At 43.8% G+C, this 60948-nt stretch overlaps 1 protein-coding gene and 1 long non-coding RNA gene across 6 annotated transcripts; one reads left to right on the top strand and one right to left on the bottom strand.

Moving 5' to 3' along the window:
* Positions 1 to 2267: 2267 nt before the first annotated feature.
* LOC110522009 (sine oculis-binding protein homolog) lies at positions 2268 to 27649 on the bottom strand. 5 transcript variants are annotated; one of them, XM_021600067.3, is made up of 7 exons: positions 27312 to 27649; positions 24472 to 24610; positions 23452 to 23646; positions 23011 to 23162; positions 14924 to 15025; positions 12198 to 14237; positions 2268 to 5284 (listed from the first exon to the last, which is right to left on the bottom strand). In XM_021600067.3, the coding sequence occupies exons 1-6, from the start codon at positions 27402 to 27404 to the stop codon at positions 12207 to 12209; spliced, it is 2712 nt and encodes a 903-aa protein (XP_021455742.3). In that variant the 5' UTR covers positions 27405 to 27649; the 3' UTR covers positions 2268 to 5284; positions 12198 to 12206. The 5 variants fall into 5 exon arrangements, with proteins under 5 accessions (XP_021455742.3, XP_021455743.3, XP_036831427.2 ...); XM_021600068.3 differs by having other exon boundaries at positions 12198 to 14216; XM_036975532.2 differs by lacking the exon at positions 27312 to 27649 and adding an exon at positions 26634 to 26764.
* A 2687-nt stretch (positions 27650 to 30336) lies between these two features.
* On the top strand, positions 30337 to 35252 carry LOC118964426 (uncharacterized). The gene is made up of 2 exons (XR_005051454.2): positions 30337 to 30458; positions 34121 to 35252. It is a non-coding gene; the product is annotated as an uncharacterized LOC118964426 (long non-coding RNA).
* The last annotated feature ends 25696 nt before the right edge of the window (positions 35253 to 60948 follow it).

The following is a 60948-nucleotide window of genomic DNA, read 5'->3' as shown; positions in this document are numbered from 1 at the left end:
GATACAGTGTCAATGTGCGGGGGCACCGGTTAGTTGAGGTAGTATGTACATGTAGGTAAAGTTATTAAACACACTATGCATAGATGACAACAGAGAGTAGCAGTGGTGTAGAGAGGGGGTGGGGGTGCAATTCAAATAGTCTGGGAAGCCGAACTAGATGTTCAGGAGTCTTATGGCTTGGGGGTAGAAGCTGTTTAGAAGCTTCTTGGACCTAGACTTCGGTAGCAGAGAGAACAGTCTATGACTAGGGAGTCTTTGACAATTTTTAGGGCCTTCCTCTGATACCACCTGATATAGAGGTCCTGGATGGCAGGAAGCTTTGCCCCATTGATGTACTGGGCCATACGCATTACCCTCTGTAGTGCCTTGCGGTCAGAGGCTGAGCAGTTGCCATACCAGGCAGTGATGCAACCGGTCAGGATGCTCTCGAAGGTGCAGCGAAGAAGAGGCGACTCTTCTTTGCCTTCTAGGCAGAGTTGCAAAGAAAAAGCCATGTCTCAGCCTGGCCAATAAAAATAACATTTTAAGATGGGCAAAAGAGCACAGACACTGGACAGAGGAACTCTGCCTAGAAGACCAAAATCCTGGAGTCGCCTCTTCACTGTTGACGTTGAGACTGGTCTTTTATGTGTACTATTTAATGAAGCTGCCAGTTGAGGACTTTTCTCAAACTAGACACTCTAATGTACTTATCCTTTTGATCAGTTGTGCACTGTGGCCTCCCACTCCTCTTTCTATTCTGGTTAGAGCCAATTTACGCTGTTCTGTGAAGGGAGTAATACACAGCGTTGTACGAGATCGTAATTTTCTTGCATGGAATATACGTAATTTCTCAGAACAAGAATAGACTGACGAGTTTCAGAAGAAAGTGCTTTGTTCCTGGCCATTTTGAGCCTGTAATCGAACCCACAAATGCTGATGCTCCAGACACTCAACTAGTCTAAAGATGGACAGTTGTATTGCTTCTTTAATCAGTACAACAGTTTTCAGCTGTGCTAACATAAATGCCAAAGGGTTTTTTAATGATCAATTAGCCTTTTAAAATGATAAACCTGGATTAGCTAACACAACGTGCCATTGGAACACAGGAGTGATGGTTGCTGATAATGGGCCTCTTTGCGCCTATGTGTATATTCCATAAAAAATCTGCCGTTTCCAGCTACAATAGTTAGTCCTTGACAACATTTACAATGTCTATTTACAAAACCACTGTATTGCTGATCAATTTGATGTTATTTTAATGGACATAAATACATGCTTTTCTTTCAAAAACAAGGACATTTCTAAGTGGCCCCAAACTTTTGAACGGTAGTGTAAGCGTAAAGTGTAGACATGTCCAGGGACCCTTTGCTATTTGCATATCAATCAAGTGTATCAACAGATCTCGATTGTCATTTAAATCACTTGGGGCTCCCTTGTGGCGCAGCGGTCTAAGGTACTGCATCAGTGCTAGGTGTCACTACAGACATCATGGTTTGAATCCAGGCTGTATCACAACCAGCTGTGATTGGGTGACACACAATTGGCCCAGCGTCGTCCGGGATTGGCCAGCGTCGTCCGGGATTGGCCGGTGTCGTCCGGGATTGGCCGGTGTAGGCCGTCATTGTAAATAATAATTTGTTCTTTACTGACTTGCCTTGTTAAATAAAAAAATAAAAAAACATTTAAATCATCATTATACCGGCCTATAAAGTCATTGATAGGTAGCCCCGTCAACTTATGACATCAATAGGTCTAACTGTTCAAGTAAATACATTCACATTATTTGGAAAGAATATCTGTCAAATAATTTGCATACAGGAGGGCACCAGGAAATCTGGTCACAATGCAGACACAGTGGACTGATACCAGACACATTTAAATATCACGTGTAGACGCAACAAACCTTGATCAGACAGTGATTGGATCATGTTAATCCAATCACGAAACAATCACCAAACCACATGTAAGCACGTGTAAATGAGTCTTCTCTTTATCGCTTCATCTCTGTCTATGTGTATTAATATAAAACACTGACACCAACATCATAAGTGGGGCATTGGGTCAAATGTGTTACATTTGAACAACGTCATTAACTGAGTGACTAGGATGCCATTTGGGACACAACCAAGGTATGGCAGAGAGAATGTTATCCAGCCTACATCCGGATTTTATGTGTCAGTCAATAGTTTTGACTTTGGTTGCTATACTTGAACCATTTTACATTGAAAAGTATATTTTTGTGGTATACAAAGTAAAATATGACATCAGACTTGAATAACACATGATGTTGGTACCGTCAGAATAGCCTTTATTCACTTTACAAATGGGTCTTCACCAAACAGCTCCCGGTTTATCGTATTCATTTACATAAAAACTATCTGAATGGTCAATTATACAGTACCCTATATGTTCAACAAGTGTCCTCAGAGTCCACAATATATAGGTTTCAGACAACTTAACATTTTTATCTTCCCAAACTGATACTGGCCAGAAATGGTAGGTACAGGTAGATGTGCAATATACTATGGCAGTTTTTTGTTGACTTTTTGGCCACTAAGGAATGGCTAGGGGAGTACTGCAGGATATGACAGGCATTAGTATAGAGTGACCTCACTGCTGAGTCATAATAGTTTGTGACACAGTCCCCTGGGCAGACTAAGTTGACAATGATTCTATAGGCATGACCTAAGGTAAGCCTGTTGACTGGAATGAGCTTGTTGTCACCGTGGCTACACATACGCTGATTGGGCATGTGCTCTTTGGAATGCAGTTCTGAGATGGCAGAGGTGTATGTGTGTGTGTGTGAGAGAGAGAGAGTGTGAGAGAGAGAGTGTGTGTGTATGTGTGTGTGTGTGTGTGTGTGTGGGGGGGGGGGGGGGGGTGGCAACAGGTGATCTGTGGCAGGATCGATGAATAGATCGAGCCATTGCTGAAATTGGCATGATGAAGACAGACTTGTATTGGCACTAAATGTATGGTTGTTTACTGAATGAAGGTGAATTAATACACGTTTATGTTAATGAAAACAGCCTATCTATTTACCGAAGGTATTGGAGACGGCTAGTTATGTATAGTAAAAAGAGGCAGCTGCTACAGGTAAGGTAACTCCCAAAATAAAAGAAACCACAACATAAAGTGTCTTAATAGGGCATTGGGACACCACAAACCAGAACAGCTTCAATGTGCCTTGGCATATATTCTACAAGTGTCTGGAACTCTATTGGAGGGATGTGACACCATTCTTAAACTAAATCATTATATCATTTTGTGTTTAGTGTTTTGTCTTAGGCGCCGCTCCAGAATCTCCCATCCGTGTTTAATTGGCTGAGATCTGGTGACTGAGACGGCCATGGCATATGGCCTACATCGTTTTCATGCCCATTAAACCATTCAATGACAATTTGTGACCTGTGGATGGGGGCATTGTCATCCTATGGGGGGAGGCATAGCCATGGCAGCCAAAATAATGGCTTGCCCATTATTTTTTATATATGACCCGAAGCATGATGGGATGGTAATTGCATAATTAACTCAGAAACCACACATGTGTGGAACCACCTGCATTCAATTGACTTTGTATCCCTCATTTACTCAAGTGTTTCCATTATTTTGGCAGGTATGTATGTTCCAAAAGCGACACTGCACTCTACTGGACAAATTCTAACAAAACATTTGGAAACTGGTTAGAACTTGCAAAATACAGCATAATAATCATCATCAAAATAAAAATCAATAAGGCACTTTTTGAAGATCTATCAAGGCATCATTCATAAGTTAATATAAAGTCAAAGTCTATGTATAGCAAAAACTAAAAGTGAATTCTCACAATGTGATGATGAGTGCTGGCAAGGCCTCAAGATGATGATGCTCCCACTGGATAATGTGGATAGTTTTGGCATGACAATGACTAGAAGAGTTGGCAAGACAGAACAAATAGATCTGGGACCAGGTGTATAGTCAGTATCTCATCAAACTGTAATACTGATAGCTGCATTTTGCAGCCTTTGACGGTTCAAAATAATACCATGGCTGGTAACATGACTACCTACATTGTTGTTTCAAACCCACCAAAAGGGGCCCACTGCACATTATCTGAGTAAGGTAAGGAGCATCAACAGAGGGAGTGGGTTTGGAAACTCAAAATATCTACTTCTATGGCAGTGTTTACACAGGCTGCCCGATTATTGGCAAAAGATCTGATCTGATTGGTCAAAAGACCAATTGGTGGTAAAAAGATCATAAATGGTATGCCTGTGACAATATAGCCCAAGTCCCATGACTGAGTCAGTGTTTTAAATCACTGCCTGTGTGATGGTCTGAAACCCAGGTCTCCTGCACATCACAAGACTGTGGTAGTAGCCCTTTGAGCCAAAGCCTTGGCATTCATTTTGGGGACAAGTCTTCAAGTCTCAGGCAAGTCAAGATTGATATTTGATTGATATTTGGGACTTGCTCCCTCTCTCCTTCGTTATCATATGACATTGTTTACAGTTCATATTTTTCATTGCTCCAGGAGATTCCATCCCTCCTTAAAATAGTTCAGGATAAATTCTTGAACTGAAATTGAACTGAAATCTTAAATTCTTGAACTGAAATTGAACTGAAATCCCTCGTGAGAGGATATTCGAGGGAAAGAGGAAGTTATCAAGCAATTGGTGTAAGAAGTTGCACTTCAGGACTGGTGTGTGTACTGTATACTGCAATTGGGCAGGGGGTACAGAGAGGAGAGGAGAGGAGAGGAAAGAAGGAGAGGCGGGTACACACATATTCCTGGCCCTCAATCAGACCAAAAAAAAGACACTCCTCCTGAAGCTTGAGCCCCCGTCGGCCAGGTAACCCAAAACCCGAGTAGGGGAGTTAGCGTGGGATATGGGGGAGAGGAACAATGTGGCTCTTTGTGTGGAGCTAGGCAGAGAAAACAAACCGTTTCCCCAGGAAAGAGATCAGGTTCAGGCTCCATCTGAGAAGACCACACAAGGCTGATGATTGGAGCCTAGTAGCCTACCGTCTAGTGTAGAGCCACTGAATAGGGTTGAGGAGTGGGCTCTGATAGGCTCATGGAGTATGGCAGAGATCAAAGAAGGAGGTATCTCTGAAGTCCAAAGATGCTGTGAATATACTAGGTGTCCATATCTTGGGCTGCTTCCCCCATTGGACTGCTTCCTTGATTGGCAACTCGTGGTCAGAAGAAGGGCGTGGCCAATCTCCCTGGTGGCTGACTGATTGGCTGAGGAATGGATTGGAGAGAGGGCGTTGGTTCTGGTGATGTCCATAAGAGGGCAGGGCACTGGATCTGGTACTGCTGTACAGTGTAAAACAGTAAAGCAGTTCATCACATACAGAGAGAGAGAACGAGAGACGGAGAAAGAGAGAAAGTGAGAGAAAGAAAGAAAAGGAGAGAGAGAGAGAAGAGAGAGACACGGAAAGGGAGAGAGTGAAAGAGAGACAGAAAGAAAAAGAGAGAGCGAGACAAAGGGGGATGAGAAAGAGAGAAAGGGATTTGAATTGCATTTCCATTTACATCTATACCATAGTCTTAGATCTGCCTTCCTATTCTGTCAATCCTCCCTTCCTTAATCCACCCACTCAACATAAACACTGTGAGAATGAGGCTTTTAGATATGTCAACACCCAGATAACTGTCACATAGGTTATTATCAAGCCAAGAACATCTGTGCTGAACACACACTCACACACATGCACAGGCGGATGCACACACACACACACACACACACACACACACACACACACACACACACACACACACACACACACACACACACACACACACACACACACACACACACACACACACACCAGGGGCCAAGAAGCCATGGCTCTGTACTCTCTAACTCTCTATTCCCCTTGTCCCTCTCCGTTTAAGTTTCAAACGCTCTGCAAATACCCATGTGGAGGGATCTAGTTACACGTGGCAATAAAATAGCCCAAATAAAGGCATTGAAAACTGAGACGAAACCAGGCTATTTCCTGAGGTGAAATCCTCCAGTTGGCCTGTTGATTTTGTCAGAGCTAAAAGGCTTAAAAGTATTTTTAAAGACACTTTTAGTAGCGAACACAATGAAAGTGGACAGCCATATTAACCTCTGCACTGAGAGTTACTAAGCTAAAGTCAGTCGACTGTGAACGCAGACCGGGTCCCATTACACATAAGCGCTCGCGACATATGCAAACACACACACGTACGTTACTATACACACCCTCAGCAGACACATATACTGTATACACACGCTCACACATACGCGCGGCACACACACACACGTTTGTTTTACTATCCTTTTGGGGACCAAAAAAACTATTCCCATTCAATATCCTGTTTTCCCTAACCCCTAACCCTAATCCTTAACAACCTAACGCTAACCTTAACCCCTAACTCCTAACCAGTGCTTAACTAGTAAATTTGGAGGTGCCGGAACAAAAAGTTAGCACGAGAGGGGGGTGACCTGGGGAGCTTTGAGGTACCGGAACACATGAGAAAGAAAAAATATTCTTTATAATAAAGTATGCCGTGCATATCATCACATTTCCACTGTGACATAGAGCAATATAGTAGAGGCACTTATAGAAGTTCCACACATGGGGAACATTTTTTCTAGCCTAGAGTCCGGGAAATGTTTGGCCTTGTATAAATGCATTTCATCCAATTCTACGTCATTTTACATTACTGGAGACTTTGGCATAATATTTTTTTATTGCCACGTTCAAAACATCTCGAAACTGAGAACTGGGAAATATCTGACTTCCGACTTCAGTGCGTTCAAGACAACTGTAAAATTCAGAAAAAAAATTGCTCCGACTGGGAAAATTAGTTTTGAACGGTCTTCCAACTCGGAATTCCAAGTGGGGAACTCTGGTCTAAGAGCTCCGACTTTCCGACCTGAAGATCACTGACGTCATGATTCGACCTCGTTTTTTTTTCAGAGTTCCCAGTTGTCTTGAAAGCACCATAATGCTGCACAAATGATTGAAATGACAGGCTACTTTGACACTGACTGACTGATAATCTGAGATCAATGAAAATGACTTATCTTGAATCCATCAATAGCCTAGGCCTAGGTGTGTGGAGACATATTGTATGCTACAATATGAGGAGGAAATTATAGTCCTAAAAAGGCTTTCCAGTATCACTCACCCAATGAAGCACAGCTCACTTGCTGGTGATGGCATATGCGCTAGTGCCAAAAGCCCCCCCCCCCTCTCTCTCCCTTGTTCAACAATATTTGGATGTTGCTAAAATATTTTGGTAGCCTACAGCTGGTTATGTTCTTCTTTTCGGCAGGAGCCATGTGCTTTACTAACCTTTGTTTTCCCGCGATTGTAGACTATTTAAAATATTGCGAGAGGCCAGTTTTGTCTGCATGCTGTTTGTTCACTGACAGATTTGCCACACGTTCCCAACTGTAGGCTATGCCTTGTTGTTGGGCTACACTCCACAGCTAGGCTATTTTTAAAAGAAGCTATTTATCCCCTGTGGCTAAATTTGAGGCTTTCTCATGGTGTGGCAGTGGCGTGTATTCATGGATGCCAAAGGAAGCGAGGCTTACCCCAAAAATGTACCAATTAAAAAAAAAAACTATATATATAAAATAATTGATCTCTTGTCTTTCTGTGTTTCATCATTTTCCTTCAATTCGCAAGAAGCTGAATATAAGCATCCGAGCGTGTGAAACAGCGGCCCTCTGTCTCTCTACGTATATGCCATCTATCTGATGCTGTCTGGTCCAAACAAGTATGACATTGTTGTCGCCCGTAGCATTGAAGGCAAGGGAAGCCAGCGAGCATCTGGCCTCCCTTGATAAAAAAATCAAATAAAAAAAATGTGCCAATCAGCGTCGAACTAAACTGAGCCAGCTTAACTGTAAATGGTCCAGGCGCAACAAAAAAAAGTGTTAAGGGAAGCCAGCTTTGATTTTGGAGCATATGGTATTGACAGAAAAACTTGAATTGTGCATCTCGTTGTGTTCTCGTCCTCCGGTGGCTAGCTAGCTAGCTAAAATTGGCCCTTTCCTAAATTAACCATGGATGGAGATAGGGATTTGGACTTGAGGTTTTACTTAATTCTCCGTACTGGCCAATGATTATAATGGCTATTCTGATCCAAACATTTGGATCAGAACCACCAGAACCACTGATCCAAACACCATCCAATTCATACATTGTTGTGCCACTGGCCTGAGAGGATGGAAGTTCAAAATGTAGCTAAATGTTGAAGGCTAACGTTAACTAAGGTTGGAAATGAATGGAAGTTAGGCTAGCGAACAAGCATTTTAGCCAGGTAACCTAGGACAACAACAAATACAAGCGTGTACTGTATGACAGAGTGACAGACCGTTTCGTTAACATGAAAGAGAGGAGGATGGCATTGTTGTTTCTCCACAAGTAGGGTGAGTCAAAATGTTGATCTACTTGCACGAACGCGCACGCACACACACACACACACACACACACACACACACACACACACACACACACACACACACACAAAGATATCAGAACCATGAAAACCACATCATATTTAGCTGATGTTGATTGGACTAAATCGTTTTTGGTATATTTTAGTTGTCACTGTATTAGACAAAAGAAGAGGTGATTTGATGATGTTGAAATGTTGAAGTTGAAATGGTGCTGGAATAGTGGAGGCAGCTCCTCTTTTCTTTGTGACTTGAGGTAACTCTCTGTGGCTCTAAATCAATACTTGTTTTGTGGTCTGAAAATGCCAGAAACATTAACTTGACTTGACCATGCTGTAGGCAATGTAACTGCTCTGTTACTGTACATGCAATATGCTTTGTGGACTTCACTGGACAGATGTTGCTATCCGGTGATAAAACAAAGGTGTGGTTGAATTTATTCTGCCACTGTGTCTTCTTATTGTCTGGGCCTTTAGGCCTCTATACCACGGTCGCAAGGCATATGAATTAACAGGTTATAGAGCAAATAACGCAATTATCACATCACATAGATTGTAATGTAGCTTTTTTGGGGGGGGGGGTCCAGTGATTTTACCCACGCACTGCCACTGTGGTGTAGTAGTTATTTCATTTATTTCTGAACAGACAGCAGTAACTCTATAACTTTGGCAAATTGATGTCAATTTATCAGGCTCCTCCAGAACCCTTTCCTCTATAAGGAAATTATAAATTGCAATGCTGGAGAGAAGAGAGCTGCAGGCACTATTAGAGCAGAGAGAGAGCAGAGGGAGGTAGAGAGATCATAGAAGTGAATCTCATTCTAGTTCTGTGAAAGCCAATCCTTTTTCATGCCACGAGATGTACCAGATCCGGCCAAATAGGTTCCGGTTCAAATTAAGCACTGCTCCTAACCTTAATTGTCAACCTAACCTAACCACTAAGCATAAAATAGTATATTTTCTTGTGGGGACTGGGGAAACTTCCACTTGTCCGAATTTTCCTTGTTTTACTATCCTTGTGAGGACTTGTGGTCCCCACAAAGATAGTAAAACCAAAAACACACACACAAACACACACACAGGCTCCCCTTACACAGAACACCAAGCAATAAATCCGCCTGTGCAACGCTGGCAACCCTCTGTGATTTTCATGTGTATTGGTTACTAAGGAGACCGGTGGACCACGTGAGACTACAACCAATGACAAAGGGTGAAGCGGGGACCTCTCTGAAAGAGGATGGTTTAATACTTCTGGCACATGGCTTTTGGGAATATATGATAAACAGTCATTGGGTTATGTGTCGCTCTCTGCCAATAGCCATCTTTTTCACTTTCAGACACAATTATTAAGATGACCCTTGACCTTTTGAGGTTTTCGAAATGGGAGGGGAGAAGGGAGGAAGTAGAGGTAACTGGAAATCAAAACCTTCTCTGTCATCATGTGTACATTAAGCCCAGGATGTAAAACGGAAAGATAAGCACATAATCACACAGCTCTGGGTGGCAAAAGAACCATTTGAATGAACAATTAGAAAAGGGTAAACTGGAGACGGATCTGATTTGTCGAAAGTAAGGAGGGCTCCAATCTGATTGGTCGTTAGGGTTGTTCCTTGACTGTACTTTATGTCTTCCATAGAACATCTGGTTGGCAGAAAGAAGCTGTGAAGTGAGAGAAGGGAATAAGAAAGGAGAGGAGAGGAAAGGAAAAGAGAGAGGAGAGAGTAGAGAAATGGAGAGAAGAGAAAGAGAGGAGAGGAAAGGGGAGAGGAGGTGGAGAAGAAGAGAGGACGGGAGTGGAGAAGGAGAGGATAAGAAAGAATAGGGGAGATGAGGAGAGAAGAGAACGCCAATAAATGCTACTAAATTAGACTAGAAGAGATGATTGCTCACCACTAAACTCCTACATGGGAGTGAGACCGAGCGACGGCGCCAGGGCCAGTATTGCATGTCAGTGTCGTTGTGACACACGTAACCGGATCGTTCCGGTTCTGCTGCTCAGTATTCTAATGAAGCCCCAGGGCTCTATCACTGAGGGCTGGCTCTCATTTTCACAGCACACACACACACACACACACACACACACACACACACACACACACACACACACACACACACAGACACAGGCTCTCATATTCACAGCGCCTTCGAGTCTGCTGATCGCCACCGTCTCCAAGGTAACGCCAGAAAGAGGGCTGGATTGGAAGAGTGGTGGTTCATGGGATAAAAGATTATCACACAGTGTGGAACTTTGGCAGTACCCAATCCTTTGGGTGAGCTGCTCGATCACCCTTGATCAATCGACCTCACCCACGGACACTGAATAATGGGGCCTGAGCTAGAGCGGTGTTTGTGAGACAAGGGTGGATCCCGAAGGGACTTGGGCCGGGTCTTTTTACAAAAATGTCCGTAGACTCTGAATGGTTTTAGCTACAAACAATTAAAATAAAGGTGAGATTCTCACAAACACGCACATGTAACATGTGTTGCTCTATGACACTCTATGACTCTACACAAGCTACACAAGAGTCGTTAGAAAGTAAGTGGTTCTTCTATATAGAAGTTCATAGGAAATCCCAGGACAGTGTTTATAATACTGTAATAAGCTCACATATTTTCTGTCACAAACTCCACACAGTTGTCACTGACTAGTAGGATGTTCATTTCCATGTCTGTACTTACAGCATTCATATAAATTCATTTTTCTCAGGTTTTTCCTTTGGCGGACCTTGTTTTTAAAAATTTAATTTGTCAATCAAACTGTTTTCTGTTCTACTTGTAGCCCCGATTGTCCTGAAAAGAAAAAGGTCAAACAATTCATTGTGAGGCTAAATATAAAGGCTGAACAATCAGATAAATGAAGGTCAGATCAATTAAAAGACGATTTTTGCTGGGGTCTCGGGACTGATAGGGTTAATGAGTGCTTGTTTCCTTTGAAATGTAGTTTGTTTGAACAGACTAAAATGAATAGCTTGAGTTCAAAAAACATTGCATGTTACCTTCACCCTGGTGGTGCAGTGGTCTAATACCGTGAGTAAAGTAAGAGAAGAGCATAGGTTTGAATCTCACTGATGCTGTGCTACAATAAAGGTTCTGACCAGAACCTCTCTGCAACCTAAACATGTACACAGAACAGGTGAAATCTTCTCAGAATGTTTTAAAAACCTTTTCAGTTTTACTGATCAGGAAGTGTATGGCTTTGGAACCAAATGTACTAGCTCGGTTCTCAAAATGTATTTGAATCAACCATGTTTGATTAGCGCTTGCCTGGTGCAATGGAGCCAATGGGATATTCCCAAAAGCACACACACGGTTACACAATATGCGCATGGCCACGAAACAGAATGGCACCAAAGAGAGAGAATCCCAGTAACTTGGCACTCCCCACAGCTCTAGGATTACAGCTAGGCCAGGGGAAGGAGCAGAGAAGAGAGACAATGAGAGTCACTTTGAAAAGAGATCACCTCAACATGCAGGGTCTGTTACAATGACAACGCTTTGTCTGGATGTTGGACTGTTTTATATGGGGATCTGTCAGGGCACGCGAGTGTGTGTGTGTTTGATTGTTGGTGATAGATTTAAGCAGTTCATTGTATACCTTCCTCTAAGGTTATTTCATCTATATGGAAGTTCCTTCATATAATCTTCACCTGTATTACGTCTTTCTCATTCAGATTCCTCTAGGTATCCTAACATCTCCATGACCCCCCCCCCCCCACCCCCCCACAAAAAAAACAACAACAACATATGTTATAGTGCCCCAAAAGCCTGTGTAACAAGCAACACCCACCTCCCTCTTCTACTTGTTCTGATCTCGGATGCGGAGGCAACGTCTCTTCTGAGCTGGCTCCATGTCCCCAGGTCCAGCCACACTTGGTGGGCTCCAGAGGGCGCCCTTGTCCCTGAGCTTGGGCAGAAGGAGTGTGGTGTGGGTGGTGGCTGGGAAACTGCCCGTCCTGGTAGGGGTAGGGGTGGGGGTGGGGGTGGGCAGGGCATAGGCGTGGTCCTCATCGAGGATGTGGGGGTCCTTAGGGTCGCCACTGGGCGAGGGCTCCTCTGATTGGCTAGTGGGGAGGGAAGGGAACTTGCCCTGGTCCCTCCCCTGGACCTGGCCATTGGAGCAGCTGTTCTCTTTGACCGCCTCCAGCTCGCTGAGGACAGAGTCAGGGCCAAGGAGCGGGGCCTCTCTCTGGGACTGGGAGGAGTCTGGGCTGGGAGCAGGGTCGGGGGATGATGACGTAGTCGTTCGGTTAGGGATGTCTGGGGACATCGGGGGGGAGGAGGTGGCGGCATCACAGGGAGGGCTGCGGCATCCCCCTCTGGTCATTGGTGGAGTGTGCGAGGGGATTTGTGTGTTTGGGCTCTGGGGGAAGGAAATGTCGTGAAGGGGAAGGGGGGACTGGGATGGTGGAGGGGTGGGTTTGATAATGTCATGGTGGTGGTTGTGGTGGTCCACTCTGGTATCCAATACCTTGGTGCTTTGCCCCGCTCTGGACTCCCGTTTACCCGACAGGTCCACCATTCCATGGGGGTTGACCTCCAGCTTGACTGGGGTCCTCTGGAGCACTCTATGAATGAGCTGTCTCTCTGGCTGCTGCTGCTGGCCCAACTTAAAGTCTAACAGTGCCTCAATCACTGAAGTGGAAGAAGGGGAAGCATCGTAGCATGCCCTGGGGGAGGATGCTGCACTGTGGGGGGTCGACATGGGCGACGGAGCCTGACTCTCCGATTTAACCCAATCTGTGATATCCCTTTTGGGGTGGTCGGGGGGCGACGGGAGACCCTGGTTGGGGGTTCTACTTAATCTGCTTAGCACAGAGCTCCCGGGAGAGGGCAGTTTGACACCACTGGAGCACCTCCTCTCCATCCCATCTGGCACTGGCTGGATAACCCCACTGGGGGAGATCCCTTGGGGGTCTGAGGGGGAAGCCTTAGGGGGCATGGGTATGGGGATAGGAATGGGGATGGGGACGGGGATGGGTACAATAATGGGGTAGGGAACCAGGACCATGGGCTGAGGGAAGAAGGGGCCTAGGGACGGCCATCTCCCGAAGTTCATCATAGAGGGCATGGGCACAGGGCCACGGGGCCCCATCATTGGGGGGGAGTGCAGGCCAGGGAAGTAGGCCCCCGGGTATGGGTGCATTCTAGGTGGGTTCATGGAGGAGGCCGAGGGGGGCTGGAGGTGGGGGTGGTGGGGGGAGTGAGGGGTGGACCGGTTGATGGGGCTGGAAGGGGGGCCAGGGTGGCACCTGTGGGGATTGGCGATGGGGCTCGTCAGGCCTTGGGCGTGGAGGGGGGGCCGGATGAAGGACAGCGGGATCTGAGGAATTGCTTGGTGGTGTTTGTGGTGCTCCATGGGGGGGCGAGGAGGAGGAGGGGGGACGGAGTGGTGGTTTGCCACCTCTGGGGGTGGCAACGGTGGCAGGACATGCCTCTCCAGGTGTCTCAGCCCAGAGACGGGGGCCTTGGAGGACGAGGACGACGCCTCAGATGGTGACACAGTCCTTGGCATGGGCCCTTTGGGTGACCTGGTCCTCCCCCGAACGACCCCCGCGCCATTGTTCCACGATTCGGGGGTCAGGAGTTTCTGGTTCTGACCCCCTCCGTTGGACTCAGTTCTCCCATCCTGGGTGGGTCTTCCTGGGCCTGGGCTGGAGCTGATGAGAGCTGCCCTGGCCTCTCTGTAGAACACGTCCATCTTGTACTGGTTCAAGCACTTACTACTGCAGAACTGGAGCCGTTCTGCGCCTGCGCCGAAGTCCAGGTACTCTTTGGTGTGGCGGATGTGTTTGCACCAGTCGCACACCTGAGGTACAGGCGAGAGTGACTGTGGAGAATTACTAAAGTGTCACGTGAAAAGGGAAAACCAATTCTTTGAATGTGGAATGTATTGTATAACATTTAACTAGAGTGATTTTGTTTTTCCATCTCAAAATGCCTAAAAGGCCCTTAATTGTTTCCGCACAAAAACATTTAATCAGTCTATATTGGACAAGGAGTGACTTCAACATTTGGGATGAATTCTCCATGTAAGGCAATCTTCCCTATATAGCATGTGTTCAATTTCATGCTCAAATCATATTAAATTCATTGTGTTCTTTTTTTAAATGATTTGGGCATTAAATGTAATATATTCTAAACACGAGAGATTAATGTGCATGGGGAATTGGTCCCAAAATGCTAATGTGGCTAATTGTTGGCTATGACTGCTTTAACAAAACCTAATGTGGATTGCAGCCTCTCCTTGTCCATAGCCTATTTTAAGGTAACAAATATCTATATATGGAAAACAGCTGAACTATCAATTTAAGGGGCAGTTTCCCAGTCACAGATTAAGCCTACTCCTAGTCTAAGGCTTAATCTGTGTCCTGGAAACTACCCCTAAGTGTTTTGAAGTAGGTGTATATCTCTTAAAGACAAACATGCTTGACTTCATTAGTACACTTTTAGCAAAAACATTTTAGTAATGTTTAGTAATGTATTTCCACGATGTCGATTATGTTCTGTTCTTACTCTGGCCCCACTGCTGTTCATCTTCATCACCAGTCGGGGTGAGTCGTCGGCATGGGTGTGTTGGGGGGATTGCTCACCTCCATTGAGATCCTCATCCCGGGCCTGACGGACAGGGGCAAAGCCACATCATTATACACTTATAACAAACTGTCAAGAGCTCGGTCATGTTCTTAGGCACCAAACAAACAAACAAACGGACTGATTTGTCAAATAAGAAACACTCATTGTTTTTTATCTCCATTTGCAAAATGTTTTAAAACGTTGTGAACACGTCCCAGGATTGAGTTAAAGTTGTTTTAGAGTACAGCCTGGATTCAGTTGAACCCTTATGGGATTTTAAGCACCAAGCTTTGATGAGGTAGCATTTGCTTTAAGTCATCATGGATGGCTCTCGTGGTCATTAAAGCAAACTTACATAACCAATTCCAAAATAACCACTGCAAGATTCGCCTCGTCATAGGGGTTCAATGTAACAGAGTACATTGACCTATGGGCTTTGAGGTCACTGAAACAAAGGGAACGTTTTGGAAAGTATTGATAAGTAGATGACATACATAAAACCCTTATATTATTGTCAATGGTCCGGCTGTAATAATATTGGGCATTCCTCCCGATTCATGTAAGCTGATCCTGTGTGGATCTGCGAGCAGTGAGCACCCCCCTTCACTGTGACCCACTGAGTCGTGTTGAGTTACGAAACATGAGGCAGCTGCAGGTAAGGTATGCGCTGAAACTGGACACCTTGCCCCTAGGCCCCCTGCCCTTCTTCCTCGGTGAGACAAGCAGGGACAAGCCAATGGCCAAGGTTCCATCCCCACCTCCACCAACCAAAAAAACGGAGGGTTTGTTGCAGCCTGTTAGGTAGGAAGTAGACAATTCCCTCTTTCCCCCTGTCAGTTGTTGTGTGACTATAACCTAGCGCTGCATAAACAACAGAAATGTTGAATGGGGATAGCCTTGCCTGACACCCCCATGCCTCTAAGAGGGGGTATCCATGTCTTGGATGGAGGGTGAAAAATGGTGGTAATGTGTATGGGAGAGAAGTGGTGTATGGACACTACTCCCCTGTCCTCCCGAACCAAGCCGCATTTTTGACTGGCCCTTTCTCCATTAAGGCGAAACTGATACTAAGGGCTTTATTGAATCCGTATCACAGAAGTTCAGAATTACAGCATGACTGAAATTTAACGGCAATGTTCACAAGTTAGCCGAGACTGTATTCCTGGTAAACGATGCATACGAAAAGTACCTTTAAATTTATATCACCCAATCTGTAATGCTTCAGCGATACAGATTGAATAGAGCCCTAACTGTCCTCTGCAAACTTTGACCCCTCACCACGCTCCAAACACTGGCCTGTCTATTAGAAACCAGCATGTGTGTGTGGGTGTCTGTGTGTATTTTGTTTGTATTTTTTTAGTGTCCCCATTAGCTGTTGCGAAAGCAGCAGCTACTCTTCCTGCGGTCCACACAAAAAATGAAACATGACATAATACAGAACATTAATGGACAGGAACAGCTCAAGATCAATTTAACAAAGGCACACGTAGTCTACATATGAATACATACACACAAACTAGCTTTGTCAAATATGGGAGAGGCGTTGTGCCGTTGTGCCTGGGATTGAACCAGGGTCTGTAGTGACACCTCCAGCACTGAGATGCAGTACCTTAGACGGCTGCGCCACTAGGATACAGTATATAATACTTTCAGTATATACAGTATATAATACTTTCTTGTTCTGGATTTGGGGACTGTGAAAAGACCCCTGGGGGCATGTCTGGTGGGGTAAGCGTGTGTGTCAGAGCTCTGTTTACTATCCAATCAATTTGGTATTTTCAACGCATTAATGTTTCTTTTAAAAAGAAGAAGTGATGCAGTTAGTCTCTCCTCAACTCTTAGCCAAGAGAGACAAGCATGCATAGTATTTATATTAGCCCTCTGATTACAATGAAGAACAAGACATGCCGCTCTGCTCTGGAACAGCTGCAGCTTAACTAGGTCTTTCCTTGCAGCACTCGACCACACGACTAGACAATATCTTAGGCAAGAGAGACTGACATGCATAGTATTTATATTAGCCCTCTGATTACAACGAAGAGTGCTGCTCTGTTCTGGGCCAGATGCAGCTTAACCTTGCAGCACTCGACCACACGACTGGACAATAATCAAGAAATAAAACAAAACTAGAGCTTGCAGGACTTGCTTTCTGGAGTGTGGTGTCAAAAAAGCAGAGACTCTCTTTGTTACGGACAGACCTCTCCCTATTTTTACAACCATTGAATCTATATGTTTTGACCATGGCAGTTTACAATCTAAGGTAACACCAAGTAATTTAGTCTCCTCAACTTGTTCAACAGCCACACCATTCATTGCCAGATTCAGCTGAGGTCTAGAACTTAGGGAATCACTTGTACCACATACAATGTTCTTAGTTTTAAAGATTTTCAGGACCAGTTTATTATTGGCCACCCATTCCAAAACAGACTGCAACTCTTTGTTAATGGTTTCAGTGACTTCATTAGGTGTGGTTGCTGATGCGTATATGAACGAATCATCAGAATACAGGACACACATGCTTTGTTTAACCTTTCTTGGGTAAGGGGCAGTAATTTCACCTCCGGATGAAAAGCGTGCCCAAAGTAAACTACCTGTTACTCAGGCCCAGAAGCTAGGATATAATTGGTATATTTGGATAGAAAACACTCTATTAGTATTAGAAACAGTTTATTCCTTCTTAAATTGTATCAATTATTTACGTTTTAGGGTATTTTGTGGCGCACCTGCCAAGTTGAAATATGATTTTCATGTGTTTGTATGCGGGGCGCTGTCCTCAATTAATCGCATGGTTTGCTTTCGCCATAAAGCCTTTTTGAAATCTGGCATAGTGGCTGGATTAACAAGAAGTTAAGCTTTATTTTGATGTATAACGCATATATTTTCAAGAATGTTAAATATTTCAATTTGGTACTTTTGAATTTCACAGGATGTTGGCCAGGTGGGACGCTACTGTCCCACCTGCCCATTAGAAGTTAATGCCAGTGGCAGGTCATTGGTAAAAATAGAAAAGAGTAGAGGGCTTAGGGTGCTGCTCTGCGGTACACCACACTTTACATGTTTGACATTAGAGAAGCTTCCATTAAAGAAAGCCCTCTAAATTCTATTAGGCAGCTCTGAATCCATGATATGGCAGAGGTTGAAAAGCCATAACACATACATTTTCTCAATAACAGGTTATGGTAAATAATATCAAATGCTGCACTGAAATTTAACAGTACGGCTCCCACAATCTTCTTATTACCAATTTCTTTCAACCAATCATCAGTCATTTGTGTCAGTGCAGTACATGTTAAGTGCCCTTCTATATAAGCATGCTGCATTTTTTCCAACAGTTTGTTACGAGCTGGCAGCAAGCTGATAGGTCTGCTGTTAGAACCAGTAAAGGCTTTACCACTCTTGGGTAGCTGAATAACTTTTGCTTCCCTCCAAGCTTGAGGACAACACATTTCCTCTAGGCTCAGATTACACATATGACAGATAGGAGTGGCTATAGAGTCAGCTACCATCCTCAGTAGCTCTCCACCTGTTTTCAATGCCAGAAGGTTTGTCATTATTGATCAATAACAATCATTTCTCCACCTCTCCCCCACTAACTTTACAAAATTAAAACTTGTATTCATTTTCTTTCATAATTTTTTTTTATGCATGAGTATGATGGTTCAGTGTTCGTTGTTGGCATTTCCTGCCTAAGTTTTCCCACTTTTCCAATGAAGTAGTCATTAAAATAATTGGCAACATCAAATGGTTTTGTGATGAATAAGCCTTCAGATTTGATGAACGATGGAGTTGAATTTGTCTTTCTGCCCATAATTTCATTTATATCATTGATCTTGGCTTCATAATGAAGTTTATTCTTCTTTTTGTTGAGTTTAGTCACATAATTTCTCAATTTGCAGTAAGTCAGATGTGTAGCCAGACTTATTTGCCACTCCTTTTGCCCCATCTCTTTCAACCATATATACAGTTTTTAAATTTCTCATCAATCCATGGAGCTTTAATAGTTCTAACAGTCAGTTCTTGTCATGTTCGTTGTAACGAGGAGACCAAGGCGCAGCGTGATGAGAATACATTCCTCTTTATTAAAGGAAGAACACCTAAACAAACTAACAAAACGAACGAGAAGCTATAAACACTGGTGCTGACTCAGGCAACTAATACATAGACAATAACCCACAAAATCAACATGGAATATGGCAACCTAAATAGGATCCCCAATCAGAGACAACGATAAACAGCTGTCACTGATTGGGAAACAATTCAGGCCACCATAGACCTACATTTACCTAGACGTACCAAAACCCCAAATATGTACAAAAAACCCTAGACAGGACAAAAAAACACACATCACTCTCGCCACACCCTGACCTAACCAAAATAATAAAGAAAAAGAATACTAAGGTCAGGGCGTGACAGTACCCCCCCCCAAAAGGTGCGGACTCCCGGCCGCAAACCTAAACATATATGGGAGGGTCTGGGTGGGCATCTAACTGGCGGCTTAGGTTCTGGACGCCGCCCCCCTTCTTTACACTGAGGGCTGGGGACCCTCGATGGGGACCCAGGGCTGGGGACCTTCGTGGGAGGTTCTGGACTGTGGCCCGTCGTTGGAGGTTCCGGACTGTGGCCAGTCGTGGGAGGTTCCGGACTGTGGCCCGTCGTTGGAGGTTCCGGTCTGTGGCTTGTCGTTGGAGGTTCGGGACTGTGGCCCGTCGTTGGAGATCCTGGACTGTGAACTGTCGCCGGAAGCTCTGGACTGGGTACTGTTGCCGGATGCTCTGGACTGGGTACTGTCGCCGGACGCTCTGGACTGGGTACTGTCGCCGGACGCTCTGGACTGGGTACTGTCGCCGGACGCTCTGGACGAGCCAGAGCGAGGCACACTGTAGGCCTGGTGCGTGGTGTCGGCACTGGTGGTACCGGGCTGGGGACACACACCTCAGGATGAGTGTGGGGAAGATGAATAGGGTGAACTGGACTCTGGAGGAGCACGGGAAGCCTGGTGCGTGGTGTTGGCACTGGTGGTACTGGGCTGTTGACACGCACCTCAGGGCGAGTGCGGGGAGCAGGCACAGGACGTACTGGACTGTGGAGGCGCATTGGAGGTCTCCCTCCTGTCTGGAGCTGCCAGAGTCTCCCTCCTGTCCGGAGCTGCCAGAGCCGCCCTCCTGTCCGGAGCTGCCCTCCTGCCCGGAGCTGCCAGAGCCGCCCTCCTCCCCGGAGCTGCCAGAGCCGCCCTCCTGCCCGGGGCTGCCAGAACCGCCCTCCTGCCCGGAGCTGCCAGAGCCGCCCTCCTGTCCGGAGCTGCCATAGCCGCCCTCCTGTCCTGAGCTGCCAGAGCCGCCCATCAGTCAGGAGCTGCCTGAGCCGCCTGTCAGTCAGGAGTTTCCGGAGCCGCCCGTCACTCCGGAACTGCCGGAACCGCCCGTCACTCCGGAGCTGCCGGAGTCGCCCTTCACTCCGGCACTGCTGGAGTCTCCCGCCTGTCCGGCGCTGCCGGAGTCTCCCATCTATTCGGGGCCCGCTGCAAGGGTCCCCAATCCGAGGTCGGCGGCGAGGGTCGCCGCTCCAAAGGCGCCACTTGAGTGGGCCAAGACTATGGTGGAGTGGGGTCCACGTCCCGCGCCGCCACAGCGGACAGATGCCCACCCAGACCCTCCCCATGGGTTTAGGTTTTGCGGCCGGAGTCCGCACCTTTGGGAAGGGGAGGGGTACTGTCACGCCCTGACCTTAGTTCCTTTTTTATGTCTCTATTTTAGTTTGAACAGGACGTGAATTGGGGTGGGCATTCTATGTGTTATATGTTTTTGTATTTCTGTTTGGCCTGGTATGGTTCCCAATCAGAGGCAGCTGTTTATCATTGTCTCTGATTGAGAACTATACTTAGGTAGCCTGTTTTCACACTATGATTTGTGGGTAGTTGTTTTCTGTTTTGTATTGCTGCACCTTACAGGACTGTTTCATTTTTGTTTCACTCTCTTTGTTATTTTGTTTAGTGTTTCTGTTCTAATAAATATAACATGAACACTTACCACGCTGCGCATTGGTCCGATCCATCATATTCCTCATAAGAAGAGGATGACAATCCTTACATAATATATAAATGTTATCTGATGTTAGTAAGTTATTAATTTCATTAACCATATTTCTAAGACTACATACAGTGCATTCGGAAAGTATTCAAGCCCATTGACCTTTTCCACATTTTCTTACATTACAGCCTTATTCTAAAATGGATCTACACACAATACCCCATAATGATAAAGCGATTACAGGTTTTTAGAAATTTTAGCAAATGTATTAAAAGTAAAAAACTGAAAAAATTATTTTACATAAGTATTCAGACCATTTGCTATTAGAGTCAAAGGTGTTTCTACAACTTGATTGGAGTCCACCTGTTGTAAACTCAATTGATTGGACATGATTTGGAAAGGCACACACCTGTGTATATAACGTCCCACAGTTTTAAAAACCCACAGATTAAAAACCAAGCCGTGAGTTTTAAGAAATTGTCCGTAGAGCTCCAAGACAGGATTGTGTCAATGCACAGATCTGGGGAAGGGTACACAAACATTTTTTCAGCAAGAACACAGTGGCTACCATCATTCTTAAATGTAATAAGTTTGGAACCACCAATGCTCTTCCCAGAGCTGGCCGCCTGGCCAAAATTAGGAATCGGGGAGAAGGGCCTTGGTCAGGGAGGTGACCAAGAACCCAATGGTCACTCTGACAGAGCTCCAGAGTTCCTTTGTGGAGATGGGAGAACTTTCCAGAAGGACAACCATCTCTGCAGCACTCCACCAATCAGGCCTTTATGGTAGTGTGGCCAGACGGAAGCCACTCCTCAGTGAAATGCACATGAAAGCCCACTTGGAGTTTGCCAAAAGGCACCTACAGGACTTTCAGACCATGAGAAACAAGATTCTCTGGTCTGATGAAACCAAGATTGAACTCTTTGGCCTGAATGCCAAGCGTCACGTCTGGGGGAAACCTGACACCATCCCTACGGTGAAGCATGGTGGTGGCAGCATCATGCTGTGGGTATGTTTTTCAGCGGCAGGGACTGGGAGACTAGTCAGGATCAAGCGAAAGATGACTGGAGCAAAGTACAGAGAGATCCTTGATGAAAACCTGCTCCAGAGCACTCAGGACCTCGGACTGGGGAGAAGATTCACCTTCCAACAGGACAATGGCCCTAAGCACACAGCCAAGACAACGCAGGAGTGGCTTCGGGACAAGTCTCTGAATGTCCTTGATTGGCCTCGCCAGAGCCCAGACTTGAACTCAATCGAACATCTCTGGAGACACCTGAAAATAGCTGTGCACCGACACTCCTCATCCAACCTGACAGAACTTGAGAGGATCTGCAGGTGTGCCAAACTTGTAGCGTCATACCCAAGAAGATTTGAGGCTGTAATGACTGCCAAAGGTGCTTCAACAAAGTACAGAGTAAAGGGTCTGAATACTTATGTAAAGTGACACTTCAGTTTTTACATTTTTTATAACTTTGCAAAAATGTCTAAAAACCTGTTTTTGCTTTGCCATTAATGGGGTATTGTGTATAGATTGATGAGGGAGAAAAAACGATTTAATCAATTTTAGAATAAGGCTGTAACATAACAAAATGTGGAAAAAGTCAAAGGGTCTGAGTACTTTCCGAATGCACTATATATTAATGTGGGCTATTTTCAGCCCTTTCCTGGGTAGCTTGTGTGTGTGTTGTGTGTGTGTTACCTGTGTTGTGCTTGGATAAAACCCTTCACACATGCATGCACCCACACACTCTCTTTAAGTTCTTGATTTGTTTTATCAATACAATGGTATAGATAAAGATGACCTCACTGAGGAAAACAGTGGTATTCCATTTCCGAGGGATTGTTTACCTGCCAGAAATCTCACCATTAAAGTGTGTGTGTGTATGTGTGTGTGTCTGTGTGTGCATGCTTATCTTTATTTCCATCTGAACTTCGTCAGTTTTGTCAGACCTAAAATTGTCCATTGACTCCTAGTTGAATCAAGGTTGAATCCCTCACCTTGTTGCGTTTGAAATAGGCCCGTCGGCAGGCGGCGAAGCACTTCTCACTACAGAAGCTCTTCAGCTCGGTGCCCATACAGAGAGAGTAGCGCTTCACCCCCTCCTTCTGACACCACACACACACTATCTGCACATTCTGCACGTCTTCCACTGTGGACAGAGCCAAAGGAGAGAGGAATCAACATCAACATGCGAAGTGTAATTGATGATGATGATGATGATGACCATGTTAAGAGCATGTGAGTGTTTCAGCTGTATAAAATAATTGTAGGCTATATGTGGTAGTGATGATGATGATGATGGTGACCTGAAGACTAGGCTTTAGCTCAGCGGCTAGCAAGCTTTTATGATGTGCAGGAGACGCGGGTTCTAACCCAGTTGTTCACACAAAGTGCTTGTGTGTGTGTATGTGTGTGTGCATGTGTGATGTTTGCCCTACCTGCAGATGGCTTTATAAGGGGGACAATTACAGGAGCGCTCTTATGCTCCTTAGGGCTGGTCAAAGAGGAGGAGCTGGGGAAGGAAGAGGAAGTGGAAGAGGGGACGCTGGATGATTCTCTCTCTCCACTCCTCATGGCCAGTGCAGAGGGGCTGACTTTGCTGTTCAAGCTCTTGGGCTTCGGCACTGAGTTTTCTGGAAGGTACAGGATATGTATGGTCACTTTATGAGAGCCCATTTATGTTCTAACATAGGTATGGAGTGATATAAGTGACTAAATAGATGTAATCTGCATTCAAAATGTTGAGCTTTTCGGGGCACTAATATCACTCCATATAAACAAATAATGTATATGCAGCCCAAAGGACGTTGACAAAATAAAGAGAATGTTTATAATATTTAACCTTTATTTAACTAGGCAAGACAGTTAAGAACAAATTCTTATTTACAATGACGGCCTACCAAAAGGCAAAAGGCCTCCTGCAGGGAAGGGTCTGGGATTAAAAAGACAAATAAAAAAAATATATATAGGACAAAACACACATCAAGACAAGAGAGACAACACAACACTAGATAAAGAGAGACCTAAGACAACAATGGCACTGAACATTTTAGAAAGAGAAAAATCCAGCCATACAGGGATAATAAGTGAAACATAAGAATGGTGAATTAAGTTGCAAGTATGTCTAGCAAATGTTTAAAGTGATTCTGTCTTTATTGAAAAACCTGTATGCTCTGTTATTGGGTTACCTGTGAATTCTGTCTGACCTCTGTTAACTATGCTACTTGTGTTGTAGATACCTGGGCCTTGTTCAGTTGGCAGAAATGTTTTGAAAGGGAGAGAAACGGGAAGATACTACCTGAACTAATGATCTTGGGTCGTGTTCAGTAGGCAGAAATAATTTTGAAACGGTAAGGCGCCACCTGAACTTGTTCAATTAAAACACAGATTTCCCCTATCTGTTGCAAAACGTTTTGCTACGATGTGCCCTACTGAACGGGACCCTCGCCTTTTCTCACCTTTAAGGACGGAGACATGCTGCTGGCGTCTCTCTCGGTTGGGGTAGTTCCGTATCTCGGTTGCCTCGTTGTCCCTGAGCTCCACCTTGTCATAGCCGTACCAGCCTAGGAGCTCATTCATGGTGCTCTCTGCAAACGTCTAGAGGGAGAAAAGGAAAATAAATCACTGAGCAACATTATAGGTTATGTCAGTCAGGTGACATGGCGGGTGACGAGGCAACTGAAACACTGCATGCTAATGCTAAGCCAATATGAACTTCAGTTTTGAGTGACCTTACATCTGAGGTTTGTGAGTGGAACTTTTTCATCCCACTCTTTAAATGTAACCAGAGCTTCCACTCCCGAATCAATGTGCTGGATTCTTTTGACTTCCAGACCAGCCCTGCCTGGATGAAATGAATAGGGGAACACAGAGGCGTACAGTATGACTCTTTTTCCATGATGTATTCCAGTTTGTTTACTCTTGCTAAATCAGAGCCGTAAAAGTTTTTCAACCTAATACTATTGTGAAATCTATGAATCATCATTTGTTTGTCTATTTTAATTGAGGGGGAAAAAGAGACACAGAGAAGAAAAAAAAGTGTTCTTAGCAGATGGGTTGAGAATTGAACGTCCAGGCTTTTTTATTTATTTATTAAGACCATGTTTTAAAAAACAGCACAAAGGTCTAGCCCTGTCTCTTCATCCGCCCACCTCTCCGCCTCTGTGGCTTTGGGGGCGAGCGGGGATTGGAGCAGAAACACGATCTGGAATGGGCAGAAATCAGAGCGGGACACCCTACACCGCCTCTAGGTCCCATGGTTCTGGGAAATGACCCGCTCCTCTCCCCTCAACTCTCCTGAGCGTCCAGCACTCTCCAGTCCCTCTCTGTGTGTCCCCTCCCTCCTCTCCCCTGCCCTCTCCTCTCTCTGCCTCTCCTTGGCCCCCTCCGCCCGGCACCTTCCAGACCTGATACCCGACACTGCACTCTCGGGTTTCAACCTTTTCCAGCGTGGACAGCCTGCCTGTGGGAGTGTTGTACTAGGCCTGTAGTACTGACTGCACATTCTTTCCCCCTGCTTTCCTCACACTGACTGACCTCTGCTCCGGACCAGGGCCTCAAAGAAATGGAGCTCTGTGTGTATGTGTGTTTCTCTGTCTATATGTCTGTGTCTGTGTGTGTGTGTGTGTGTGTGTGTGTGTGTGTGTGTGTGTGTGTGTGTGTGTGTGTGTGTGTGTGCACATGCGTGTGTGTGTGTGTGTGCACATGTGTGTGTGTGTGCACATGTGTGTGCACATGTGTGCACACAGAGGTATCATATCCAGCTAAATATGCCTAATGATGATTAGTCAAGTATTTGGTGTCCGTGTACTACGGTCTGACGTGGAGGGAGTGGGTCAGACTATGGTGTTGAAATAGATCATATAGCTGACACAACACTGGACAGGACCGGACCGGATCAGCCCGCAGACAGAATGCCCCAGAAACAACCGTGTCTGTCTATCTTTTTGTCTGTCCGTCTTTCTTTCTTTCCCTCCCCTTCTCTATTTCATAATGCGACCCTTATACAACTGGCCTTCAAGTCCAACAGCCCCAGTTCATTACCGCGCATAACCTTATACTGTAGATCCAGTACATGTCTGAGAATCACAAACTAGTAGTCTGTCAGTGCTGCCTGCCATGGACTAGCCCAGTCTACGTCAATGATTACATCAGGGCCAGTCCTCCTATATTACATTTAAGTGTCGTTTTGTCTCACTATTTTCTCATTAGGCGGAGACAGGCGTCTTTTCTTTCCCCTCCCCGTGCTTTACTTCCCACAATGTTGTTTTTGTTTCTTCTTGGCAGTTCAGACAAACATCTGCTTTGTGAGAGTGACAAGCCATATCCCAAACCACAGAGTGAGCCCCAGCCAAAGGCAACAACCCAGGGCCGACCCCCAGATCCAGCCCAGATCCAGGCCAGGCTGACTTACATCAAGCCCGGATAGCATTTCGCATGTTTTGATTAAAATTAGTTAAGTTGTAATTCTACACCGCTCCCTGCATATCAAAGCTACAATCCAAACCACTCATGCAAAAAGACCACATTTCTTCTCTCACGAAAAGACCAGAATATAAGCCCAAACTCCATTATTATTTTTTTTTGTCCTTTGGAGGGGGAGCTCATGGATATTCCTTACCTTTTACTCACAAGTCTCAAATGTCCTAAGCGGATAGTCTCAAGTGACCAGTGTTACTCAGTTTGTTTGGCCAAATGCCTTCCATTTTATAAAGTTAGATTGTAATAGACTATCCTACTACAACAAGTGCGAGCACAGCCGAAGCAGGGAAGACGTTATGTGTTCTTGCTGTCTGGTGGTGACGCACATCTGGAACACCACTGGACATTGCGCGCGGCCACAGCTGGACTGACATGGCGTCACTAAAGAAGGGCTACAATTCAGTGTGCACGATATCAAATAGCCTATTGGATAACATAAGATTGACACTTTGATTAAACACACACTTTTCTATCCTCCCGGAAAAGTACATTTCCCGAAAGTTGGTTTATTATGGCAAGGCCAGGTAATCTAATATAGCTGTCTTATTTCACCAATATGGGACTGATGTTACACAATTGTTTTATCACTTTTATTTCGTCAGTATTCAATAATATAACGACATTAAATTATAAAACAACTTTAAAGGGAGGTGCGCTAATCATTTCACTGAAACAAATCAAAGTTTGCGTCGCTTCTATGCCTCTTGAACTGTGATTTTTACGCACGGCACTCTACCCCACTGAATCAAACTGCCCTTGAAAGAATTCACAAACGGAACACCAACAAAAGAAAAGCAGCCTAAACATTTCCTCTCACCTTCATCTCTTGGTTGATCTCTCTCTTGACGGGGTGCGCAGGTTTCCTACTGCGTTTATTTTCCGGTGGTCTCCCTTTTTCCATCTCTGGCATAGTTCTGATTTGCTCCGTGTCACTTCTTTGGCGGGCTTCACTCGGGTCTAGTCGAGGTGCGGCGTCAGAGAGCGAAAGCTGTCACTCTCGGTGACAGCGGCTGTCATGCCCAGACGTTTGCGTCCGTCATCTGAGGGCTCCTTCCATTGACTCTCCACTGAACATGCGTGTTGGGCGCTGTGGCCTGCTGCTGCCGTGGTACCGCCGCCAACGAACAATCCCCTCTCTCTTTCCCGGAGAGCAAGGAGGGGCTTCCGGGCTGTAACCCAACACCGGGCGCCCACCCCTCAACATATACATTTCATTAGGAATGCAAGAACTGTGTATTATCTGCGGGGAACACACTACCAACACTGTGTGTTATATTCCAGTATTTAAATAAATAGATTAAAAGTCAGATTGGGTAAATGATACCCATACATAATGTTTGGGGCTTTCTCAAATGACATCTGTTCTATCAAAGACAGAGATAGCAAGAGGACACATAGCAGCCTTGGACAGGGACAATGGAAAGTAGCCTTGCAACCCACTATTATTTTATTGTCAGTGACTTGTTAGTGGCTATGGTCAAGAGGAAAGGATATATTTTACTTGATGTGCCTGCTCTGCTGAAATCCCTATTCAATGAATGTTTAACACTATATTTTCGGGATGGCACAGTTGGACCTGCTAGGGCCACATAGGACTATGCCACTGAGAAGTGTCTTTTTGATTTTGATTTACCTTTATTTAATGACGGCCTACCCCGGACAAACACTACCCTAGGCCAAACACTACCCTAGGCGACACTGGGCACTCCCGATCACGACCAGTTGTGATACAGCCCGGGATCAAACCAGGGTTTTTAGTGACGCCTCTAGCACTGTGATGCAGTGCCTTAGACCGCTGCGCTACTCGGGAGCAACATTTTACATCTCTAACAACTCTGTGTGTCTGATTTGCTGATCTCTCTCTCTCTCTCTCTCTCTCTCTCTCTCTTTCTCTCTCTTTGCATTCATTTCTTTCTCCTCTTTTTCTCTTTGCATTCATTTCTTTCTCCTCTTTTTCTCTATCTCTCGCTCTCTGATCTTTATGTACCGTATTCACTCTCCCCCCTCTGTGACTATATGGACCTCAGACAGACAGACAGACAGACAGACAGACAGACAGACAGACAGATATGACAAGACAAGACAAGACAGGAAGAGGGGTGTTGCACAACCCCTCTTCCATTTCCCCTCGGCCCCCTCTGCCCTGCTCTGTTTCGAGGAACCCTGGGGACCACAGCTCATGTAAACAGAAACCCGATCCCGTTGCGCTGGCTCAGGTTGCGCTCCCCTCGTAGACCCGCTGGCCATTGGTGATACGAGATCCGCCTGGGCTTTGGGAACGGGGCTTATCAGATGCCTTCCAAAAGGCCCCCTCTCTTTCCGTCTCAGAGCACATCTGGTGCCTCTGCAGGGAGCACAGGCAGCGAAGGGAACGCTGTCCCTTGGGTTCCCTCTGGAGGGAACCCAGACCCTCACTATTGCCTCTGAAATCCACTTACCAAAATGGCAGGGACTCAAGACGGTATTTATAAGGCCTAAAGTTACAATCCCCACATCTGGATCCAGTCATAAGAAGGGCAATTTTGTGTACCTTTACTGTATCATTATTTGCATTACTGTCCATAGAGGGATGATTAAAGTGTATTGTCCCTGACAATTTAGAAAATTATCGAGAATGTTTGTGAGGTACAAACAGGTTCCCCCCATAAATTCGCAATGGGCGGTTATATAAGGTCTTTGATTTTGCGATACTTTGACTTGCCACCAGAGGGCGATATTACCCTTTTTCTGTTGAGGCAAATTGGCTTACCATTTTGATGCTTGTTTAGCCTATGGACTCACGCTTCGAGCCCACCAACAGTGTCAGATTTCGGCACGCCATCATTACATCCATTTCAAATGAAATGCTGCGTTTGCATTGCAGCATTGCGTTGCAGAGGCAGTTTCAGTGCGTCCGGTGTGGTGCATACTTTGAATTTATCGAACGTATGCGTCAAACTGTATGCATAGACGGCTTAACAGAAAAGGTATCAGAATGTGAATGTTGCAAACATTTTGTTGCAAACATATCCAGATGATGCTGCGTTCTATTTTACAGACTATGCTGTCGGTGTGTTCGAAGCTTTGGGCTACCTCTGCCGATGAAACCCATGTATATTTGACCCATTAGATTTGTATACATATAACGCTCGGACAGAACATTTTGAGATTACTCTATGGGTCATAGGAACCTGTCCATACAATGGTAAAACAAAAACCAAAGACGAAAGTAGCCTAATATAATTCACATAGGACCATAAATAGGTTCATTACCAACTGTAGCCAGGATATGTCACTGTTGGTCAAAAGTAATGTCACGTTCAGTAAGACACAAGGTTTTGGAACGTTCAGTTATAAATAAATATACGATGTAGGCTAGAACAAACATGACTCTGGCATGTAAAAGAAGTAAAAGAATCATCTCTATTCCTGGAATTTCTAACGGCAACATTCGACAATATTTGGCAACTTTATGTGGCTTCATTTGGATGTTAAAATCTGATAATACCTGAATAGAAGTTGGCCCATGTAGCAGACCTTTCCATCCAATGGCACCATATAATGGGTTTAATAGACATATTTTGTTTGATATTTTGTCCAATGAATGCTTCCGAATTTTGCCTTCCCACTGATGACACATGCTCTAATTAAATCATCTATTAAAATACATGTATGAAATATATACAATCCATGTGGATTTTAACGAAGCATATGTTCAATATAAAAACAAATATGGGTATCACACTTTTACAGTAGGCTACATTGTTATTTTGTTTATACAGGTTGTTTGTGTATGTGACCAAGTTTCAACGTCACACGTCAGTCATGATGCTGGTATAAAACGTTGGTCCGACTATTTCAGTGATCACATTTTCAGAGGGACTGTGGCTGCGCTTGAAGTTGTGGCCAGATCATCATCAGGATGTCAAAAATGACAGTTGTTCATCTCGGAGTGATTGTCTTCGCCATATGTTTATCGACAGAGGTATGACAAAAGATGTATTATTCATATTAATAAGAAAAATACGGTTTTTTTTATTTATTAATTAATTCGCTTTTTATTTGCTTGCGGTATTTTTGTGGTAGGCTATTCATTTGATAGCTTATAATACATTGTTTTTGATTAAGTTTTATATGGCTTGGATAGACAGGATTTAAAGTAGCCTAATGGACCAGTAGGGTAGTCGTTACTTCTCATCTATAGTCCTAAACATATAAATCATATAATCTCGGTGTCTTTTCTGCAATTATCCTACATTTCTTTCTTGTATCACTTTGTTATGAAAACACTTAGGCGAATTAATTATTTAAACCCACGGTACACCTGAGTCTTTCCAAGGGTTAAAGTTTATTTCAGTGCAGCGCGCTAAAACGGAACCTGAAACCGGTGGCAAAGACCAACAGTTTGCGCGTCTGCTTTTGGACTGTCATTCTCTCTTTGTATGGTGTTACTGGCCAATGTGATACCTGGTTGTGACCCAGATAGGCTAGCTACACATAGCAATTAAAAAATAATAATGTTTTTCCTAATTATTGCCAGTGTATGTCTGTAATTTAAAGGTGCATTGCGTTTTATTTGCTATTTTATTTTCCATTCCATGGAAATGTGCTTGGTTTGGATAGGCAACTGATATTTGTTCTAATCCAGGGGTTTTCTGTGGGATTTGACATGCAACGTTGGACTACAAAATTGTTCAATCAGTACCCAGCTAGCACAACTTCTGAGAACTATGTTTCTTAGTTTGGTGAGAGCATAGTTGAACTGTGGTTATTTAGCTTACAACCTTCCCACAACTTTCTGGGAATTGTGAGGTATAGTTGTTTGGCTTTGGAACATTCTCAGCACATTTTCATTACTTTAACAGAACGTTTCCTGAAAGTTCAAACATAGTTACATTAATTTCAATTTTGGTTATGTTCCAGGAACGTTCTCCAACTGTTTGACCATTAGGAATGTTGTCAATGTTAAGAAAACTTTAAGAAACAACTTTGTGTGAATTTCAGTACTTCAGCATAAGGTTTCCTCATGGTTCTATTTAAATGTCATGTTCTCATTTGTTCCCGAGAACATTAAGATTCCTTTCCATAAAAAACAACATTAGTAACCGTCAGAAAACATTCTTAGAATGTAATAAAAACATATACATTCCGTTCTCAGCATCCACAACTCTATCTGCTATCATGTGAAGTTTGTTCAGGCGTTGGCCACTCACACTAACTGGCCACACCTGATCTTAATGAGTTTCCTTTGAAATGAGGTCTGTTTGAATAGAGTCAAATTAACAGCTTTTGTGTGTGTATATATATATTTGTGACATAGCCTCAGTGAGATTCTATAACCTACAATCTTCTGTTCTCTATCCACGGAGTTAGTTCATGCCGCCACCAGGATGGAGCTAGCATTCCATTTATTATATATACAGTGGGGAGAACAAGTATTTGATACACTGCCGATTTTGCAGGTTTTCCTACTTACAAAGCATGTAGAGATCTGTAATTTTTATCATAGGTATACTTCAACTGTGAGAGACGGAATCTAAAACAAAAATCCAGAAAATCACATTGTATGATTCTTAAGTAATTAATTTGCATTTTATTGCATGACATAAGTATTTGATACATCAGAAAAGCAGAACTTAATATTTGGTACAGAAACCTTTGTTTGCAATTACAGAGATCATACGTTTCCTGTAGTTTATAGTTTTATTATATTGGGTTCAGGTCTGGAGACTGACTAGGCCACTCCAGGACCTTGAGAAGCGTCTTACGGAGCCACTCCTTAGTTGCCCTGGCTGTGTGTTTCGGGTCGTTGTCATGCTGGAAGACCCAGCCACGACCCATCTTCAATGCTCTTACTGAGGGAAAGAGGTTGTTGGCCAAGATCTCGCGATACATGGTCCCATCCATCCTCCCCTCAATACGGTGTAGTCGTCCTGTCCCCTTTGCAGAAAAGCATCCCCAAAGAATGATGTTTCCACCTCCATGCTTCATGGTTGGGATGGTGTTCTTGGGGTTGTACTCATCCTTCTTTTACCTCCAAACACGGCGAGTGAAGTTTAGACCAAAAAGCTCTATTTTGTATCATCAGACCACATGACCTTCTCCAATTCCTCCTCTGGATCATACAGATGGTCATTGGCAAACTTCAGACGGGCCTGGACATGCGCTGGCTTGAGCAGGGGGACCTTGCGTGCGCTGCAGGATTTTAATCCATGACGGCGTAGTGTGTTACTAATGGTTTTCTTTGAGACTGTGGTCCCAGCTCTCTTCAGGTCATTGACCAGGTCCTGCCGTGTAGCTCTGGGCTGATCCCTCACCTTCCTCATGATCATTGATGCCCCACGAGGTGAGATCTTGCATGGTGCCCCAGACCGAGGGTGATTGACCGTCATCTTGAACTTCTTCCATTTTCTAATAATTGCGTCAACAGTTGTTGCCTTCTCACCAAGCTGCTTGTCTATTGTCCTGTAGCCCATCCCAGCCTTGTGCAGGTGTACAATTTTATCCCTGATGTCCTTACACAGCTCTCTGGTCTTGGCCATTGTGGAGAGGTTGGAGTCTGTTTGATTGAGTGTGTGGACAGGTGTCTTGTATACAGGTAACGAGTTCAAACAGGTGCAGTTAATACAGTAATGAGTTGAGAACAGGAGGGCTTCTTAAAGAAAACAGGTTTATGAGAGCCGGAATTCTTACTGGTTGGTAGGTGATCAAATACTTATGTCATGCAATAAAATACAAATTCATTACTTAAAAATCATACAATGTGATTTTCTGGATTTTTGTTTTGTCTCTCACAGTTGAAGTATACCTATGATAAAAATTACAGACCCCTACATGCTTTGTAAGTAGGGAAACCTGCAAAATCGGCAGTGTATCAAATACTTGTTCTTCCCACTGTATATATATATAGCATTCCGTGGATAGAGAACAGAAGATTATAGGTTATAGAATCTCACTGAGATTCATGATCAATGCCTAAGGAAATTACACTTTCATGTGTCCTATCTGTGCTTTGAGTAAAAATTACCAACTTAAAATAAGCTAGCAGTGTTAAGTCTTCAAACATTCCGGGAAAGTTAAGGAAGTTATACAAAAACCCTGTAAATTCTATTCTCAGAGTGTTAATAAAACTTTCATGGAACCACAATAAATTGCTCTCAGAACCTCACTCCAACCTAAAAATAAATGTTCCCAGAACAGGCAATTTTCACTTGTTCTCAGAACATAAACAAAATAAATTCACTTTTTACTGGTCAGGACACAAATGTGAATCCAAAAACATGCATTCCCATAACGTCTAAGGAATCATATGTGCTAGCTGGGATAATTACTTTCCCCAAACCTTAATGGCCATTTCAATGTAATATCTACATCACAATCCATTGTTATACACACTTGGCCTAGAATATCCATGCCACTATAGCTGGTGTTCAACCTATTGTGTGCTACTTTTTCACAGCCAGCCTTCAACACCACAAATTTCACAAATGTGTCAACATTTCACAAGTCCTCTAGATATTACATGATATTGAAGATGTCCGCTTTGGCTGAAATGTGCTTTGTCATGGATCAATGAGGAGTTGTCCCAATTCTGTAGAATTACATTTGAGTTCTCACTTAACCAAGCCTCTTCCTGGTTGCCTGCAGGTGGTCTCCCAAAACACAACAGGATCCACATGGGTTAATGCGACCAGTGCGGGCTCCAGCGTCAACTCCACCACCATGGCCACAGACCCGTACAGCAGCTCGGCCAACTCCACCTCCCCTACCGGAGCGGGCGTGTCACTGCAGTACAGCCCCTTCTCTCTCCTGCTCCCCATCGTCATGGCGACCTCCCTCCTGCACCGCTACTGTTGAACCCTTGATCCACCGCCCTATTACCACAACCACCACCACTCCCCTCAACCGCACTGAACAGAGACCACTAGCCTTACATCTAAGATTTCGCCCCACCCACTCATTCGCCCAAAATAAAAAATCCTAGTGCTGACATTTTTCTCCGAAGGGGGGGTGTAACGTCAGTTGGAGAGGAAGCTGCCACCATCACCCCCCCCCCCCCCCCCTTTCAAATCACTTATGGAGAATCAAAGGAATGGCACTCTTCAACATGGCTTCCTGCTCCAGCACTATACTCTGCCATCCCTCAAGACCTGCGTTTCCATAGCAACTCCACCAAAACATCCTGGTTATCAGTCTGTGGAATGCTGGGGGATGTAGGCCTGGAGGACGCAGGTGGTTGTCATGTCACATGTCTCTCAAAATGTGGACCACTTTGGTGTACAGAAGTTCTAATCGTAGTTTTTAATTATACCTAGGAAAATAATCTGAAATGTGTTTTGTATGTGCCCAAAGTGAAGGTTGTGCATAGGAGATTATTAATAAAGAAATTCAAACCTCTTTTAATTAAAATATTTTAAATGGGGTTTTCATGATTTGGTGCTTTTTAGTTTGTGTTATTGGCAATGTACCAGAATGTGTTGTATGCGAAGAGAATAACTTTGACACTGGACTTGAGTCTGTATGCGTAGAGATTTCTAAAGATTTTCTGGTCTTTTTCAAGGAGGATATAACTGGCATATCTCCCTTTCAATGCCTGGGTTGGTCATAACAAAATGACTGTACTGTAACCACGTGGGAAAGGATGACACATGTATATTCCCCCTTATAGTTTATATTTTGTATAAATGGCAATGTTAGTTTTTGTTAGCTCTTCCGGATTAATGGTACGGATTAACAATGTACAATAAATTATAATAAATGATATTTTGTGTCCTCCTTGGATTACTGTTCGAAGGTGGTTGGTAGGTTGATACTGAACTAGGTCACTGGGCTCAATGAGTTGGTATTTTGAAGATGCTCTATTTAGGAACCCCTTTTGGAGGGCAAAGGTTCCATGTAGCTTCTAACTTCTGCAAACTCTTTGTCATTTCAAAGGGCCAAATCTCGTTTTCAGATTTCTGGCTTGTTCAGTGATCCAGCTCTCAAACACTCTTCTAGAAACTGTCGCCTCTACTTTGATCCATCATCTCTCGCAATCGATCTCGGTCCATTACATCCTAATGTAGTTTTCTATAGTCCAGTGACACGCACTACAAAATAGTTATGACCATGTTCTCTCGATGTCAGTTTTTGACTGGGGTCCTAAGAATGCCACATCACTTTTTAACCCTAAGGCACTGACTTTTTTTATGCACTTGCCAAGAGTTGGAGAGGGTCCCCCAAGGGTATATTATTTACTATTTGATTAGGTAATGAGATGCTTTCCGAAGTCTACCCAACACTGTCTAGTCTTTGCCTCAGTGCTGCATACTCATGAGGACTGCTGCAGAGAATGGGGAAAAAATACTTTCATACTCAAAGGGATGCAACTCCATGGCTAGAACCATCTTTAAGGCATAGTTCACTTAATGTAGTTTGTTCCAAACAATTGTCCATGTCAGCAGTCAAGTTTCCAAAGACCACTTTCAATATGTAGCAAAAACTCAGTTTTGCAGTGAACTATCCCTTTAATACAGATATTGTCCTAATATGTAGGCTAATTTTAAAAAGGGACTACAACTACGTCGAGGGCCATTTTGTGTCCCAGCAGACAAATACGGATTAACATCCAATTTTCGTTTTTGAATTATACCAGAAAAAGTAACCAAAAGGTCACTGGTTTGAATACCCACGCAGACAAGGTGAAGAATCTGTCTGTGAGGCACATAACCTTCCTTTGCTCCAGGGGCGCCATACTATGTACATTTTAGTGCACCTATCTGGTGTCTGACATCTTTATCATGCAAAATGAAGAGATCAGTAGCCTCAGACGAACATGCTACTTGTTTGTCATAGACCAGTGGTAACCAACCGGTCGATCTCCAAGCCATTCCAAGTCTATCACCAAACATTTTTGTAAAAAACAACAAAGCCTTGTGTTACTATTTTTTCTTAATTTGTTTCATGCTGTTGACAATAGGTACACTTGATTCAGCAGCTCTAGCACCAGTGTTACCATTTCATATTTCTTAAGGTAGAACTCCACCTACCAGTTGTTGGGGGTAAATTGCCATGCTCAAGTGCAGAACGGCAGAATTTTCCATCTTGGGGATTCAAACCAGTGACTTTTCTGTTACTGGCCCAACTCTTAACTGTAAGGCTACCTGCCACCCCCAGGGTTGGGTAGGTTACTTTCTAAATGTAATCCATTACAGTTACTGTCCAAAATTTGGATTACCCAGACTAAGTAACGTAATCTGATTACTTTACTTTTAGATGACTTTCCCCTTAAGAGGCTTTAGAAGAAGACAAAAATGTATGTTACCAATTGAACCACATCTATTGCAGGATAAATCAATGTTACATTTTACATAGCTGGCCATATATGGATGTTAAATTGTACTTAATGGATTGGTTATGTAGGCTTCTTCTAACCAAAGCTTTCTACTACATACAATCATACGATTAAATTATATCTTTACATTAAAATATATAATTTCTAAGTCCAAAAATGGATGTAGCAACTACAGACTGCCCCTTTAAGTCTATCAAAAGTGTACGAGTTTGAGCAGGTGTCCAATAGGCCTACGGATGTTTTTTTTTTTATCGGTATGAATTAGATTGAGCAATTAAAAGCCCCACTTTTATTCCAGAGGATGGGATCCGCACTATGCAGTTGTTGCAAGAGTACATTTTTCGCTGGTTGTCCACTGGTTACAAAAACAATGATTGACAGGCAGCTTAAACTTCTTGAATTGAACAATTATTGGGTGAAACTACACATTTAGATTTGTGAACAGCCACAATCCATCAGGCACAAATAGCTAAATGAGAGTGCAGCAGTGTGATTCACATCAATGCGCTATGTAGATTTTTTCTAATAAAAAGGGATATGTGTATCACTGTAGACTACACCACTGCTGTCATCCTTACCTCCAAGCGTTTATTCAAATGTGATAATCTTTGGATGCCGACAGCAGTCACAGCATTGGAAGACATAGCTTGGACTGTAGCCTACAAAGGTCTATTCCTGCTATTTTCCCGCAATCCATCAAACACATGGTGTGTCATCATACTGGTCTCTGACTTGTGGTCAGACTCACTCAGGTCAAACCACCTTGAACTTGCGCCTTTTTCAATGCTGATTTGAAAGTAATTGAGAAAACAGAAAAGTGATTTTTTTCCTCAAACACCCTTTCTGAATTTAAAAGTACTCCTCAAAGTAATCATCTACTTTTTCAAAAGTATCTGTAATCTGATTACAATATTTTTGCAGGTAATGTAAGGGATTACAGTTAGCGGTTTTTGTAATCCCTTACATGTAATCCATTATTACCCATCACTGGCCACCCCTATGTAGAGACGGGTATGGTGCTGGAGTGGAGATTTTGAATATAAGGTTAATTAAAAAGAGATGAATTTACCATTTAACAAGGTATTAAAATCCACAACATTCAATCCATTTCAACATTATAGACAGGAAACAAATTGCGCACAAATATCCGAAATCTAAAGTATGTTCCCACCACTGTGTTATTTTTGTGCAACCTGTTGTGCATGCTGTGGAATGACATCTGCAGTGAATAGACTGGTAGAGCATGAGAACGCAGTAAACTGATGATGCGACAGTCAGTGGGGGAGAGACCATGCAGTGCGGAAGTCCTTCTCAGCAACCCTAAAGCCAAGCTTTACGAGCTATTGACCTGCCCGTTGTCTCCCTCCATCCTCTCCCTGCTCCATTAACCCTTTCCTGCCCAGCTTGTCTCGTCCCCCTTGAGATTGCATTAAAACTCTAGTGCAAATTATCAATGCTGTTCGGGATTCGGCACAGATTATTATAGCAATTGTGAAGATCTTCACAGACCTGCGACTTTTGCATGCTATCTTGAACATGCACGCTTGTTCTATGATTACATAAGACATTTATAGTTACTGTAGGCCTACCTCAAAATGTGGTCATGGATGGATTACTCAATGTAAGGTTGAATGAATAGTGTTACATTAGTTTGTAAGATATTAAATAATCTAAAGTTAAGGCTGTTTTACAAAAGTAATATTGAATTGTGTTTGGTTGACAACACAAGCAAATATCAACATTTAAAGGATATATAATGCTTGGATAGTTCCATCTTAATAATTGGATAGATACAAATTAATAATTGATATGTTGGATTCACGTCTCTATCTCAATCAATAATCAAAGTTAAAGAATAGGCCAAAATCAAATCAAACTTTATGTAAAGTGCATTTAAAGTTTTATTTGATTTAGTCCTGTTATTTAATTTGAAGACGTAAATCAAACATATCAATGATGAATTTGTAGACAAACTGGAATTAAAACCTGACTAAGTCAGTTGCACAGATGGAACTATCTCAACAGAAGATACATTGCCTTCAAATGTTGATATTTGGCTGCGTTGACAACCAAACACAATTCAATATCCGGTTTGTCTACCAATGTGTTGGATTCAGATCTCAATCTCAACCAAAAATCTAAGTTAAAGAATAGGACTACATTTAATCTAATCAAACTTTAAATGCACTTTAAATAATTTTTCAATTGATTTATTCCTATGCTTTAATTTAGATTTTTGGTTGAGGTGGAGAAACTAATCAAACACATTTATGATTAACTTGAAGATTCAATTTGAAATAATTGAATATGCTCTGTTAAACCTACCCTTTGGAATGACTTCAATAGCAACAGTGAATATATAGATCTCTCAATAAGCATTCTCACGATAGCACATTGTGAGTAGTCAGTGAGAAATGTCAAAGCTAAGCTGGGCTTGGTTAAAATCCTGGATGGGAGACCAAATTAATAGCTGTAGGAGGTGCTGCCCAGAGAAATACATTTTCTGATAGTGGAAATAATGTTGAAGATCTGACGTTTCAAAGGTACAAATTCCACATTTTATACAATGTTTGTGACGTTTGTCATGTAAAAAAATTGATTACAATGATGACATGGTTGAAACTCTACCCCAAATTTTTTTTTTGTTTTAATCGAATGCATTTTCAATGTAGATTCCACGGAACAATACATTGACAAATTAAATTAGGTTGAAACAGCATTTATTCAACCAGTTTGCGCCCAGTGGGACACCACTGGGCGCACATCACACAGACAATTGATGTCAAACATTGATTTTTAAAACTTTAGTTTTAACTGTGTCTGCGTCCCCATGTTTGTTTGGTAATCATATGCAGAGAGAAAGAAAGAGACATTCCTATCCAAACAGCAACCAGGTGTACCATCCTTCCATCCACATATAGACTCCTATGGGACAGTGTGTATGGACCTGTTTGTGTATGGATGTGTGTGGGGTCCTGGCTGGTATTTTGCATATAGGCACTGGGTTTTGATTGAGGTCCTTAATATGTGTAAATTATGTTTAGACCGGTTGGAACGAGCTATATACACAGAATAGAGTGAAATGGGAAAGTTATTTCAGATATATTAGCTTCATGTAAACTGGACTAACAAACATGTTAGCTTGTATCTCTGTCACACACCTGCCCAACACATGACCGGTTGCCTAGCACCCGGAAGCACCTACATACTCTGTGTTGGTTAGTTCCCGGTAATGGGAGGAGAGGCCCAAGGCTGAGGGATAAAGGCCAATAGGGGTTGAAGAGGTTTTCCAAAGATTAGACAATTACAGTGAAGAACAGTTGCTAACTCATGGTATGCGTCCCATATCGCACCCTGTATAGTGCACAACTTTTGTAGTACTAAAGTAGTGCAGAACGCGGGGAATCAGGTTCCATTCGGTAAAGGTCTTTAACTAAAGTAAAAAAAAAAAGAGCAACAATAAAATAACAATAAGGAGGCTATATACAGGGGGTACTGGTACTGAGTCAATGTGCAGGGGTACAGGTTAGTCGAGGTAATTGAGGTTATACTGTATGTACATGTAGGTAGGGGTAAAGTGACTATGCATGGATAATAGATAATAGATAATAGATAATGAACAGTGAGTAGCAGCAGCGTAAAAAAGGTGGGGGGGCCAATGCATTTTTGATTAGCTGTCTTATGGCTTGGAGCTAGAAGCTGTTCAGAAGCCTTTTGGACCTAGACTTGGCGCTCCAGGACCGCTTGCCTTGCGGTAGCAGAGAGAACAGTCTATGACTAGGGTGGCTGGAAAGTCAGCTCAATCACTTTGCACCTGCACATAACTGGCGCGTTATCTCTCTCATTCCTGTCGCAATGCATTCTGGAACTTCAGTCAAAAAGCGTAATTCAATACAAACCAATACAATTGCATATGTAAATAACTGTAAAGACTGTTACAACAGTCTTTGGCAATTATTAGGTTCTTCCTCTGACACCACCTGGTATAGAGGTCCTGGATGGCAGGAAGCTTGGCCCCAGTAATGTACTGAGCTGTACGTACTGCCCTCTGTAGCGACCGAGCTGTTGCCATACCAGTTGGTGGTGCAGCTGTAGACATTTTTGAGAATCTGAGGACACATGCCAAATCTTTTCAGTCTCCTGAGGGGGAATAGGCGTTGTCGGGCCCTCTTCACGACTGTCTTGGTGTGTTTCGACCATGATAGGTTGTTGGCGATGTGGAAATCAAAGATGAGAATGAGAACAACACAAAACAACTATTTTATTCAAAATATTTTCCCTACAGTATCTAAATGGAATCTTGTCATTGTGAAGATAGAATCTCCCTTATTGAATGAATGGTCCCACCGGATACAGTACACACAAAGTACCATTCATGGCATTGGAGATCAGAGCATTGGTTAAAACGAAGAAACCAGGCAGAACAGACACATAAACTACATAAACTACTGCAGCATAAATACTTGGAGGCTGAGACAGGAGGGGTCAGGAGACACTGTGGCCCCATCCCAATGAGACCCCCGGACAGGGCCAAACAGGAAGGATATAACATCACCCACTTTGCCAAAACTCTACACAATATTGTGCTGCTGAGGTATAATAAACAGATATATACTGTATATAGAGTACAGGGAACATAAGGTTGAATATATTATTATAGACCTGCTAGATCTACTGTCTCTTTTATATTATGACATTTCAGCTAGATCTACTGTCTCTGTTAATATATGACAGACCAGCTAGATCTACTATCTTTATTATATTACAACAGACCAGCTGTATCTACTGTCTCCATTTCACTTTGGCCATTGTTGTGGGCTTGCCCTCCCCTCAACAGCCTCAAATAGGCTAGTTCATGTGGGTTGGGGTGGGGCGGCAGACACATTCCATCACTTTTCATGACATTTCATTACATCATTTCATCACATTTCATTACATTACATTTTTCTATATTGCTTCTAAAATAAAAAAAAATCACAAATAATATTTTATATTATTAATTTCAAACAAGGGCATTAGCATGAGAAGAATTTACCAGTCCAAAACGGTGACATTGTTCCTCTTCTGCAGGCCCTGTCATGTTGTGTCTTGTTTCTGTCCTTTCCCTTCACCCTGTCTCCCTCTGCTGGTCGTTATTAGGTTACCTTTTCTCCCCCTCTTTCCCCCAGCTGTTCCTTGTCTCCTCCTAACTACCTCGTCACCCCTTTTCCCACCTGTTCCCTTTTTCCCTCTGATTAGTCCTCTATATCTCTCTCTGTTTTTGTTTCTGTCTTTGTCGGATTCTTGTTTGTGTTGTTCATGCCTGAACCAGACTATCGTCATGTTTGCTGCAACCTTGTCCTGTCCTGTCGGAATCTGCCGGTCCATCTGAGCCTACGTTTGTTTTGTTATTAAAGAAGCTCTGTTTACGTTAAGTCGCTTTTGGGTCCTCATTCACGCACCGTAACAGAAGAATCCGACCAAGAATGGACCCAGCGACTTCGGATCCTCTCCACTCAGCCGTCGAGATCCAGGGAGCGATGCTAGGCAGACACGAGCAGGAATTGTCTGCTGCTCGACATGCCGTTGAGACCCTGGCCACCCAAGTCTCCAACCTCACAGAACAGGTTCACCATCTCCGCCTCGATCCACCGGCCACTTCCAGGGCTTTCGAATCTCCGGAGCCCAGAATCAATAACCCGCCGTGTTACTCTGGGGAGCCCACTGAATGCCGCTCGTTCCTCACCCAGTGTGATATTGTGTTTTCTCTCCAGCCCAACACTTACTCCAGGAGCACTGCTCGTGTCGCCTACGTCATATCTTTCCTTATTGGACGGGCTCGTGAGTGGGGCACGGCAATCTGGGAGGCAAGGGCTGAGTGTACTAACCAGTATCAGGACTTTAAGGAGGAGATGATACGGGTTTTTGATCGATCTGTTTTTGGGGAGGAGGCTTCCAGGGTCCTGTCCTCCCTATGTCAAGGTAATCGATCCATAACAGACTACTCTATTGAGTTTCGCACTCTTGCTGCCTCCAGTGGCTGGAACGAGCCGGCTTTGCTCGCTCGTTTTCTGGAGGGTCTCCGCGCAGAGGTAAAGGATGAGATTCTCTCCCGGGAGGTTCCTTCCAGCGTGGATTCCTTGATTGAACTCGCTATTCGCATTGAGCGACGGGTTGATCTTCGTCACCGAGCTCGTGGAAAGGAGCTCGCGTTCTCCGTTGCCCCCCTCTCCGCATCACTACCATCTTCCTCTGCCGGCTCGGGTGCTGAGCCTATGCAGCTGGGAGGTATCCGCATCTCGACTAAGGAGAGGGAACGGAGAATCACCAACCGCCTCTGTCTCTATTGCGGTTCGGCTGGTCATTTTGTCACTTCATGTCCAGTAAAAGCCAGAGCTCATCAGTAAGCGGAGGGCTACTGGTGAGCGCTACTACTCCTGTCTCTCCTTCAAGATCCTGCACTACCTTGTCGGTCCATCTACGCTGGACCGGTTCGTCAGCTTCCTGCAGTGCCTTAATAGACTCTGGGGCGGAGGGCTGTTTTATGGACGAGACCTGGGCTCGGGAACATGACATTCCTCTCAGACAGTTAAGGGAGTCCACGGCCTTGTTCGCCCTGGATGGTAGTCCTCTCCCCAGGATTCAGCGTGAGACGCTACCTTTAACCCTCACTGTTTCTGGTAATCATAGCGAAACCATTTCTTTTTTAATTTTTCGTTCACCTTTTACACCTGTTGTTTTGGGCCATCCCTGGCTAGTTTGTCATAATCCTTCCATTAATTGGTCTAGTAATTCTATCCTCTCCTGGAACGTCTCTTGTCATGTGAAATGTTTAATGTCTGCTATCCCTCCTGTTTCCTCTGTCTCTTCTTCACAGGAGGAGCCTGGTGATTTGACAGGGGTGCCGGAGGAATATCACGATCTGCGCACGGTGTTCAGTCGGTCCAGGGCCACCTCTCTTCCTCCACACCGGTCGTATGATTGTAGTATTGATCTCCTTCCGGTAACCACTCCCCCCCGGGGTAGACTATACTCTCTGTCGGCTCCCGAACGTAAGGCTCTCGAAGATTATTTGTCTGTAGCTCTTGCCGCCGGTACCATAGTCCCCTCCTCCTCTCCCGCCGGAGCGGGGTTTTTTTTTGTTAAGAAGAAGGACGGGTCCCTGCGCCCCTGCATAGATTATCGAGGGCTGAATGACATAACAGTGAAGAATCGTTATCCGCTTCCTCTTATGTCTTCAGCCTTCGAGATCCTGCAGGGAGCCAGGTTTTTCACTAAGTTGGACCTTCGTAACGCTTACCATCTCGTGCGCATCAGGGAGGGGGACGAGTGGAAGACGGCGTTTAACACTCCGTTAGGGCACTTTGAATACCGGGTTCTTCCTTTCGGCCTCGCTAACGCTCCAGCTGTCTTTCAGGCATTAGTCAATGATGTCCTGAGAGACATGCTGAACATCTTTGTTTTCGTTTACCTTGACGATATCCTGATTTTTTCACCGTCACTCCAGATTCATGTTCAGCACGTTCGACGTGTCCTCCAGCGCCTTTTAGAGAATTGTCTTTTTGTGAAGGCTGAAAAGTGCTCTTTTCATGCCTCCTCCGTCACATTTCTCGGTTCTGTTATTTCCGCTGAAGGCATTAAGATGGATCCCGCTAAGGTCCAAGCTGTCGTTGATTGGCCCGTCCCTAGGTCACGCGTCGAGCTGCAGCGCTTTCTCGGCTTCGCAAACTTCTATCGTCGTTTCATCCGTAATTTCGGTCAGGTGGCAGCCCCTCTCACAGCCCTTACTTCTGTCAAGACGTACTTTAAGTGGTCCGTTTCCGCCCAGGGAGCTTTTGATCTCCTCAAGAATCGTTTTACATCCGCACCTATCCTTGTTACACCTGACGTCACTAGACAGTTCGTTGTCGAGGTTGACGCGTCAGAGGTGGGCGTGGGAGCCATTCTTTCTCAGCGCTCCCTCTCTGACGACAAGGTCCACCCTTGCGCGTATTTTTCTCATCGCCTGTCGCAGTCGGAACGTAACTATGATGTGGGAAACCGCGAACTGCTCGCCATCCGCTTAGCCCTAGGCGAATGGCGACAGTGGTTGGAGGGGGCGACCGTTCCTTTTGTCGTTTGGACTGACCATAGGAACCTTGAGTACATCCGTTCTGCCAAACGACTTAATGCGCGTCAGGCGCGCTGGGCGCTGTTTTTCGCTCGTTTCGAGTTCGTGATTTCTTATCGTCCGGGCTCTAAGAACACCAAGCCTGATGCTTTATCTCGTCTCTTCAGTTCTTCAGTAGCCTCCACTGACCCCGAGGGGATTCTCCCTGAGGGGCGTGTTGTCGGGTTGACTGTCTGGGGAATTGAGAGGCAGGTAAAGCAAGCACTCACTCAAACTCCGTCGCCGCGCGCTTGTCCTAGGAACCTTCTTTTCGTTCCCGTTCCTACTCGTCTGGCCGTTCTTCAGTGGGCTCACTCTGCCAAGTTAGCCGGCCACCCTGGCGTTCGGGGTACGCTTGCTTCCATTCGCCAGCGTTTTTGGTGGCCCACCCGGGAGCATGACACGCGTCGCTTCGTGGCTGCTTGTTCGGTCTGCGCGCAGACTAAGTCCGGTAACTCCCCTCCTGCCGGCCGTCTCAGGCCGCTTCCCATTCCCTCTCGACCGTGGTCTCACATCGCCTTAGATTTTGTCACCGGACTGCCTTCGTCAGCGGGGAAGACTGTTATTCTTACGGTTGTCGACAGGTTCTCTAAGGCGGCTCATTTTATTCCCCTTGCTAAGCTTCCTTCTGCTAAAGAGACGGCACAAATCATCATCGAGAATGTTTTCAGAATTCATGGCCTTCCGTCAGACGTCGTTTCGGACAGAGGTCCGCAATTCACGTCTCAATTTTGGAGGGAGTTTTGCCGTTTGATTGGGGCTTCCGTCAGTCTCTCTTCCGGCTTTCACCCCCAGTCTAACGGTCAAGCAGAACGGGCCAATCAGACTATTGGTCGCATCTTACGCAGTCTTTCTTTTCGCAACCCTGCGTCTTGGTCAGAACAGCTCCCCTGGGCAGAATACGCCCACAACTCGCTTCCTTCGTCTGCGACCGGGCTATCTCCTTTTCAGAGTAGCCTCGGGTACCAGCCTCCGCTGTTCTCATCTCAGTTCGCCGAGTCCAGCGTTCCCTCCGCTCAGGCTTTTGTCCAACGTTGCGAGCGCACCTGGAAGAGGGTCAGGTCTGCACTTTGCCGTTATAGGGCGCAGACTGTGAGGGCTGCTAATAAGCGTAGAACTAAGAGTCCTAGATATTGTCGCGGGGGTACTGTCATGTTGTGTCTTGTTTCTGTCCTTTCCCTTCACCCTGTCTCCCTCTGCTGGTCGTTATTAGGTTACCTTTTCTCCCCCTCTTTCCCCCAGCTGTTCCTTGTCTCCTCCTAACTACCTCGTCACCCCTTTTCCCACCTGTTCCCTTTTTCCCTCTGATTAGTCCTCTATATCTCTCTCTGTTTTTGTTTCTGTCTTTGTCGGATTCTTGTTTGTGTTGTTCATGCCTGAACCAGACTATCGTCATGTTTGCTGCAACCTTGTCCTGTCCTGTCGGAATCTGCCGGTCCATCTGAGCCTACGTTTGTTTTGTTATTAAAGAAGCTCTGTTTACGTTAAGTCGCTTTTGGGTCCTCATTCACGCACCGTAACAGGCCCCGTTACAGATTATACACAGTGGCTACAACGGTGTCCTCTCTGTTAAAAAAATATTCCTCCATTTGGGAATCGCTAAATGAATCGTCCTACAACAATCTCTGTCTCACTTTTCCGATCAATTTCTTCTAAAATTGTGTGTATATCTGTATATCTAGACTTAGATTTAGCTTTCCCTGACTTAGTCGCCATACTGAATCTGCGCGTTTACCAAAACAACGCTGTGCGTAAAATGCATAGCTCCTTCCGGAATAAAACTTCAATGGCGAATGACTCTCTTTACACCGGAGTTTACGATATGGGTTGGTCTTCCAACACACAACCATTGCATATTGCCGTTTACCTCAGCTCATTGGCTATCTACCCAGCTAGATTTCAAGACGAGCAGTGGTCATTGGGTTAAAATACAGTCAATCAACCAAACAGTGGTCATATCATTGGTGCACAGTGATGTCATTACTTGTTGTCTTCAAATCGGTTTCTTTCAGTCAATATGTCCCGCGAAATGGCCCATCAGGTTTGGTTGTGTTACAAACAAATCAGTTGATTGATTGCAATGAAACCAAACATGACTGGAAAAGTCACGTTTTGTGTGGGTTATTTACCTGGAATGTGTCGTCGAAAATGGAATGAGACGGAATTCACGACACAAGCGGTTCACAAAATGTTTTGTGTTAGGCTATAAAAACTAATTTTATCAAACAAAAGATGATTCATTGTGTAACAATGAGCATTGGGATTGCAGACAGATGAAGATCGTCAAAGGTAAACTATTTATTTTAATGCAGTATGTGATTTTGTTACGCCTGTGCTGGTTGAAATTGTTTTTTTTTATGGGGCTCTATCCTCAGACAATCGCATCGTATTCTTTCGCAGCAAAAATCATTTTTTAAATCTGACAATGCAGACACTTGTATTTTCATGAATGTTTTTTAAATTTATTTAACTAGGCAAGTCAGTTAAGAACAAATTCTTATTTTCAATGACGGCCTAGGAACAGTGGGTTAACTGCCTGTTCAGGGGCAGAACGACAGATTTGTACCTTGTCAGCTTAGGGATTTGAACTTGCAACCTTCCAGTTACTAGCCCAACGCTCTAACCACTAGGCTACCCTGCCGCCATGAATGTTTAATATGACTATTTATGTAGCGATCACCGTATGTTGTGGAATTTCAGCCCGCTACCGGGTTCCGTGCTCAGAGAGGTTAACCTGGCCAGATTGTACGATTTGCTTCAGTTTTGTCGTCACATTCTGCAATTGGCTTGCGAGGCTACGTTAGCTAAGGTAGGCTACGTCAACTGCAGCAATGTATTTGATCCGAGCACGTGCCAGCACCAGCAGTGCAAGCCTCCCTCTATGCTTTTGCGCAAATTAAGTACGTTCGGAAAAGCTAAAAGTATGCATCTTAGAAATAGTTTTCACATTCAAACTTTACATAGCTGAACTCAGAATTAAATAGACTTCCTCAAACTATCATGGTCGCTGTGGTAGGACTCTTATTTTGATTGGTTATATTGTCCATTTATCAAAATCCCATCAGGTAGCCTGATTTTAGATGTGTCATGTAGGCTAAACAAGATTATTGGGGAAATTGTTATTCTTGCAAAGCATCTAAATGTTTAAATCAAACCATTATATTAAACTGACTATTCACAATAATAATCTAATTGTGTGCATACTCCTATTGGTCAGTCACCATTATCAGCTCGTAACACCAACCACACTACACGTTAAAGCCAAAACAATTCTGACACTGACAGAACTTGTTGGAGCCCATGACCACACGTAGTGGTACTTGGTTGGCAGACCCTGTCACACTGAACGAGTCAAGATGTCCGACAATCGTTTAGGATCTAAGAATTTGCCCACAACTTGGAAATTGTGTCTGGGTTTCATAAGACAGAAGGTTACTTAAGGCAAAAACAAAAGGCGGGTGGAGAGGGCATATAACGCTAACATCTAGCAAGGTTTACAACTACTAATTTGCAACTACTTACTACGTTTTTAGCTACTTTGCAACTACTTGTTAGCATGTTAGCTAACCCTTCCCCTAACTCTAAAACTAACCTCAACCCCTAACCCTAACCCCTAGCCTAACTAACGTTAGCCAGCTAGATAACGTTAGCCATCTAGCCACCCCTAGCTAATGTTAACCACAACAAATTGGAATTTGTAACATATTTTATGTTTTGCTAATTCGTAACATATTGTACTAATTGCAATTCATAATGTATTGTATGAATTGCAATTCATTACATTTTAAATTAAATGGAGATGGATATCCACAAATGAATGCATACCATACGAAACATATCAAACTAAACGGAGTGTGTACAGAATAATATGAAATGCTTTGAGACCACGTTGCTGGGACGGCAAAATTGTTGGATAAGGAGGCTAAAATCGTACAGTCTGTGCAGCCCTTAAGTCATTGATCTTGCTTGTAGTATACCCATCCGGCCCCAAGTTTGGTTTGTGTACGTGCAAACCAAATCTATTAAAGTTAAGAAACATCTTGGTGGATGAAAAACATATCACAGCTCAAAATAACAGCACTGAAGCAACAAGATGCTCATTAGGTTTTCACTGTGTTTTCCTCTGTGTACACTACAGCCGACTCAGCAGACTTTGGATTTACACGTTAACAAGATGTCAGACTCATTGTGATGATGACCTAACCAACTGGGCACAAACTGATTCAATCGATGTTGTTTCAACGTAATTTGTCAACGTATTGTGACATGGCATCTTTTCAGAAAATAAGTTGGATTTGAAAACTGTTGTTTTGAGGGTCAAATTTCAACTACAGGATTATGTCTATGACTATTATCAATGTGACTATTACCAATGTGACTATCGTGAGAATAATTGTTGAGAGATCTCCACTTAAAAACTAAATAGATTCACTGTTGCAATCACAGTCAAATCAAATCAAATTGTATTAGTCACGTGCGCCGAATACAACAGCTGTAGCCCTTACAGTGAAATGCTTACTTACGAGCTCCTAACCAACCGTGCAGTTTCAAGAAAATATGGATAAGAATTACAGATAAAAGTAATGAGTAATTAAAGAATAGCAGTAAAATATAACAATATATACAAGGTGGTGCCGGTACAGAGTCATTGTGCGGGAGCATAGGTTAGTTGAGGTAGTATGTACATGTAGGTGGAATTATTAAAGTGACTATGCATAGATGACAACAGAGAGTGGCAGTTGTGTGGAGGGGGGGGGGCAATGCAAATAGTGTGGGTAGCCATTTGACTAGATGTTCAGGAGTCTTATGGCTTGGGGGTAGAAGCTGTTTAGAAGCCTCTTGGACCTAGACTTGGTGATCTGGTACTGCTTGCCGTGCGGTAGCAGAGAGAACAGTCCATGACTAGGCAGTGAGGCAACCAGCAACCAGCAACCATGCTCTCGATAGTGCAGTTGTAGAACCTTTTGAGGATCTGAGGACCCATGCCAAATCTTTTCAGTCTCCTGAGGGGAATAGGTTTTGTCGTGACCGCATCACGACTGTCATGGTGTGCTTGGACCATGTTAGTTTGTTGGTGATGTGGACACCAAGGAACTTGAAGCTCTCAACCTGCTCCACTGCAGCCCCGTCAATGACAATGGGGGAGTGCTCGGTCTTCTTTTTCAGGTAGTCCACAGCTGGTGCTCTCATGCATGTTTCAGTGTTATTTGCCTCGAAGCAAGCATAAAAGTAGTTCAGCTCGTCTGGTAGGCACATGTCACTGGGCAGCTCTCGGTTGTGCTTCCATTTTGTAGTCTGTAATTGTTTGCAAGTCCTGCCACATCCGACGAGCGTCAGAACCAGTGTTGTATGACTCAATCTTAGTCATGTATTGATACTTTTCTTGTTTGATGGTTTGTCGGAGGGCATAGCGGGATTTGTTCTAAGCTTTCCGGATTAGATTCCCGCTCCTTGAAAGTGGCAGGTCTAGCCTTTAGCTCAGTGCGGATGCTGCCTGTAATCCATGGCTTCTAGTTGGGGTATGTACGTATGATCACTGTGGGGACGATGTCATCAATGCATTTATTGATGAAGCTAATGACAGATGTGGTGTACTCCCCAATGCCATCGGAGGAATCCCGGAACATATTCCAGTCTGTGCTAGCAAAACAGCCCTGTAGCTTAGCATCTGCTTCTTTTGACCACTTTTTTATTGATCTAGTCACTGGTGCTTCCTACTTTAATTTTTGCTTGCAAGCAGGAATCAGGAGGATGGAATTATGGTCGGATTTGCCAAATGAGGGCGAGGGAGAGCTTTGTATGGGTCTCTGTGTGTGGAGTATAGGCTTGTCCAGAGTTATTTTCCCTCTGGTTGCACATTTAACAAGCTGATAGAAATTTGGTAAAACTGATTGAAGTTTCCCTGCATTAAAGTCCCCGACTGCGAGCAGCGCTGCCTCTGGGTGAACATGAAGAATACAGATGAGAACTCTCTCTGTAGGTAGTGCGGTCTACAGCTTTTCATGATATACTCAACCTTAGGCGAGCAAAAGCTCGAGACTTTCTTAGATATAGTGCACCAGCTGTTATTTACAAAAATAATGTAAGATGGTGCCGGATTAGTAGGCAGACATTTAACGTACCCCCAACCGATTTTGTTTTTGTTCGTTTACCTGCGTTGTTTGTAACTTATTTTTTTACTCATTTTGTACATAATGTTGCCACTACCGTCTCTTATGACCGAAAATAACTTGTGGACATCAGTACTGTGTTTGCGCACCACGGACTAGCAGAATCCTTTTTCTTCTTTCACGACTCTGACAAGCCCGAGGTGGAGGAATAAAGCTCCCTCGGGAACAGGCCCCAACCCCCGTGATCTGCGTGAAGAGGAGGCGGAGAAAGAGAGGCCGGAGAGTGGGCTGCCTTCTGAGAATTCGGAGGAGATCATATAAACCCCAACTTCGCTTAATTCTGTTAGCAAACATGCAATCTTTGGACAACAAAATTGACGAGTTACGGGGAAGATTAAACTACCAACTGGACATTAAAAACAGTAACATCTTATGCTTCACGGAGTCGTGGCTGAACGAGGACAATATTAACATACAGCTGGCTGGTTATACAATGTACCGGCAGGATAGAACAGCGGCGTCTGGTTAGACAAGGGGCGGCGGACTATGTATTTTTTTTCAAAAGGGTTGTTTTTGAGAGCAAATCAAATGTGACCATACTTTAGCACTCATATACTGTATCATCAATGATGCTATTGAGGCCTATATAGCATTTGCATCATCATTTGCGTCATCAACAGCTATTGTTTCAATTCAACCCAGAATGAAAGATAGACAATAAAATAGGCCTATGGTTTCATGCTCTGGTTGTAATGATACAGTGGGGCAAAAAAGTATTTAGTCAGCCACCAATTGTGCAAGTTCTCCCACTTAAAAAGATGAGAGAGGCCTGTGATTTTCATCATAGGTACACTTCAACTATGACAGACATAGTCTGAGAAGAAGAAAAAAAACTGTTTGAATCATATCTGTGAGTATAACAGAACTTATTATTTTTTGTTTATTTTTGTTGTTGTTGTTATTGTTGAATTTCTACCCCGTTTTTCTCCACAATTTTGTGGTATCCAATTGTTTAGTAGCTACTATCTTGTCCCATCACTACAACTCCCGTACGGGCTCGGGAGAGACGAAGGTTGCTTCTTAACACAGCGCACATCCAACCAGGAAGCCAGCAGCACCAATGTGTCGGAGGAAACACCGTGCACCTGGCAACCTTGGTTAGCGCGCACTGAGCACGGCCCGCCACAGGAGTCGCTGGTGTGCGATGAGACAAGGATATCCCTACCAGTAGAGTTCTCGTTGGCAAACGATATTTCTTAGGAACTTGTTTTCAGTTCCTACCGCTTTCACTGGATGTCACCAGTCTTTGGAATTTGGTTGAGGTTATTAATTTGTGCAATGAAGAAGTAGGCTATCTAGGAACTGCGTAACACTGTTGAGAGTTGCGCAAGATGTGAAAAGTAGCATGGTTTGTTGTGTTCGCCGAAAAGCCTTTTTAAAATCTGACACGTTGGCAGGATTCACAACGAGTGTAGCTTTAATTGAGTATCTTACATGAGTGATTTAATGAAAGATTGATTTTTATATTAAAAAAAAAATTTTGCCGTGCTGCATTTTCCCTGGCTTTTGCCCAAGTGGGACGCAACAGTCCCCTATACCAAAATAATTTAAAGAAGGATTTTTAACTTCTTATGGGCAGGTGGGACGGTAGCGTCCCTGAAATTGCAGAGCGAGAAATTCACACTACAGAATTATAAATATTCAGCTTTCATAAAATCACAAGTGTAATACATCAAAATATATCTTACCTTCTTGTTAATCCAGCCGCTGTGTCAGATTTCAAAAATGCTTGACGGCGAAAGCACACCATGCGATTATCTGAGGACAGCGCCCCGCATACAATAGCATGCAAAACATATTTCAACCAGGCAGGTGCTCCACGAAAGTCAGAAATAGCGATATAATAAATGCCTTACCTTTGATGATCTTCTTCTGTTGGCACTCCAAAATGTCCCAGATACATCACAAATGGTCCTTTTGTTCGATAATGTCCTTCTTTATATCCATAAAAGCTCAGTTTAGCTGGCGTGCTTCAGTCAATAATCCACCCAGTTTCCCTACATTAAAATGCATACAAAATGAATCCCAAACTTTTCCAAACAAGTAAAACAATGTTTATAATCAAACCTTAGGTACCCTAATACGTAAATAAACGATCAGATTTAAGACGGATAATCGTTATTGTCTTTACCGGAGAAAAATACCAAAGAACGCTCTCTCTTCCACGCGCTTGGAAACACTACAGCCAAAATGGGAGCCACCTAGAAAAACTACGATTTCTGGCTCATTTTTCCAAAAACCATCATGAAACTCTTTCTAAAGACTGTTGACATCTAGTGGAAGCCCCATGAACTGCATTCTGGGAGGATTTCGCAAAAAAAGTGACAGCCATTGAAAACAGTGGTAGGCTAAAAAAGAAATGGGGGGAGGGGGGGGGGGGGGTGGTTTGTCCTTGGAGTTTCACCTGCCATATCAGTTCTGTTATACTCACAGACACAATTTTAACAGTTTTTGAAACTGTAGAGTGTTTTCTATATGCATATCCTAGCTGCTGGGCCTGAGTAACAGGCAGTTTACTTTGGGCAGTTTACTTTGGGCACACTTTCCATCCGGACGTGAAAATACTGCCCCCTACCCAAGAGAGGTTAAGCCTTGACACAATTGAGATGTGGATTGGGTATGTGTGCCATTCAGAAGGTGAATGGGCAAGACAAAACATGTATGTGCATTTGAACGGGGTATGGTAGTAGGTGCCATGTGGTTTGTGACAAGAACTGCAACGCTGCTGAGTTTCACATTCAACAGTTTCCCATGTGTATCAAGAATGGTTTACCACCCGAAGGACATCCAGACAATTTTACACAACTGTGGAATACATTGGCGTCAAAAAGGCCCAGCATCCTTGTAGAGTCCATGCCCAATGTTTGGTATACTCAGTGTACATTTCTTCTTAATTATAATCATGTAATCACGATAGCATGCATAGGTCATCGCAGGTCTGTGGAGAGCTTCACAATTGCTGTAATAATCTGTGCAGAATCTCAAATGGCATTGATCACTCATATGGTATGCTTTTACTGTCATCTCAACTGAAATCCAGGCCATTTGGTTCCGCTATTAGATGATGCATAGAGATAACAGATTAATCTGTTGTATACTGTAAATATTCCTATTTGAACTTTGCTTTGCTTATAGATGGTTGAAAGCATAGTGACCCTGAAGAAGGCACAGTGATGCCAAAAGGTTGGTGTTTTACCCAATAAATTACTGGGAGTTTATATGTATGGGGTGTGAGACTCTTTGTTTTTATAGCTGAAAGCATAGTGATAACATTGGAAAATCAATTAACTTTTGGATTTCTTTTTGAGTGGGTTAATATCGGTTGTATTCTCATTGATCAACGTCTCAACCAAATATTACTCAATTATCCATGTTGAAATGAAGTGGTGTGCCTAGTGGGTAGTTTCCCTTATGTACAGATTTAGGATCAGCTACCCCTCCCCCAATCCTAACCTTAACCATTATTGGTGATAATGCGACCCAAGATCAGCCTCTGGGCCCTCAAACTCAAGTCTGGACATCGACGCCAGTTCCACTGCGTTTTTTTAGTTTTTCCCCTCTAATCAGTGACTGATTTAGACCAGGGACACCAGGTGGGTGCAATTCATTATGAGGTAGAACAGAAAACCAGCAGGCTCCGAAACTCGTAGTGTAAGAGTTAAATACCGCTGCTCTAGGGGAAACTTCCTACTCCGGCTAGCAACCACTAATCAGCTGACGTAGAGGTCCCCTTTGTACGATGACGTTTAACTGACAAAATGTAACCATAAACATCAGCAGTTGAGGGGGAAATCAGGCTGATTGGTGGGTTTACAATTGTAATATTGAAGATTACCTTCTGTTATACAACATGCACAAACCATCATGATTGAGGATAAGAAAGTCACTTTAGCTAATTCTCTTTCTTTAACTCACAGGTGTCAAACTCATTCCACGGAGGGCCGAGTGTCTGAAGGTTTTTGCTCCTCCCTTGTACTTGATTGATGGATTAAAGACACTAATTCGTAAGGAACTCCCAACACCTGGTTGGGGACACCAGGGCTTAATTGAAAGGAAAAAACAAAATCCTGCAGACACTAGGACCTACATGGAATGAGTTTCACACCCTTGCTTTAAGTCTTTCCATCTGTCTGTCAATTTGTTTCTGAACAACCCCACCTGTCTCCTATACTGCTCACAGGAATTTGGGAGAAAGTAGTCTCGGAACCATGGATACAGGAATGCCTTCCATGAACGTTGGCGGAACTTTGAGGGAGTGTTGTGGGAATATTATCCACGGCACTTAATTGCTCAGATTGGAGGGATACCCTCCAGAAACACAGGGGTGGACTGATGTCGAGCACAGCATAAGTCTTTCAGTGATAAGGTCCAGAATGCATTGCTGAAGGGGACTGATTTAGGTTTAGGTTTAGAAACCTGTTGTTGTTGTTGGACATACTAAGTTTCCCGTTAATCGTTTTATTAAGGTAAAATATCTTGAAATAAGATAAATTACTTTTATTAAGCCTTTCTTAGGTTAAAATAAGGAAAGTTATCTGCCAATGACGTTAGATAATTTAGCTGGGTTAAAATAATATACAAAGTGAATTATCTCTCAATATTAGATATTTAGGCTTGCTTAGATTCCAAATTTTACAGTGTTGGTGACATGTGTCTCACTCTTAGAGAGGTTGGCCATCTCGTTGATCCTTGGATGAATCATTTTAGGACATTCTTGGAGTATTGCACTGTATTTCCGTGAATCTCAACATGAATGCCATCACAACAACAACTCATGTCAGTCTTGTCTGATTGATATGCAGTTTGAACTGAAACAGATTAATCAAATCATATTTATCTCTTGTAAAAGCCATACAAATCACATACTGTTCCCTAACTATGATTCTAAACTGCTCCATTATGACCACCGACTCCTCTGTACATTTTTTTTCATTCGCAGAGGGCAACCATTATCACCATGGAGACCAAAGACAGGAGAATTATTAGTGGGCAGCCTCACAAGAAAGCTGCCTCCCCATTGGCTTTGTGTGTCCCTGAGAATTCTGGGTATTTTACCTCTGCCCATAACAGAGCATCTCACATATCATAACACAGAATCTGTCCATGAAGATGCTTTTCTCAAATCAAGAAAAACTCATTTGTATTTTTTAACCCTCCTGTTTTTTTTGTTTCAAGTGAATTAATTCTGTGTTCCCGGTCCAAAATGACCCCCCCCCCCCCCCATTATAGCTGATTACAAATCCATAATAATACATATATTATCACCTAATGTTGTGTTAGATCTTTTTATCAACTTAAGTTCTTGTGAACATTACAAGTTTTGAACTTCTGTAGGCTATTTATGGCCTGTAGGCCTCATTGACCTGAGCTCGTTTTTGAGTAAAAATAATGCATAAATGTATGGATTATTTTGACTATAACAAACACTCAGATTAAACATATTGTGCTATTTATCACAGACTCAAGAGCCTCAAAGACAGTATATCGTTGTAGTAGGTTTATCAGTATATCGTTCTATTATATCGTTCTAGTAACAGCATGTCTAGGATGAGCTTCAGCTGCCTCCCTTCTCTTTTCTATTCCTCACCCTTTGGAAGCACACCTGATGCCACCTGATGGCACCTGTTTGCTGCTGGGAAATAGCTTCCACCCACTCTGTCTGCTGCCGGGGGAGTGTGATGAAAGAGCTACCATATCCTGGTTAAACCAGACTGAAGGCTGCGCCCACTTGAATGTGCAGCATTCAGTCTCGCTTAACTAGGCTTTATTAAGCTGCTCAGCCAGGAACCCACAAAGTACATGGGGATAATACCAGTGTACAATGACTGCTGAATACATGGATGTGTTATTGAGTCGGCTTGTCTAGCTGACCAGGGCACCAGGGTTGTGTTCATAAGGCACCAAATGGAAGAAAACTGACTGAAACAGGAGGGACTACCCAGACTTGTAGAATATGAAACACTCCATTTTGTTTTCTGTTGCAAAATGTTTTCCGCCAAATGCGCCAATGAACATGACCCAGGCTTCCCCAAACCTTTCTCACTTGTCAAGAACATCTGACAGCTATCAAAACAAACAACACACTGCAATCTGACATACATACGTAGGATAAAGCATTCATACTGTAGTGAATAATATCATGTCACCTAGTGTAGATGACAAGTTTACTGACCTGAAACAAACAACCACATTTTTTGCCTGTAATTGTACAACCGAAATGCCGTATCACAAAATATCATGTTTTCAGACAAAAGTACATATTTTTTTACAAAACAGCATTGTGAGCCTGGACTCTTCTGAAATATATGCAACAATATTTTGTTTTTTTAAAATGCTTGTCCCTACAGATCTGAGAATAAAGAGAGCACTTTTGAGGATGTGAAAAAGTACCTTCAAACAGAATGAGTCACAGAGTAACGAAGTGTCTGATATCATCCACCTCTGCCCCCACTTTCTATCACTTCTCTATCTGCTCTCATTTCAGATGTCCGTGGCAGGGTGTCCTGCATCATTGGCTGGTCCATGTGACATTCTGCAGGGTTCTGTGGCTAGAGGGGACACTTTCCCTTCTCCAACATAATTCCAGACCTAGGGGAGCCTCCTACTCATACTCATACTCGTACTCCTCATGCACATGAAACCCTCAAGCAAGCATTCGAGTACAATTTTTTTCTTGGATACCAAAGCAGAGGCGGAGGAGTAGGATGGTTCTCCTCCAAACTGAGAGGAAAATAGGAACAATACAAACAATGAAAATTCAAACCAATGTCCTGTTATACACATCACACTATTGACTTGATTACAATGTTTTTTTCTGTCCGAAAATAATATTTTAAGTCTCAACTCCTGTACCAAAGGCTAATTCAAGTACTCACCATAAACATTATTTTTTTACAGTAGCTGCAATGACAATAGGTAGACCATTGAGATACTGGTTTCTTCCATCAGGGATAGAGATCTCTGACTCAACACTAACAGACCCTCCCAGCTCCTACATCTGACTGGCATAGCACCTGGCATAGCATTCTGACATAGCCCTAAACCATGACACAATGGTACGGGGCTATGTTTGCCCACATCACCTACCCAGGAGGCATTACTTTTAGACACACATTGGCTCCCCTGTCTCCCTCACAGGAATCAGACAAGAGCTCTCACTTCCTGTTCACGCCTACGGATCACAATTACAATCCCCCAGGAACCCAGCTTACAATTCTAGGGAGAGGAAACATGTTTGTAATGTTACATGTAATGTTCCCCTATTGTTTGATTGTCCAGTTTTCCATTAGTTAGTGGAACATTCTATCTATGTTAGCAAAAATCCTTCTGAGAACCTTTTCAGCATTTTTGGTGTTGGAGTTAGGAGAACATTCCCTTAATGTCAAACAGAACATACCCAGAATGTGGTTAACATGTTCTCAGCATATACAATATCAATGTTGTACACATGTTTCATGGGACAAAGGTTTGGCTGGTAAGTAGGTTTCAGCGGATTTCCATAGGAAATGTTGAAGCGAGTAGCGGATCGTCGGACCAGCATGGATGGCTCCTAATGCCCAAGATCTAGATAAATCGTCCTAAATCAAAACTCATGTCGTGTTCAGTGGGGTTACCTGTAGCAAACCTTTTCCAACAGAAGATGAAAATCGGTGTTCTTATAGGACAAGCTCAGGTATTATCGCTCCATTTCACTTCCCTGTTTTCTCCTTACTGTTCGCAACCCTACTGTTTACATATGATGGTGGAATAATATGTCTATCACTCATAAATTTGAGATATACCATAAACACAACTAATGGTTTAGGTGAGTGAGTGAGTGAGTTCTCTCTAGGCGGCTAGAATTACACACACACAACCACACACATTGGATGTGAGGTCTGACTAAGGAGCCTATCGCCTGGATGAATTCTCATTAGCAGTCCACCAGCTCCACTCAGCTCTCCCACTCCTCCATTCCACCCTCCCTCCATCCCCTGACATTTGTATAATGAACATGGTGCCCAATTAAGTGTCAGATACCATGGCCGGTGACAGATGTTATGGTGTGTGCGTGTGACTGGACTGGAATATTTAAGCCAATTGCCTCTGGAGAGAGAGTGTGTGTATGTGTGAGGGTAGAAGGAACATCTAGCTTTTTATAAGTTTGTATTTGTGTGAGCAGAGTCAACTCATCTTTGAGTTTTCCCCCTAGCATGTTTGCGTTTTCCTCTCGCTAGCATCACTCCGTTGTGAAGCGAGTGAGATGTGGCATGGGTCCAGCAGCCACACTCATGTGCCGTAGCCTGGACTCAGACATCACACTCCGTCCGACCTGCTGGGCTTCCACCGCAAACACTTCCCTCCTCCATTCCTCATATCGTGAAGAACTGGCAACCAGACATAGCTAACAGGGCTGAGCAGGAATGAGCTCCCCCACGAAAACACAACCTCCAACTCTCATAGAGCAAGTAGAACTCTCATAACAAAAACTGAAAAGGTACGTGAGAGGAGAAGGGAACTCATACTCATAGTGATGGTGTGTGTACTAGATGGACTAAATGGAAATACTCATACAGATGTAGTGGGTGTATGGTTTTCTATTGCTCTGTGAGAGCCAAAAGCATCACATGCACACATGCAGTGTATGAATACGGGTGACTCTCAACCGCTGACCCTCAAGCAGAGCTGTAGCGGAAGAAATGTGTTTCCCCGCTGACCAATCAGGCACGAGTAAAAGACAAGTCATGAGAGCGGATCATCCCCACAAACTTGAATAATGCTGAGTAGATAATACTGTCATGAACATCCCCACCCTTGGTTATTTTCATTGTGGTACACAACGGAAAACGTCTTTCAACACCAAATGAAAACAAACATTTCTCATTGGACAAGCCTAAGTAGCCCCTCTGTGTTTAAGTCAGTTTTCTCCCGTTTGGTGACTAATGCACACAACTCAGGTTACTCTGAAATGGAAGGGGTGCCTACAACATTACAACATCTCTGCCTGGAAAAAAACTCCATAGAGATAAGCCTTCCAGGAGTTAGTTAGTTAGTTACAGTAGGTCTCCGTGCCTTAGTCCACGGCTTGGCTTGGCTGAGGTCAAGTACCCAATCACTGAAGCAGCAGCAGCCTGGTTTCCAGGGAGAGCAAACAACTTGACCGCTCTAAAAATATCCTCCGGCCTAGCCCCATTCATATGGGTTATCATGGAGCCTGTATACCTCTCTCTTTCTTTATTAGCACATCCAGAGCAGGGCATCTGTTCAATATTATAGTGAACATGGGTGCTAGTCATTGCCCAATTTTATTAACAGTGCCGTGAGAATCTATCAATGTCCAAACTCACCACACATTCAATGTATCTGTTGTCTATTAATAGTCAAAATGATCTGTTCAAGTCATTTGTTTTTAATTCTGAGAGGGACGCGGCAGCAAGTTGAGGGGAGAAGAAAAGGGATAGGGAGAAAAGGAAAAATAGAGAAAGAAGGTGATAGATGGGACGAGAAAGAGTGAGTTAAAGAGAGGGAGAGAGAGAAAGAAGTGGTTATAGTGAGAGAAAGAGAGAAACATAAGAGAGAGACAGAAATTGAGACGAATTGCAAGCAGAAGAGAGGCAAACTACCCGTGAGGAGGGATTATAAATCAATCTGTGGCCAGCTGGTCAGGGCGGGTGAAGTCCTCAAAAGCCTTGGGCTAGATCTCCCTGACCAAATGGTGTCGGTGCACAACATCCGGCCCCTTTGTGCTTTTAATTAAAACACCAAATGGGATCAATTAAAAGCCTGTCTATTTAGGCGGTAGTCCGACACGACCACGTGATGTGGGCTATCAATCCCAGGGTGGTTAAGTAGGCCCAGATAAGGA

This window comes from Oncorhynchus mykiss, chromosome 4, assembly GCF_057628025.1.
Source record: "Oncorhynchus mykiss isolate SJ-2025 chromosome 4, ASM5762802v1, whole genome shotgun sequence".
Classification (NCBI taxonomy): domain Eukaryota; kingdom Metazoa; phylum Chordata; class Actinopteri; order Salmoniformes; family Salmonidae; genus Oncorhynchus; species Oncorhynchus mykiss.
Note: the sequence above shows the minus strand (reverse complement) of the source record. Positions and strands in the feature narration are given on the sequence as shown.

What these genes read in the sequence shown, in the direction of transcription:
- LOC110522009 (XM_090232307.1), bottom strand. Translation starts at nt 24,998, where the DNA reads ATGATGATTCATAGATTTCACAATAGTATTAGGTTGAAAAACTTTTAC. An exon ending in GCATGTCTCCGTCCTTAAAG is followed by an intron (nt 23,647 to 24,471) that starts GTGAGAAAAGGC and finishes TGTACCTTCCAG; the next exon opens with AAAACTCAGTGCCGAAGCCC. An exon ending in CCTTATAAAGCCATCTGCAG is followed by an intron (nt 23,163 to 23,451) that starts GTAGGGCAAACA and finishes CTCTGTCCACAG; the next exon opens with TGGAAGACGTGCAGAATGTG.